Here is a 72,089-nt window from a genome sequence, read left to right as displayed (position 1 = left end):
TCATTTTAACAAGACCTTTTGAATTTTGGACTCTGTAAAAAAACGAATTTGCACTAAAGTCTCTTTCTGATGCTCGGTAAGTGTGCAGTGGCCGTAGACAAATAAAGCAACTTGTGCAGTAATATGAGGATACAGATGAAGCTTTTGTGAGTTCGATCTCTACTGCCCTAAACCTAATTAGGATACCTTTACAAGGGCAGCTCTCATACCAGTGCCCTTACTTATCTGTTGGGTTTGTATGCCAAAGCTTACAAGAACACAACTTGACTAGCTTGGTTACCACCGTCCTTGGTGACCTTCACAGTCTCCAATGTTTTATGTCAGAATATCAATGACGCAAATGTCATGGTGCTATAAAATCAATGTCAAAACATCGACATCAAAAATATCAAATTCACTTATTTTTAGTGTAAAGTACCAAAATATCAACTTTAAAAATATTGCGGTCCGAAATAATTGCTTTTCTATGTGGAAATACCATCATTTATATGTAAATCACATTAATTTTGGCATGTAGTATTTCTAAAAAAAAAATTCCATTAAAAAGTACATATAGACTAAAAGAAAATTAAAACTATTGCTCCAATATGCATATGTATCAAACTATTTTGCAACACATAATAAAGAAATCTGTTTAATCTTAATCTAAAATTGCATTTAAATTTTATACATATACAAATGATAAAGTCAAAAATAAATTTAATTCTATTAATTAAAAAAAAAAGAAAAATATATACATAGTCATTACAATTTTGTTTAAATATATAAAAACATATTCCTAAATCATAAACCATTAGCAGAATGTTTTACAAATTATTTTAAAAATGAATAAAGGTATTACCAAATAGTTAATGCATGTGTTTCATTTATGGATTAGGTTAGACTTACTATTCTAACTCCAGTCCCGCAAACGTTGGGCAGAGTGCATAACTTTTGGAGAGGGTCCCAGTCACTATGTAAGGCTAATGTTTTGCTCCTCTGTGGCTTGGTTCATAGTGGTCCTCTCTGTTCTTCCTCACCCTTCTAGTCTCAACCAGACTTGACCATCGTAGTTGTTGCGCCCCTCGGACAGAAGAGTATAGGACCACAGGTAAGTGTATATTCTTTAATTTTGTCTTATTTTTATGGGAGTAGGTGTGAGGGAGATAAACAACTGTTTTCCATATCCCCTAACTGAGTTGTCATGCTTGTTTCTTTTACTTGAAAATGTGTCCCGTTCCTGTCTTCCATATAAGAAGAGGAGCCTGTCTCTCAGACGGGTGTATCCTCTTCACAACTACCCATTTTCGACCCTCTCACTTGTTGTAGCAGACGCCCACGTTAGCCACACTCCTCTGGGAGTGTGGCGGGGTAACACAAGGGGACTGTGGCCTCCTGGCTTATTCCACCAACTCTCATCCAGTTCCCTGGAGATTTCCGACAGGGTGGTGGATCCTCCCGAGTTGTCCTGTGCCAGTCAGTCTGGTCCTTTGTAGGTCTCCCACAGTGTCTCAGTTTGGTGCTCCTCTCTCCCTTTCTTGTCTGCACTCCTTCCTTCCAGGTTCATCGTCCTTCCAATTTCCAGGCACCATTCATCTGGGGCTGATCAGCATCACACTCAAGCCCATGCCCCTCCTTACGTCTCTCTGTAGATGTCTTAAAGGGACAGCCGTCCCATGTATTCTGTAAGAAAAAGACAGACGCATCTCGTGTTGCGGAAGAAGAAGGGAGGGGCCAGGGTAAAACCTCATCTAAGCTGACATTATCTGTGTCACATACTTTTTGAAAATGAAGAACAAGGCCATTGCATGGAGTCGGAAAGAGGCGTTGCTGGAGTCGGTGCAGCATCAGTCCCTTACAGCTTTTGAGGAAAGAGGCATTGGTTCTGAGCTGCGAAGCAGGTGGAGGTGAGGCACTGGTTCCGTTGGGATGCAATAGGAGATGATGCAGTGGTGACTGCGATGCGTCGATTCCTTCTAAACCGGTGCGTCAGGATGTGATGTGTCGACTTCTCAGTATCTCGTTGTCCCTGAGTGATGTCAGCGGAGTCACAGCAATGTCGGACTTGCGTTGCAGTCCACGGTCGTTGTGTGCTACGAGGTCCACGAAGCGGGAGCAGGCTGCAGCATTGCTGAAGTCATTCCAGAGTTTCTGGAGTTGGATACTAGCAAAAAGCTAGTAGTTGAAGTCTTTGCTGTCCCTGAGACTTCAGAACTGGAGGAACCTCAATCCAAGCCTTTGGAAAGCACTTTTGGGGAAAGGGAGAGTTCTTCGAGCACAGTCAGAGGCTAACAGGGCAGTAGAGCAACAGCAGGGCAGTAGTCCCTCTCAGAAAGCAGTCCAGAGAGTCCTTTGGTTAGCCAGGCAGGTCTTCTGACAGAGTTCAGGTGCAGGTCCAGAAGTGTCTGAGTTGGTAGGATCAGAGACCCAGTTTGTATACCCAAAAATGCCTTTGAAGTGGGGGAGACTTCAAAGAGTGGTTTTGAAGTGCACAAGACCCCTTTCATCCCAGCCCTATCTGCCAGGGTCCCAGTGGGGGGTTATCGGTTCCTTGTGTGAGGGTAGGCCACTGGCCATTGAAATGTGTCAGGCCTGCCACCTTCCAGCCTAGATGAATGCAGATGTGACTGAGTGTCCTATGTTTGTGATTGTCTGGGTGAAATGCACAAGGGAGCTATCAGCCAGCATAGACCAGACGTTGATTGGAAACAGGCTGTAAGGCACAGATGGTTTCAAGCAGTGTACCCTTTAAGGTGGCGCGTGAGCGCCTGCGCACCTTAACTTTCCTGAGCGCACGATCTAGATTGGAAAGCGCTTACATTTCACAAATCTTGCAAATACTGTTTTCAGCTGCTTTCAAAAAAGCAAGAGGCACGAAAACAAAAGTCACTTGTATGTTCGAGAACCACAGAGAAGCGGATACAATCTAGTGTGGAGGAGAATTTCACTGTGGAAGAGAAGTGCAGGGGGCTGCAGAGGGTCACAAGGTGCGCAGCAACTGGCTTCCGTGCAGTCACTTGCTGCATTAGTTTGGGTGATATGGGAGCGGCTACTCATTTGTGTGATACAGCTAAAATGCTTTGGCAAAGCCAATAGATCTGGCTTGTTTTAGGATCAGGTCCAATGTTGTGTTATGCCTGGATGTAGTAACAGAAAAATCCCAAAGGCACCAATTGCTGGTTAAATTTGCTGCAGGGTAAAGCCCAGGACTCTGGATCACATGTTTCCAGCCATAACCTCTTGTAACGGATGCTTAGTTACACTTCTTTTGCCAGGCCCCTTTTAGAGATTCCTCACCAGTTTCAGTCCACCTAAAGTACTGTAGCAGATGTGTAATACTGTAAGGACTCCCTTTGAATTGGCACTGTCGGAGTGGCACCATAGTCTTGCCTGTATCCTCCTCAACTCCACTGCATATGCACATAGGGTCAGGGAGACAATTTGAAACATTCCTTCTAGATACTGATGGTGGGAAAGTAAATACTCTATTCTTATTGTATGGTCTCAGGAACCTGGTGTGATTTTTAAGAATGGTTCTTGGGGGTACAATCTGATACTGCATATTCTGAGTAATGAAAAGTCAGATGTTATGTTTTAGGGTTGTGGCAGTCTGCTGCTGAATTCCCATAGTTCCAAACCCTGCATTCTCAATTTGCTGTGCTGTCATCTATTGTACTACAAATAAATTGAAATGCAACTATTAACAAAATACCCTATTTTTAATTTGAAAGAGTCTTGGTGATATTTCTTGCATGCCACTTGCTGCATCGTTTCATGCGGGATACTCTAAAGGATCGGATCTGGCTCAACCTTTCCTATGAATTTCCAGGCTTGCAAAGCTCTACCTCTTGTGCAGCATAAATGCCAGGGAAAAGCTGGATCACTGAAGAAGTGACCCACAATGTGGGTTTATAAACCTGTTTAGCGTAACAAATGCTAATAAAGAATCATGAGTACATGCCTGTTTGGCCTAAAGTGGAACCCCAGATAACTATTGTATGCATGATCATTTCCTGGTCCACATAGCCTTGGTTTCAGTGCACAAAGATGTTACACTTTCGCACACAGATGAAAAAAGTTAGAGGGAACATTGGTTTCAAGTGCGTAGAAATGCTCACTTTCTAAAGGGGGCATTTCTAAAATTGTAATATAATATAAAATCCAACCTCACCTATAACCATTCTGGCCATACTAAATATGAACTAGCTACCCCTTTCAGATCAGAATCTACCACTCAAAAAGTACATGAAGGCAGTCCTAGTGCTAGTCTATGAAAGGAGCAGGCCTCACAGTAGTGGAGAACAAATGTAGGTGTTTTTCACTACCAGGACATATAAAACACATATGTATTTGTCCTGCCTTTTACTTACATAGCGCGTCTCCTTAGGGGTGACGTATATGTAGAAAAAGCAGAGTTTAAAGCTTGGTAAGTACTTTTAAATGCCAAGTCAAAGTGGCAGTGAAACTGCACACACAGGACTTAGAATGGAAGGCCTGATACATGGTTAAGGGGGCTACTTATGTGGGTGGCACAGTCAGTCCTCAAGCCCACTAGTAGTATTTAATCTACAGGCCCTGGGCACATGTAGTGCACTTTAATAGGGACTTATAAGTAAATAAAATATGCCAATTGGGGGATGAACCAATGTTACCATGTTTAAGGGAGAGAGCATATGCACATTTATTATTCTAACTCTAGTCAAACAAAGGATGGCTAGAGTGCGTGCACCTGGAGGAGTCATTTACTTTGGTAATTACAGTCCAATCAACACTGGGGAAAATGCATACATGGGGTGATCTACAATTCTAACTGCAGTTCAACAAACATTAAAGATAGTGCCTACATTGGGCTGGATTGGTTAGACTGAGTAGTCTTACTCTAGATAAACATTTGGGAAAGTGCTTACAATTAGCAGGAGGGGTCAGCTTTACTATTTTAACTCCAGCCCAACAACAGTTGGCCAGTTACACATAATAAGGGATGTGGTGGGGGTGTCATATTTGCTATTCTAATTTCAGTTCTGCCAACAACGGGGAAAGCGCATACATGGAGTCCTGGATATAAGACTCTAACTCCACACTAACAAACATTAGAAAAGGGCTTATATTTGAGTGGTTGAGCAACTTTTATTATTGTAACTCCAAACCAACAAAAGTCGGGAAATTACATACATTGGGTAAGGGGTGGTCATATTTACTATTCAAACTTCAGTCCAGCAAAACACTGGGGAAATTGCATTCATTTCAGATTCACTGTACCTCCAGTACAACAAACATCAGTGGCCATATTAACTACTCTAAATTCAGACCAACACATTTTAATAATTACTTTTTTAATTATTAACTAATATTTAAGAAATACCATCTTACCACTCATCAGACAAAACCTCTCAAATTAATATAAAAAGTACAATACATTTATGAATTAATTCAAAAATAACAAAACATGAAAAAATTTACAAAGTTTTTTAGATTGACAGAATATATAAAAAATAATTAATAACAATTAATATATGTTCCTAAAAACATCCAACACCCCTCCCCTCAATATACCCCATATCACAAAAAGTTTTTAAATAACTTAAAAATAATTAAATGTAGATATAAAAATTACCATTGTACATATGTGAATAATATAATTCTCTTTGAATACTAATTAATATAGATTAGAGTTACCCAATTCACCAATAAATTCTACAACCCAAAATTACATTTGCTTAGAATTAATGTCATAATTAATGCAATCAAATTACATTAACTATTGCATACCTAAAGGCACTGTCCTCCCATGCCCCAAAAACACCCAACAACTAGAAAATAATAATGACCAATTATTATAATTTGATTAACCCCTTGGGTGCCCAGGACGTAACAGTTACGTCCTGCTATGGGCCCTCGGATGGCCAAGTACCCACCTCCCAGGGGCAGGGATGGAAGGTGAATCGCTTCCCCTTCCACCCCTGCCCCCCCGATCCCCCAGGGACGTCTGATGGCTTCAACGCGGGAGCGCGTGCTGACCTCATCAGAGGCCGCCCCCACCGTGCTGGAAGCAAAAGCATTTCTCTTCCGATCACGTGTTGGGGCGGGAGAGTCATCAAAGGAAAGGAAAGGCTCTTCCTTTCCTTTGATGTCTCTCTGAGCATTTCTGCTGCCCGATCGTGAAGCAATCGGGTAGCAAAAATGCCCACTAGACACCCGGAAGTTTATTTTTTTTGTTTATACTAATAAGTGGAGCGACCCCTTGGGCAATGGTCGCTGCCCAGGGGGGCAAATTATTTTGCAGCCATTTCTGCCCACCTGGGGACAGAAAACTCTAGACATCAGGGGAGGGACCCCTTAGGCAAGGGTCACTCCCCTGGGGGGGGGGGGTTTATTTTAGGCCATTTCTTCCCCCTTGGGGGCAGATCGGCCTATATTAATTAGGCTGTTCTGCGCCCAAGGGGGGCAGAAACCACTAGACACCAGGGATTTTCTTTTTTTTACAGATCGAGAGCGACCACTTAGGCAAGGGTCGCTCCACTGGGGGTTAATTTTATTTTACGCCATTCCCTGCCCCCCCTCCCTTGGGGGCAGATGGTCCTATTTTTATTAGGCCAAACCACTAGGCACCAGGGATTTTTTTGTGCCAATTTCACATAAGAGGAGCAACCCCTTAGGCAAGGGTCTTTTCCCTAGGAGACAAATTTATTTTGGCCATTTCTGACCCCCCCCCTTGGGGGCAGATTGGCTGATTTTTATTAGGCCAATCTGCTCACAGGGGGCAGAAACCACTTAGGCACTAGGGATTGGTGTGTGTGTGTGTGTGTGTGTGTGTTGTTTGAGAGGGCAGCCCCTTGGGCAAAGGTCGCTCCCCATGGGGGCACATTACTGTTGCCCATATCTGTTCCTTTTGGAAGGCCCATCTGCCCCCAGGAGGGCTGAAAGCCCACCAGAGACCAGGGAAGATTTTTTCCCATAAAAAGAGGGTGCGGATATTGCCATGCCCACACCCCAAATAAATGTGAGCAGATGGGGCAATTACCCCCAATCCACTCCTCGGTGGGGCAGAAAGCCTACTAGATGCCAGGGAATTTAACAAAAAAGGGGGGGGGGTGGCTACTAACCAGTATGGGCATAGTTATACCCCTACCCCAACTGAAGGGGGTAACAGTCTTTCGGCTCTCCCCCCGCACACTAAAACATCTTATCCAAGGGAAAGCAAGAGGACATTTGATTATTGTGGGTTTTGGTTTTACATTTGGGCCATGAGAGCTTGTCTAACTCTCAAAATCATCCCACTTGGAAGGGTAAGGGCTGCACTTTTTGGACTTTGGGACGCTGGCATGTAGAAAAATCTATGAGACGTAGACACATCTGAAAAATAAACATCTGGGTGAGTACAGGGTGGTGTGCTTCACATGCACCCGCACCATTTTCTAACCCACAATGCCCTGCAAACCTACAGCTTTGCTGGAAATCACACATTTTTCCCACATTTTTTAGATGGAACTTTCCAGAATCTGCAGATAGACGCAAAATTCCTACCACCCACCATTGTCGCATCTATACCTTTAAAAATTCTGACCCACTTGTCAGCCTAAAAACGTTTTTTTTTCAAACTGCCCTTTTGGACCCGCTTTGGTTCACCCTAATTTTCAACATGTTTTTGGCTCTTCCCTGTCACAGGCACTTGGACCACCTACACAAGTAAGGTTTCTTTTTTACTGGAAGTCGGAGGGGAACATTGGGTGGTAGGAAATTTGAGTCGGTGCGGTGATCCCACACAGAAATGTGGGAAAATTTGCTTTTTGTAGCTAAATTTGAGGTTTGCTGAGGATTTTGGGTAAGAAAATACTGGGGAATCCACGCGAGTCACACTTTCCTGGACTCCCTCAGGTGTCTAGTTTTCAGAAATGTTTAGGTTGTTAGGTTTCCCTATATGGCTGCTGAGCCCAGGACAAAAATGCAGATGGCCCCCGCAAAAACAGGTAGTTTTGTATTTGATCATTTTGATGAGTCCACATAGTGTTTTGGGGCATTTCCTTTTGCGGGCACTAGGCCTAACCACACAAGTGAGGTACCATTTTTATCGGGAGACTTAGGGGAATGCTGGGTGGAAGGAAATTTGTGGTTCCTCTCAGACTCCAGAACTTTCTATCACCGAAATGTGAGGAAAAAGTGTATTTTTTTGCACAGGATTCTGGGTAACAGAACGTGGTGAGAGCCCCACAAGTCACCCCCATCTTGGATTTGCTTTGGAAAAATACCCAGGTTTGGTAGGTTTTCCTAGGTGCCGGCTAAGCTAGATGCCAAAATCCACAGCTAGGCATTTTCCAAAAAACAGGTCTGTTTTCTTTTGGAAAATGTGATGTGTCCACGTTGTGTTTTGGGGCATTTCCTACCGCGGGCAATAGGCCTACCCACACAAGTGAGGTACCATTTATATCGGGAGACTTGGGGGACCGCTGGGTGGAAAGAAATTTGTGGCTCCTCTCAAATTCCAGAACTTTCTGTAACCAAAATACTTGGAAAAAGGGTTTTTTCGCCACATTTTGAGGTTTGCAAAGGATTCTGGTTAACAGAACCTGGTGGGAGCCCCACAAGTCACCCCATCTTGGATTCTTCTAGGTGTCTAGTTTTTAAACATGCACAGGTTTGGCAGGTTTCCCTAGGTGCCGGCGGAGCTAGAGGCCAAAATCCACAGCTAGGCACTTTGCAATAAACAGGTCTGTTTTCTTTGGGAAAATGTGATGTGTCCATGATATGTTTTGGGGCATTTTCTGTTGCGGACACTAGGCCTACCCACACAAGTGAGGTATCATTTTTATCAGGAGACTTGGGGGAATGCTAGGTGGAAGGAAATTTGTGGCTCCTCTCAGATTCCAGAACTTTCTATCACCAAAATGTGAGGAAAAAGTGTTTTTTTGGCAAATTTTGAGGTTTACAAAGGATTCTGGGTAAACAAACCTGGTGAGAGCACAACAAGTTACCCCATCCTGGATTCCCCTAGGTGTCAGATTTCAAGGTAAAAATGTCATGTGTCCATGTTGCATTACCTGTCGCAGGCATTAGGCCTACCCACAAAAGTGAGGTACCATTTTTATCAGGAGACTTGGGGGAACACAGAATACCAGAACAAGTATTATTGCCCCTTGTCTTTCTCTACATTTTTCCTTCCAAATGTAAGACAGTGTGTAAAAAAAGACAGTTATTTGAGAAATGCCCTGTAATTCACATGCTAGTATAAGCAGCCTGGAATTCAGAGATGTGCAAATAACCACTGCTTCTCAAGACCTTATCTTGTGCCCATTTTGGAAATACAAAGGTTTCCCTGATACCTATTTTTCACTCTTTATATTTCACAAAATAAATTGCTGTATACCCGGTATACAATGAAAACTATTATGATGAACCGACATCCTTACACCAGTTTTAAGGCAAGTAAGAGTTTATTTCTTGTGGGAAAGGTTCAGCTGCTTCCCTCGCCGGCTCCACGTAACTGCCAACCTCCGGAGGAACTCCGTGGCAACAGAACGTAGGAGCCAACGAGAGCATGAGCTTGGTGTGTAAGCGAGCTCGAGTCTACGACATCATAACATATCTTCCACCTTTCATTACTTAAAAGAACAGACATCACTAACATATTAAGCATTAGTATTTGAACAGAATAGCAGAAAGAATGCAAAAGAAAAAAGTGAAAAGAACATAAAACATTAATCGAATAACACAAAGGATGTATCAAATAATATGTCAGCAAGTCAATATGAGAAAGTACTTCCAACAACCTTTCTATCTTACATAATCATCCAAATATGCTGGTACTCTCTTAATTGTCTGAGGTCTTTCCCTCACCATTTCTTCCCTAGATTCATTAATCTCACAATGCCCTTCTCTACTCACTACATCTCCATGATCATTTCCACCCTGGTCAGAAAAGGCAGGCACAGCATCTGATAGTACGGAGTTTTGTGCAGCCTGTGGACATATGGATTTCCTCCTTCCCATCACATCAAACATTTATCCACTGCATTCATCACAACTCATATCTCTTGCAACATTCTGTTTCTCTGTCATAAACTTAGCTACCCTCCTTAAATTCCATCTTTCACCATTATTCAGGATTACATACCAAGGATAAACTTCCTTGATCTGAAATGGCCCTTTAAATTTATGCACTCTTCTCTCAATTCTCCCAGACTTTATTTTCACCCAATCACCAGGCCAAATTTTGTTCTTACTCCTTTCACCATTCACAGGACTTCCACACCTATTCTCTCTTCTTGATTCTACCATATCAACATTGACTAATTCTCTCAACCAAAACGGAATCAATTTAGAATTTGGCCTTCTACCCCTCATCATGAAAAAAGGTAAGGATCCCATTGGAAAATCAACTGATCCTGAATCATTTCGTCTTCTATCTGTCCAAAGTGACACTTGACTGCCAGTTCTCTTAACCTTGAGACAAAATCATTGATAGATTCACCATCTCTTTGAGGTGTCGCCTCATCACAACATTTTGAGTTCTTGCGAATCTTAGATCAAATTTTTTCCATGTGTCTATGTATGCATCTGTATCAACTTCATCACCCTGAACTGCCAAGTCTGGAAGATACTTATATATGAGTTGGCCCTCTTTGCCTAATGCATTTAATAAAATGGCTTTCTTCCTGCTGGGACGAAACCTTTGACCATCCAATGCCTCTAAATAATTATCACAAATATCTAGCCACTCCTCCCATTCAGTTTCTGGCTGACCAGGTATTGACAAAAAAGGAGGAGAAGGTGTAATTGTTGGCATATCCATCCCAAAACTCAGCTCCTGCTAAGATTATGAGAAATCAAAACTGTAAGTACTTGCAATCCAATATAATAATCAATCTTCACTTGAAAAGCACAGGAAGGCACCTCACTAGGGCTTTTTCTCTAATACTCCAAATCCAGTTAGTCCTTCCTTTATTTGTCAAGAGCAGTACTTTACCAGGGCCATTCCTCTAATTCTAGTCTCCTTCCACCAAGGAAGCAACCAAGGTTCTCTCACTTGTATAGTTAGCAGTGCGCTAACTAAGATGCCAATATAGCCCTTTCATATGCCGTTACCTTTAGCGAAGCGCCACCACATGCATGGTCCGATGTGCCGAACCTTGCCCCACTACCGCCGTAGCTGGCAAGTCTTCGCCAAAATTGTTATGATGAACCAACGTCCTTACACCAGTTTTAAGGCAAGTATGTGTTTATTTCTTGTGGGAAAGGTTCAGCTGCTCCCCTCGCCGGCTCCAAGTAACTCCCAACCTCCGGAAGAACTCCATGGCAACAGAACGTAGGAGCCGCTGAGAGCTCGAGCTTGGTGTGTGAGCGAGCTGGAGTCTACGACATCAGAACAAAAACCCATTGCAAGGTGCAGCTCCTTTATTGGCTCTGGGTACATAGGGTTCTTTATGAACCTACAAGCCCTATATATCCCCACAACCAGAAGAGTCCAGCAGATGTAACGGTATATTGCTTTAGAAAATTTGACATTGCAGGAAAAGGTTACAGAGTAAAACGTGGAAAATAATGGCTGTTTTTTTACCTCAATTTCAATATGTTTTTTATTTCAGCTGTTATTTTCTATAGAAAAACCTTATAGGATCTACACAAATGACCCCTTGCTGAATTCAGAATTGTGTCTACTTTTCAGAAATGTTTAGCTTTCCTGTTTCACACCCATTTCTGTCACTAACTGGAAAGAGGCTAAAAGAACAACAAATAGTAATAAAAATGGTATATGGCCTAGTAAAATGCTAAAATTGTGTTTTTCTGATTCAAGTCTGCCTGTTCCTGAAAGCTAGGAAGATGGTTATTTTAGCACCGCAAACCTTTTGTTTATGCTATTTTCAGAGAAAAAAAAACACAAGCCTTCTTCTGCAGCCCTTTTTCCCATTTTTGTTTAAAAAACGAAATTTTAACTGTATTTTGGCTAATTTCTTGGTCTCCTCCAGGGGAACCCACAAACTCTGGGTATCTCTAGAATCCCTAGGATGTTGGGGAAAAAGGACGCAAATTTGGAGTGGGTAGCTTATGTGGACAAAATGTTATAAGGGTCTAAGTGCAAACTGCCCCAAATAGCCAAAAAAAGGTCTGGCACCTGAGGGGGGAAAAGGCCTGGCAGCAACGGTGTTAAAGATGAATTAAAGTAAAACATAGCTCTAACATTAAAACAATGTTATAAAAACGTTATAGTAATTGTAGCAAACTAAAAAATATATATACTGGCCTTTGATATTTTTGTCCACAATATTTCTAGTCATAATATTTTGACTGCAGTATTATGGTCAGACTATATTTTGGAGTTAATGTTCTGGGCAAGTATTCCCTTTTCCTGTAGGCCTGTTCAATTCAGATTTATCAATACAGCAAGCACACACTCAGTAGGTACTTTTAAATGTTATTGTGGATCTATCTGCCTAATGGAAAAAACATCCTAAATGATGAAAAAAATCTTTTTGGGAGTCGTGTTGATTTTACAGAACCCCTCTGTATTCAGGTCTTCCTAATGACATTAGCACAGACCCTATAGATTTTCCAAGAGTGAAACCCCTGGCACGCAAACCCATAGAGAGAAGGGCGAAGGAGAATTTTTCCAAGTACTCCTCAATGGTGACCTAGCAAGTTGAAAGTCACTCCCCAATGACTGGGAACTACTACATTGCAATAGTCTTTGCTCCCCCCTAAGAGTCATAATTCAAAGCATAGCAAGTACCCACTTTTGTCATTTTTGGCCCAACTTACAGAAGCTAGGCTAGCACCCAACTCAGCTACCTCCCATGGCACTAGTCCAGCACAACATATAATAGGCATCAGCAGTCCCTGGGATTCCCTGGGAGCTGCCTAGACACTTCACCCTAATAGACACTGTTGTTGTCCAATAAAGCCATTAAATTCCTATCCTGTGGTGTGTTCTTCCACAATATCATGTTTTACCTTGACTGACTACAATATGAACTCCGTACAATTGACCTCACTATATCGTAAAGGTAAGTCTATGTAAGTGAACATAGATTTCGTATTGCTAGCTTCACATCTACTTATCTTGAAAATGTAGATGTCAAGAAGGTATGTCGATGTGGAACTAGGAGTAAATCTATAATTACCGATGTATACTGATCTTGATGATGTAGGGGTAATTGATTTTCTGGAGTCTTTACTTTTTCTGATCATATGTTTTTAACTGATAGTCTGACTTTCAATCTCTAGTGGATGAAGACACTACCTTGACATTCCTGGTCAGGTGTAGCAACTAGTTGGAATCACCTGACCCCCATACTGTTTCCTTATCCCTGATATTTTCAGATGACGGTTGAGCCCTTCAGAGAGTTCATATGTTACCTGTCACTGCAGGACCACCAGCATCCCATCTTCATGTAGACATTTCCATCTCCACTTGGACCTGGGTCCGAGGTTGCTTCAAGCCAAATGGAATGGGAATTAATTTGCCTATGTCCTAATCCACATTCAATGTTCATGCAATGTTCAAGGGATACCTATCCTTCTAAAACATTCTTCTTGTCTTCAGCATATTTACATGCATGATTTCATTAGTGACTATCAAGGGGTACTAGGGAGTTTATTTTTTGGTTGTAACACTATCCAGTAAACTCGTATTTGTTTTGTTGCTTTCGGATTCTGGAATTTTGTAGCCCTTTGTATTTTCTCCTACTCAGGAACCTGTGAACTGTGTGATTCTGGTATTGTCAGTTTCTGATTCCTGTCATCTCACTCATGCTTACCTGTCCTTGCAAAGCCTTTGTGACAAACGAGCTGTTTGAAGGTGGAGCCATAAGAAACAATGTGGTTCTATCACTTCTAAATTAAGTGAGGGATCCTAGAGTTGCGTGACAGGGGCATATGCTAATTTTTGGAAGATGTCCCAACAATTACCTAACAATGAATGGGACCCTAGTTTACCCATCTTTCAAAGCCTAGCCATATAAGAGCAACCAATTATGTAATAAAACAAGGATTTAATAACAAAATAATCTGTTTTTAATAGGGGTGTGCAATATCTGTGGATTCTGCTTTCATGTAATTGCGCAGAATTTTGGGAAAATTATACAGAATTATTAAATAACGAAAACCCAGTGTCTAGCATGAAATGCAATCTCACGTCCACTTTGGATACAAAGTTACATTTTACAATACAGTGCCAAAAACACTAATACAGTAAAAATGGCCTCTCATGTTCTGGTCCTCCGTTAGTCCTTTGGTCTTATTCCTTCGGTTTTGCAATTTAGTTTTGTAAAGAATGCGCCATAACTATGCAACGTGGCATAATGGTGTAATTTCAGGAATTTCACATAGCAACATAAAGACTCCAGACTGATGACTGTCTAATTTTTCTGCCTAATTTAGTTTTACAGTGAAAAAACTACGAGATACAGGACAGCTCAGTATACAAAATGTAAGACTGTTTTCTGACACCGTAGCCCTCATTGCGACATTGGTGGTATTTTGGCAAGACCGCCGCACTGACGGCTGCTGAAATACCACCAGTGAATGGCGGTCTCCTGATCGTCGTATTACGAGGCACACACAGGAGACTGTCAAAACACGGCTACGTTACACTCACCGCCAGGTCGACCAAGGGTGACAGAGAGGGGTTCCCACCACCAGCACCGTCATGATGTGAAGACTCCGCCTGCCATATTACGAGGCACATTTCTGCACGGCGGTCACTGCATGGCGGTGAACCATGGGCGGTCCCACCCCCGTGCAACGTTCAATGGGGTCCTATTGCTGCCATGGGGTGCATTACCGCCAGGGTTTTAGTGGCGGGGCGACCGCTGCGAAAACCCTGGGAGTGTGCACCCTCGTAATATGGTCGGTGGTGTCATGCATGCCGCCGGCCAGGTGAGGGCACCTGGTAGCTGCAGCGGTCCGCCCATACTGGCGGGACTGGCAGTGGTGTGGCTGTTTGGTGTCAGCCACACCACCCTGTTAATAATACGGTGGTCTTTTCCACTGGGACCACGGCGGTGGAACCGCCACCTCCACCGTGAAGGTTCCTGGACCGCCAGGGTCGTAATGAGCACCCATGTGTGTCAGTCACTGAACTGAGGTGTAATTCACGTGTGCCACTGAATACATGTAATCTGAGCAAGCACAGGGCAAGCCCTATTTGTTTTGATAATCAACATAACTGCTGTTGTTAAGGAGCTGCTCCTCTCCTTTTTTATTGCTCAGTAATTGGGAGAGGACAGTGATTGTAGCAGAATTCGTTTTCTGTGTTCCCTTGTGCTCAACTACCCATTTTTCAACAATGACCTTATGATTTTTTCATAAATATATCGTGCTAGTTTGCATCTCAATGGGGTACCTGTATTTATCCAAAATAGACCCTGTTCATGAGTAGCTTTAATTGTTATACCTGGGGCGGTGGTGACACCATTTTGGGCATTTATGAGTTCCCCGATGTCTCCGAGCCTGAAATTATTGGGTCTTCAAATTCCGCAACTGATAATTCTGTGATCCGAGCAGGGGCGTAGCTTCAGGGGGCAGGGATGGGGGGGGGTGTTAAACCCACCCTAACAAATGCATCTTGTGATAAATAGTTCGGTATAGGGCCTTTTAGTCGGTATGGTGAGGTGTCTCTCAGAATTCACCATGAATTTCACACACACAAAACGCACACACACTCTCTCCCTCACTGTGTTTGGGAATTCTTAAAAAATGTTGGTTATTTCATGAAATAATGTGCTTACTCTCACTTAGTGCTCCACCAATCTATTGTATAATGTATTTCATCATTATGTTCCAGTGTGATTGTTGGTAAATCTGAAGCTCCCCCCACCCCAATCTTACTGATCAAACTACGGCCCTGGGTCTGAGACACCAGATCCTGAATCTTGTGTGGTGCTATGGGGGCTGTGGGCAGCTGCTGCGTTCAACCCCTTCTACCAGCATATAGTACCACTAGTGGAGCAAAAAAGCCCCCGTGAGCTGAGGCTACAGCTTCTTAGCCCTTCTGCACCAACTGCACCCGAAACTCAGCCAAGAGAAATATTCAAGCCACAGATTTACTGAACAGAAAGCATCGCCTTTTTTTGGTAAAGGAGAGAAAGAAGGAGATGTTCTTCCAGTGGTCGAATTACATAGGGGGTCATTCTGACCCTGGCGGTAATTACCGCCATGGCGGAGGTCGGCGGTAGCACCGCCCACAGGCTGGCGGTGCACCGCTGGGCATTCTGACCGCGGCGGTTCAGCCGCGGCCAGAAACGGAAAGTCGGCGGTGTACCGCCGACTTCCCGCTGCCCTTGAGAATCCTCCATGGCGGAGGAGGACGCTCCGCCGCCATGGGGATTCTGACACCCCCTACCGCCATCCTGTTCCAGGATGGCGGTAGGGGGTGCCTCGGGCCCCTGGGGGCCCCTGCAGTGCCCATGCCAATGGCATGGGCACTGCAGGGGCCCCCCGTAAGAGGGCCCCACAAAGAATTTCAGTGTCTGCTTTGCAGACACTGAAATTTGCGACGGGTGCAACTGCACCCGTCGCACCTTCCCACTCCGCCGGCGGTCGCCCGCCAGCCCAGTGGGAAACCCAGAATGACCGCCGTAGTCTTTTAACCGCGGTACGGTCTTCTGGCGGTTCCCGCTTGGCGGGCGGCTACCGCCGCCCGCCAAGCTTAGAAAAACCCCCATAATGTGTAAGCAGGAAACCAGGATACAGATCTGACTTTCTCCATTTGACCAAATGAAGTGATCGTGCACAAATCACTTCACTCTGCCTCATTGTGATTGATTGTCAAATGTTAGATCACCTTGATGAGATCTATGGTTTAATAGGCAATAACGCTGCTCTATGTACAATAATAATACCCGAATTCATGGTGAACATTGCATAAAGACATCTTTTGATTCACTTATGACAGTATTGTTAGAACATTTGGGATGGGGAAATTTAAAAATAATTTCTTTTAACGGAAGAAAGTGCATTAACCTAGACTAATGTACTAAAGTGACACATGAGCATTCAAGAAGTAACCTATATTTAATGTGAAAGAGTCATTACCGTTTGTTTGCTTAATATTTGATGTATCATCTACATCAGTGGTTCCCAAACTGTGGTCCGGGGACCCTTGGGGGTCGGCAAAACCTCCTCAGGGGGTCCACAACTGCATAGAAAATTAAATAACATCAACAGATTAGGTCTCCAGATTTCAGTAATGACTCAGTTGGGGGTCCCCAGATTACAATAATGATTCAGTGGGGGTTCCTGGGTTCCAGTAATGATAAAGTGGGGGTCCACAGAAGTCAAAAGTTTGGAAACCACTGATTTACATGGAACTCTTTTGATGGCTCAGTTTGTGCTTTGGCTGAGAGAGATAATCCTGATTGCTGACCTCTGAACATAACACTTTTGATACATGTGCGCCAGAGGTGTGAGTTTTTACCGAAGTGGACACACAAGCATCTTCACCCACTTCAGTAATACCATAGTGACCAGGGGCACAAAATCAGACACACGCACTTGTTGCGGCCCGGGTCACTATGTATAATACCGCTCCAGACAGCTAAAAAAACATGGCCCACATTTGCAAATCAGGGCAGTTTTTAACTTGTAAAAACATGATGCTACGGTGTTTTGCATTGTGTGTAGTACTGCATACAATTGCACTTGCTGCAGGCAATGTTTAAGGTAGTATAATTGAAATTAACACTAAAAGCTAGCCCGCCAGCCTATAAAAAAGACCCTCACACAGGCAAAAACTTGGGCCAGACACTGAACCGCCAAACCACTCCTGTCACTGCCAGATTTCTCTTTGGTCCGGTTCGACTTTGAATGTATGACTTCAAGAACCAGAATCGAAAGTGATGTGAGCTCACGTGACATGGCTGTCCCAATCTAAAGTCTGGCATTGGGTAGCTTCTAAGCACTGATTGGTCATTTCAGCTCATTACAGAAAGGATGGGCCTACAGAAACATGTCACCACTTTTTGCCGAAATGAAGAAAACAAGCGTTCCTCATTTTATTGTGCAAGGATCATTACAGGCTCCTGACTCTGTGACCCGAAGCCAAGCACAGGCTGCATTTGCTTAATAACCAGCAAGAAATCTTTGTTTACTGGGCCAGGCTGCTAGGTTGGCATGCCACTTTGTCCCATGTGCTCCATGCCTCTATTTCTGGATTTTGGCAGCATTTCAGAATTTAAAGTGTCGGGAATTCATAACTAGTACGTGTGCTGCTTTAAATGGCAGGCACATCACATGACGCAAGTAGGAAACTGAGGTCAGGCGAAAGAAACAGAGCGGCTTTAGTCCTGAACGCAATCGAGAAGTATCTGAGCTGTGCATACGGAGGGTTTGTAAATTTACTTTACAGTCTTATGACCCCTTCCAGAATAGTGGAAGGTTAGCAGCTTGATGTGGTAGATTTATATCTGTATCCATCACAAGCTGCTAGCTCAAAGAAGCTATCATAGCGAAGCATGTAGATAGCTCCATCATGGACATTACATGTAATTAAATACGTGACAACCAACCTTGCTTTAAAAAATCCTTAGTGGCCATTCTAAGGCATGATTAAGCATTTTAATACATTCTCGAAACTCTTCTTTGTTACACAATGAGATAAAAACCCTTGTAAGGACACACACTTTGCCCTAAAGAAGGTTTCTTTTTAGTCTCCCCTAACCACAGCTTTTGATGTTAGCGGTGAGAAGTGCATGTCTAGAGAATGATGGAACAGCCAATGGCCGTTATGTCAAGCTGTATTTCTTTTTTTGCTAATACTAAGCAGAATTGGTAAAAACCATTACTTGTTACCAATGCAGTTCTGCATCGCAAAAAAGCATTAGCAAGGCCAATAGGCCAAAAGTTCCGAAAGGCAAGATCTATTGGTTTTGACAATGCTTGTTCTTCTTGTGTTTGTCCCTCCTCAGGAGCTTAGATTCTTTACCATCCTTTTGATTGGGTGACTTATATCCTTCCACAGCTCCTCATCAGGAAACTGCTTCCTCTAGTTCTCCAAGTGAGTCCATGTGTTTTCTTGCTCACTATAATTTGTTCTACTTTCAAACAGAAATCCCCACCACCTGCACTCTCTGTGATGTTTCCCCTGCTTTACCCCTCCCAAGTAGCTCAGCAATTCCTTCCCCGGCCCTTCCAGTTATTTGTTAAAAACAGTTATTATCATTTTTGGAGGGTCTAACAGCTGCATTTAACTGCCAGGGATAACAAGTCCCTTTCAGGGTTATAGTGACACATAAATTATGCAGAATACAAAAGAGAACTCTGGGTAGCTCCCAAATTTAGATGGAGAGCACCTCCAGTACGTAGCACTCTGCAACACCAGTGACACTCTAGATTTGCTCACCTCACATGTCTGTTTATCTAGCAAAGTTTTTAAGCATAGGATCAGCACAGTGCTATCCGTGCCAAGCTAGATAGAGACAAAGGGCCAGATGTAGCAAAGGTTTTTACCCACTTTGTGTCTATGAGAAAAAGGGTTCGTACATATGGCCCTAAGTCTTTTCCCATTTGTACAGCAAAATCTTTAAGCATAGGATTGACACAGTGTCATCCTCGCCAAGCTGTAAAATGACAAAAGCCATTTACCACTCCAGGCACAGTATTACAGGTTTGGACTGGTAAAATACCATCCAAGCCAACCTGGAATGAGTAAAGCAACCCCTTACACATGTTTCGCTCTCATTAGAGCTCTTCAGAGGGGTTTAGCTTTGTCCAGACACAAGGGAGCACCCAGTATAAGTCAAAACAAGTCCCTTTCAGGGTTAGAGTGATGCATAAATTATGCAAAATCCAAAAGAGATCTCTGGGTAGTTCCCAAATTTAGATGGAGAGCACCTCCAGTAAGGAGCACTCTGCAACACCAGTGAGACTCTAGATTTGCTCACCTCAAATGTCGTTTATCTAGCAAAGTTTTTAAGCATAGGATCAGCACAGTGCTTTCCATGCTGAGCTAGATAGAGACAAAGGTGGTCATTACAACCCTGGTGGTCGGTGTAAAACCGTCAACAGGCCGGCGGTAAAAAAAATGAAATTACGACTGTGGCGGAAACCGCCAACATAGACAGCCACTTTAACACTCTGACCGCCACGGCAGTACAAACAAACACCACAGCGGTAACCACCAACAGACAGGCGGAAGACAATGTACCGCCCACAGAATTACAAGCCACCAATCCGATACCTTTTCCGGGGCGGATTCACCGCAAACAAAAACACGGCGGAAACAGGACTTCGAAGGGAAAACGCTCACCTCTACACACCCCACAAGGAACCAGGACGCCATGGAACCGGAACTTCAGAAACTCCCAGCCTTTATCTTCCTGCTCCTCTACCAGGACATGAACGCTGGCGGCAAAGACCATGGTGAGTACTGCACAGGGGAGAGGGGGGGGGGGGGGAAACTGTGACACACACACGCAATACGCAACACCCCCACCCCCACCCTCACCCACGACAACACACACACCAATACATCATGATACATCACAGTTACACCCCCCAACCCTGCCTGGAAGAATGCAAGGACAAAAGGAAATGAGTTGAATGATTGTAATACATTAAAATACAGTAATCAAAAATATTTACATATATACACATTTACACTATGAACAATTATATACACCCAGAACCCAAGTCCAAGGTATTCCACCATCATAGTCCGTGGACCACTGTGCCCAAAATGCATGGGCGAGGGCCACACTCAATACTCGAACAAGACGGAGAGAACACAGCAGGGGCATCAGATAGAAACAAAACAGGCACCTCAGGGGGAAGGGAAGGTGGGGGGCACCTCACCCGTATGAGTGCACGACGCCAGCTCCACGAGGGGGCTCCATGCCCACTGATGTATCCTGGGGAGTGCAAAGCCACAGTCTCTCAAGTCTCTCCAGTGGGTGGGTTGCCCACTGTTCAATCCTGGGGTGGGTTGCCCACTGTTCAATCCTGGGGAGTGCAAAGCCACAGTCTCTCAAGTCGATAACAGTGGGTGGGTTGCCCACTGTTCAATCCTGGGGAGTGCAAAGCCACAGTCCCTCAAGTGGATAACAGTCTCCACTGGTTCTGGAGGGGGCTTGGTTCCCAGAATGCTTCATCCTGCCAAGGACAGAGGTAGTGGATGTAACTCTCCACTGGTTCTGGAGGGGGCTTGGTGTCCAGAGTGCTTCATCCTGCCCATGGCGGCCTCAGTAGCATAGTAATCATCGGCGCTCACTGTCCTGCGGTGGTGCTGGCGGTCTTGTCCTGGGCAGCGGGGCTGCTGCTGGCAGTCCTGTCTTGGGAAGCGGGGCTGCTGGCGGTCTTGTCCTGGGCAGCGGGGCTGCTGGCGGTCTTGTTCTGCGCAGCGGGGCTGCTGCTGGCGGTCTTGTCTTGGGCAGCGGGGCTGCTGGCGGTCTTGCCATGGGCAGCGGGGCTGCTGCTGTCGGTCCTACCTTGGGCAGCGGGCTGCTGGAGGTCTTGTCCTGGGCAGCGGGGCTGCTGCTGGCGGTCTTGTTTTGGGCAACGGGGCTGCTGGCGGTCTTGTCCTGGGCAGCGGGGCTGCTGCTGGTGGTCTTGTCTTGGGCAGTGGGGCGGCTGCTGGCGGTCTTGTCTTGGGCAGCAGGGCTGGTGGTGGTCTTGTCCTGGGCAGCGGGCTGCTGCTGGCGGTCTTGGCTTGGGCAGCGGGGCTGCTACTGGCGGTCTTGTCGTGGGCAGCTGGGCTGCTGCTGGCAGTCCTGTCTTGGTCAGTGGGGTTGCTGGCGATCTTGTCCTGGGCAGCGGGGCTGCTGCTGGCAGTCTTGTTTTGGGCAGCGGGGCTGCTGCTGGTGGTCGTGTCTTGGGCAGCTGTGATGCTGCTGGCGGTCTTGTCCGCCGTGCTGATCTTCCCAGACTTGCCGGTGTTAATGTGCCCCATCCCCAGCTTGGATGGTGTTGCAGCTGTCTCCACACTCCCAACTGTACCCCTGGGAGCGGCTTTGGTGATTGATTTCTTTCCCCTCTCCCGCCGGGCACTGGCCAACTTTTTATGCTTGACAGGTGGGGGACTGTCCGTACTCTGGCTCCTTGCCACTCTGGCTGCCCTGCTTCCTGGTGCACTCCATAATCTGGTGACTACTGGCACCACTGGTCCCGCCGATGTTGTGGCTGAGGTGCTAGGTTGGGACCTGGAGAGTCGGGCCCTAGGAGACTGAAGGGGTGGGGGAGGTGAGGGAAAGAGGCCAAGGCTGGGCAGGAAAAGTTTCTTCGGAACACTGGGATGGGTAGCTGGAGGGGGTTTGGGAGTGAAAGGAAGAGGTAGTGGTTGTAGGAGGTGTACGATTGCTGACTTTGGGTGAAGGTGCATGGGCTGGAGGCTGTCGTGAGGTGGATGGCTGTTGGGTGGGTGTGGGTGTGCGTTTTTGCACCTTGAAAGGTGGCCTCACAGACACACTGGGAGAGAACACAGCGGACGTGTGAATGGTAGTGGGGGTGGTGACTGCACGTGAGCGGGGTGTGGTGGTGGGTGTGCTTGTGATGGACGTAGTGGCTGAAGATGTAGTGCATGCAGGTGTGAATGTAGACGAGAAAGGGAGGGAGGAGGGAGACAAGGAGGAGGGGGACACAGTGGAGGCAGTGGATGTGGGTGTGTCTGTATGGGTCTGATGCTTGCGTGAGTGCCTGTGGGATGTGTGGTGCTTATGTTTGCCTGAGCTTCCCTTGTGTGTTGAGGTGTGTGTATGCTGGTCAGATTATGTGCTTGGGATAGGCTGAGGTACAGGGGTGTGGGTATGGGTGGAGGAAGTTGGAGGGGGGAGGCAAGAGACAGGGACAATGGCTGCGAACAGTGCTGAGGCCAGAGTCTGAAATGCTCGCTGAAGGTCTGCCTGACCAGAGTGAATACCCTCCAGGTATGCATTGGTTTGTTGCAACTGCCTCTCTACACCCTGGATGGCATTCAAAATGATAGACTGCCCAACAGTGAGGGTCCTGAGGAGGTCAATGGCCTCCTCACTGAGGGCAGCAGGGGTGACTGGGGCAGGGCCTGAGGTGCCTGTGGCGTAGGTGATACCCACCCTCCTGGGTGAGCAGGCATGGGGCAAAAGCTGAGGGGCTGCTGGGAGGGCGGTGCTGGTAGGGGGGGGTGCCGGCTGTACCTGTAGATGTGGGGGGCATAGATGGGCCCACCACCGCAAGGGAGCTTCCATCACCCTCCGTCCCACTGGTGAATTCAGACTCCGTAGTTTCGCCATCCAGGGCCATGTGGGATGCAGGTCCCTCCTGCTCCGGTGCCACTGCTCCTCTGCCTGATGATGCTAATGCACACAAAAGACCACAAAAAGGGGGGGGAGACAAAAGAAAGACATGTTGAGTGCATGCAATACCGCTACCGTTGGCGGACACAACGGACACAGAAGCCCCCTGCCTTACGCCGCGCACTTGGAGTCCACTATTCAATCCCAGGGACATGGGTTACAAGGCTATGGGTGATTTCTGCACACATGGATGTCACAGGAGCCTGACTAGGTCTAGTTGGCACTGTACACAGGTGGGGTGGGGTGCCACAGGGCCTGCCTTAAGTACGGTCTTTGCCTACTAAACTCGCCCTGGCCTAGGGGAACCCACAGCCCACCTCCCCCACCCAGACACCTACAATGTGCGCTGAATCAGCAGAATGAGAGTGTACTCACCCCCTTGTTGCTGCTGTGATGCCCTCAAGCGCCCATCCAACTCCGGGTACGCCACCGCCAGGATCCTGAACATCAGGGGGGTCATGAGGCGTCGGGCACCCCCTCCCACGTTGGGAGGCCATCCCCAGCTGGGCCTCTGCCATCTTCTTGCTCCAGCGGCAAATGTCCTCCCATCTTTTCCGGCAGTGGGTGCTCCGTCTGTGGTAGCCCCCCATGGTCCAGACTTCCTTGGCGATGGCACGCCAAATGTCCTTCTTCTGGTGGGCGCTGACCTACAGGAATAGTACAGGGGAAAAGGAGAAGATATTACCTCCTGCACCGTCACAGTCATTGGCCCGCATCCCTACCCTTGCCATGACGCACATGCACTCACCGTCTTTTCATGCACGCCTCATTCCCCCCCCCTATCTTTCATCCACCCCACTCCACACAGGCATTGCCCATACAGCATGCTCACAGTGAACTTACCTGTTTGTCCGGAGGACCGTAGAGTAGCGTGTACTGGGGAGGACCCCATCTACGAGTTTCTCCAACTCCTCCGTGCTGAAGGCATGGGCCCTTTCTCCAGACACACGAGCCATTGTCTCTTCCAGACTGAGGTCACAGCGGCACTTGCAGTGTAGGTCCTCTCCTGTCGGAGATCAGGTATCAAGTGATTAAACAGAGAGAATATGGCGGTCACGTCTGCAGCGGTGCGTACCGTCACCACCGGCGTACATCGTCATTGGCTCCTGGGACCCATAGGGTCCAATGTTAACCAATGCAGGATTGCGCCACGGTCTTCGACCGCCTACCGCGACGGTGTACAACGCCAGCGCAGTTACCTCATATCCCCTTGTCCCACTTTACAGGTCAGGCAGCCGCCATTTCATGGGCCCACATGGCATTATTTTTGACTGAGTCACACCTACAGGCTAATTTCGAATTGCTAATATTTTCAGAGTAAGCTGTGTTTACGTACCTCAGAGTTGGTTGACTCTCTGCTCGCTGTTCTCCTCCATAGGCACCGTCCGATGGGACATGTGAGGAGATGGCGGCATCCTCCAGTGTACAGACCGCTGGTGGACCTGTCGACAATGGAGGAGCGACATGTGATCATCACCTACAGGCTTGATCGTGCCACAATCCATGAACTGTGTGCCCAGTTGGAGCCAGACCTGATGTCAGCTATCCGCCATCCCACAGGAATCCCCCCTCAAGTGAAGGTGCTGTCAGTACTCCATTTCCTTGCAAGTGGGTCTTTTCAAACTAGAGTGGCCATAGCATCAGGGATGTCCCAGCCTATGTTTTCCAACGTGTTGTCCAGAGTGTTGTCTGCCCTGCTGAAACACATGAGGAGCTACATCGTTTCCCTCAGGTGGAGGATTAGCCTACAGTGAAAAGTGATTTCTATGCTCTGGGACATATCCCCAGCATCATAGGTGCCATTGATGGGACACATATGGCCATGGTACCCCCCGCAGGGGTGAACAGGTGTACAGAAACCGGAAGAGTTACCATTCTATGAATGAGCAGATGGTGTGTTTGGCAGACCAGTACATCTCCTATGTTAATGCCAAATTCCCTGGCTCAGTGCATGACGCTTACATCCTGCGGAATAGCAGCATCCCTTATGTGATGGGGCAACTCCAGAGGCACCGGGTGTGGCTATTAGGTGAGCACCTGGACCCAATACAGTGGGAATAGTTGTCTCGGTCTGTGGATGTCCCTATGAGTCATGTGTATCTAACAGTTATCCCTCGCTATTTGCAGGTGACTGTGGTTACCCCAACCTGTCATGGCTACTGACCCCAGTGAGGAATCCCAGGACAAGGGCAGAGGAACGCTACAATGAGGCCCATGGGCGGGCTAGGAGGATTATAGAGCGGACATTTGGCCTCCTGAAGGCCAGGCTAAGGTGCCTCCATATGACAGGTGGTTCCCTCTTCTACTCACCAAAGAAGGTATGCCAGTTCATCGTGGCCTGCTGTATGCTTCACAACTTGGCTTTGCAACGGATGGAGGTCTTGTGGCAGCTGTGGACCCTGTGGACAGTGAAGACTAGGAAGCAGAAGAAGAGGACATCGACAACAGGAACACAGTGATCCTGCAATACTTTCAGTGAGACACAGGTAAGAAGACAATACTGCCTGCTACATCTGATTTAAATGTACTACCTCTCTACTGTCTGTCATTTTCACCCAGTATATGGTCACTCGGATGTCACTTTCCCTTACGATTTCACAGATGTGGGTCCCACTGTGTGACATCTGCTTTGTTTCCTCATGGACTATAGCTGTGTGGCATAGGTATGTTGACATTACATTTGAATGAGCATTTTGCCACTGTAATTGCTAATACACTATTTCGAAATCACAGACAGACTCCTGATTGTTTTGTGCTTTAAGGGTGTTTATTTAAGTGCTCAATATTGGAGAGGGTTGTAAAATGGTGAGGGGTGATGTGGAGGAAGGTCCATGGCAAAGTCCAGTCTATTAGTCTCACAGGTGCATTGTCCAAAGGGGCATAGGAAGTGGAGCTGGGGCAGTTTAAGAATGGACAGGGTGACAAGGTGGGACAAAAGGATGACAATCAGGGTGGTCTCATTTCTTGGCGGGGGTCTTGGCATCGTTCTCTGTCTTTGTCCTCGATCTCAGGGACCGGTTGCGGGGTGGTTCTCCCTCCGCAGGGGGTGAGGTGCTGGTGTGGTGGTCCTGTGGCGGTGCCTCCGGTCCACTAGCGCCGGCGGAGGTGGTGGGCAGTTCATCGTCCAAGCTAGTGTCAGGGGCCCCTTGTAGTACCACAGTGTCCCTCCTGGTGTTGACGAGTTGCTTCAGCACCTCTATAATGGTGCCCAGGGTGGAATTGATGGATTTGAGTTCCTCCCTGAAGCCCAAATACTGTTCCTCCTGCAGCCGCTGGGTCTCCTGAAACTTGGCCGTTGCGATCGTCTCCTGGGACTGGTGGTAGGCTCCCATGATGTTGGAGATGGCCTCGTGGAGAGGGGGGTTCCCTGGGCCTGTCCTCCCCCTGTCACACAGCAGCCCACCCACTTCCCCTGTGCTCCTGTGCCTCTGTCCCCTGAACCGTGTGCCCACTGCCCCCAGGTCCCTGGTATTGTTGGGGTGGTGGGTTAGCCTGGGTTCCCTGTAGTGGTGGACACACTGCTGCTTGACGTGTCCTGGGAACAGAGGTATGGGCCCACTGGGTGGGTGCTGTGCTGGTGTTTCCAGAGGGGTAAAGGTCTGTAGTGGCTTGTGCCAGTGTGAGGGGAACCGACGGTCCCGAGGTCCCAGATGGGCCGGGCTGGTCATCTAGATCCAGTTGGACAGAGCTGCTGTCATCACTGTGGGCCTCTTCTGTGAGTGGAGTGGACATATCTGGACCCTCCTGTCCAGTGACGTTGGGTAGGGGTCCTGCAGGGGTGTAAAAGCATGATTATTGCATCTGTGTGTGCCATGGTGTGCAATGGGTGGATGACCGTGGACCCCAGTGCTTGCATTCCTGTGTAGGACCTTGTGTGATAATGGTTTAGGTGGGTGTATGGGTATGTGCAGTGGCCATGCTTTGGTGATGGGTGTCCATGCTTTGGTGTTGCATGCAGGGCTTGGGTTTGGGATGGGTCGTTTGTGATATTGGGACATGTGTGAGGAGTTGGAGTGATGGGGGTGAGGGCGAGGGTGGGGGTATGTGATGGCATGCAGGTAGGGTTGGGGATGAAGTAGTAAAGATTTGACTTACCAGAGTCCATTCCTCCAGCTACTCCTGCGAGGCCCTCTGGATGCAGTATAGCCAAGACCTGCTCCTCCCATGTTGTTAGTTGTGGGGGAGGAAGTGGGGGTCCGCCGCCAGTCCTCTGTACTGCGATGTGGTGTCTTGAGACCACGGAACGCACCTTCCCCCGTAGGTCGTTCCACTTCTTCCTGATGTCATCCCTAGTTCTTGGGTGCTGTCCCACTGCGTTGACCCTCTCCACGATTCTTCGCCATAACTCCATCTTCCTAGCTATGGAGGTGTGCTGCACCTGTGATCCGAATAGCTGTGGCTGTACCCGGATGATTTCCTCCACCATGACCCTGAGCTCCTCCTCAGAGTACCTGGGGTGTCTTTGCGGTGCCATGGGGTGGTGTGGGTGATGTGTGGGGTGGTGTGTGTTGTGATGTGTGGGGTGATATTTAGAGGTGTGTTGTGTGAGGTGTGTGGATGTTATGTGGGTGATGGTGTTGAGTGCCTGAGGATACGAGTTTGTAGATGGTGGTGTCTCTCTCTGGCCTTCTGTCGCAATTGTGGTCGTAGGGGACTGTGGGTGATGTGGGTGGGTGTTTTATATTGTATTGGGTGTATGGGAGTGATGTGTGTATGTGTATCAGGTGTGTGTATTTGGAATTCTCCAATGTGGTAGTGTTTTGTAAGTGTGTGTGTATTGTGAGCACGGCGGTGTGTACCGCCAATGGATTACCGCGGATGAAAGACCGCTGCGTGGATTCGTGGGTCATGATAGTGTGGGCGTATTCCTGTTGGCGTGACGGTGGAGGTTTTGTTATCGCCAGTTTATCACTGACCTTTGGTGTGGCGGACTTGTGTGGGTGTCTAGATTTTGGCGGATTCCGGGCTTTAGATCATAATGACCGTGGCCGAATTCAGCGGCCGTGGCGGTGTGTTGGCGGTCTTCTGGACGGCGGTAAGCGTTTTTTACCGCCAATGTTGTAATGACCCCCAAAGTCTTTTCCCATTTGTACAGCAAAGGATTGACACAGTGTTATCCTCGCCGAGCTGTAAAATGACATAAGCCATTTACCACTCCAGGCACAGTATTACAATTTTGGACTGGTCTAATACCATCCAAGCCAACCTGGAATGAGTAAAGCAACCCCTGACACGTGTTCCGCTCTCATTAGAGCTTTTCAGAGGGGTTTAGCTTTGTCCAGACACAAGGGAGCACCCAGTATGTCAAAACAAGTCCTTTTCAGGGTTAGAGTGACGCATAAATTATGCAAAATACAAAAGAGAACTCTGAGTAGTTCCCAAATTTAGGTGGAGGGCACCTCCAGTATGGAGCTCTCTACAACACCAGCGACACTCAAATGTCTGTTTATCTAGCAAAGATTTTAAGCATAGGATCAGCACAGTGCTATTCATGCAGAGCTAGATAGAGACAAAGGCCCTCATTATGAACACGGTGGTCCAAACCGTGCCGCCGGCGGTGGCGGTAAAAACTGCCAACAGAGGAGCGGTCCGTACCGCCAAATAAAGAACCAACTGAAACCCAGGCATCCTGAAAACCACCCACTGCCAGTAGAGGAATGCCGACGACGATGGCAGAGTCCGCCCACAGGCCGAAGGAAAGGCCCAACCCGCCCATCAAATAATGAACCACTAGACCGCCGTCAGTTCCGGGGCGGGAACCACCGCCACGTAAAGCCAGGCGGAAACAAACCTAATATAAGGAAACACTCACCGGAGGCCCACACAACGCGCCAAAGCAGACATGGATAGAGAGCTGCAGATCATGCCAGCCTTGCCCCTTGCCATATACCTCCACGACCAAGACCGCCGACGAAGACGACGACGGTAAGTACCGCAACCTACTAAACAAGGGAAGAAAGGGCACAGTTACATACCCACCCACTCCACCCACCCTGCAATGCTCCCACAACCCTTCACAGCAGCACAACCCATACACCCCATACCAAGAGGTACTTACCCGATACAAGGCAAATCCAACCTGACCACAGTACATAGAAATGCCCCACACCCACAAACAATGAAACAAGAGACCAGGGTACAAGAGTGTGCCGCCAAAACACAGGGCACACATAAATATTTATTTCAGCTCACAGAGCTAACTATTCACAACAAGGCCAATGGCCAGTCCATAGTGCCAAACGTGTTTGGGCTACAATGGCCCCAACGTGACTCCTAAAGGTGCACAGTACTCCACCTAATGGGGCTACAATGGGGCATCCAGGCACCTCAGGGAACAGGGGCTGGGGGTGGTTGGGGTGGGGATTTGCGATGGGAGTGGGGCTTGGACTTGCGCTCGGAAGGTGGAGGGGGCTTAGGTTCAGCTTTGGAAGCTGGGGGGTGTGCTTCGACCGGTTGGAGACAGATGGAATTGGCTCAGCACGGGGCTTCTTCCTCTCTGTGGAAGGGGCATGGGAATGTGAAGGGCAGACAGGGGCGGGCTGTGAAGTGGAAGGAGTGGAAAGGGAAAGGAGGTGCGCACACTTAGGGGCAAGACGGGGTGGGCCAGTGGGTTGGAAGAGGTCATCACGGGAGAGGAAACGTTTCTTGGGCCTGGAGGAGGGAGTGGGAGTGGAGGTAGAGGGTGTGGTCATAAGTGATGTAGGTGTGCGTGTCATGGGTGCAGGTGACTGGACAGTATGCTGAAGTGTGGTGGATGTGTGATGGGTGGGTGTCGGTGTGTTTGTGTGTTTTTGGAGGAGGGGGGTGGACACAGTGGGAGAAGACAGGCTGCCAGTGTGGATGTATGTTGTGTGGGTGTCTGCAAGTCTGGTGTGTGTGCTGCATGTGTCAACTACAGTAGTTGTGGTGAGTGCAGGTATAGTGTCTGGGGTGCATGTATGGATGTCTGCTATTGTGGTGACTGCAGGAATAGTCTCAGCAACAGTGACTGAAGGTGCAGTGTTTGTGGGTGTGCATGTAGAGGGGACAGACAGGGAGGCAGAAGAGGTGGGCACACTAGGGGAAGTGGATGTTGCTGTGTGTGCATGTGTAGAGGTGTGGTGCTCGTGTTTAGAAGTGTGCTTCTTGTGTGTTGAGGTGCTTGACTGGGTGTCAGATTGTGTGCTTTGGACGGGTGAAGGGAGTGGGGTGCTGGAAGGGGTAGAGGAGGTTGGAGGGGGGACGGAATGACCAGGGAAACTGGCTGCCGTCCAAGAGGAGGCCAGAGCCTGAAAAGATCACTGTAGGCCAGACACGGCACCGTGAATGCCATCCAGATAGGCATTTGTCTGCTGCATCTCTGATGCTAGCCCCTGGATGGCATTGACAATGGTTGTCTGCCTCACAGAGATGGTTCTCAGGTGGTCAATAGCCGCCTCTGTGAGGGCGGCAGGGCTGACTGGGGCAGGGGAAGAGGTGCCTGGGGCTAAAGAAACGCCCACCCTTCTGGATGAGCGGGCACGGGCAACTCGGTGGGGAGCAAAAGGGAGGGCAGTGAAGGCATGGGGGTGGCGGAGGATGTTACTGTAGGGGTGTGCCCACTAGGGTCCGCCACCGCCAGGGAGCCCCCATCGGAGGAGGTATCGGAGTCACTACCTCCAGTGGTAGTTACCTCCCCTGTGGTACTCCCCTCGCCCTCCAACCCACTGGTCCCCTTGGCGTCGGATGACTCTGCCTCTGAGGATCTGTGGGCTGCTGCATCCCCACTTGCCGGTGCCTCAGCTCCCTTGCCAGATGATGCTGATGTACACAGACACCACAAGAAAACAGTGATGGGGAGACAAAACACTTGTAAATATCTGAAAGGAGTGAACATAGTGGCCAGACAAACACCCACCCAGAAGACCCCCCCAACAGGCAGCCCCTTCCACTATGCCCATGGCCATGCCCCTGACTAGTGACCATAACCTTGCTCTACACCCATCCCCTGAATTACCTAAGGACCCGACGTGTAGGAGACCTGACCAAAACACCCCTACACCCTACGGGGGCCATCATGTAGATGTACTTCAGTGAGAGTCCCTGCAACTAAGCAGCATAAACCCTAATGCTCACACAGACATCCATCAAGGGTTAAGATTGTGACATGAGTACACACCCCCTTGTGACTGCTGTGCAGCCTTCAAGCGCCCATCCAGGTCTGGGTACTCCACCGCCAGGATGCGTAGCATGAGGGGGGTGAGTGCCCAATGGGCACCCCTTCACGTTGGGAGGACTTACCCAGCTGGGCCTCACAGATTTTTTGCGCCCAGCGCCGCAGGTCCTCTTACCTCTTCCTGCAGTGGGTGCTCCGCCGGTTGTAGACCCCCAGGGTCCGCACGTCCTTGGCGATGGCATGCCAAAGTGCCCTCTTCTGGTGGGCGCTGACTTAAAAGGGAGACACAGAAATTTAACACAGAGGTCAGGCACTTGGAAAATATGTACAGCTGGCTATGCGTCCACTATGGGACGGACAGTACTGACAGACTTACAGGACATACGCACGCAGCATGGCATGAACCATGGCCCATGCAGGCTCAGAGGTGCACACATATGCACTTACAACACCATCCATTACACCCAAACAGTGCCCCCAAACCCCTGACTCACCTGTACTTCTGGCCGTCCGTTGAGCTTGACGTACAGGGGCAGGACCCCGCCCACTAGCCTCTCCAATTCCTCCTGGGTGAAAGGCCGGGGCCCTTTCACCTGCAACACGAGCCACTTCCATGACCAGAGTCAGGACACAGCAGTACACTCAGTGGAGTACCTGCTCGCACGAGATCAGGGAGTCAAGTGAAGTTGGGGTGACGAATTCCCACAGCTGTGTGCACCATCACCGTCGGCAGTGATCATGATCCACCAGAATTTCCCTTTGGCATTCATGTTAACCAATGACGGTGCGAACGGTGGTAAACACCGCTTTACGCTGTTACGTCAACCGCTAGCGGTACGAGGTCACTTCCACAACGACAGTTCTGGATTACAGGGGGCAGACATTTTGGCCAAAACTACGCAATAATAAAAAATTATATTTGCACAATGCAGGCCCTATTGTTCACCTAACACACCTATGCATGTGACCATTAATAATACCACACATATCAAACCTTGTTCACTCATTAAGGTCTACATGAAAATCTGTCAGGAACATTTTACTTTTGAGCCCCAACAATCAAGTAAACAGTGCACAATGAATGATAATGTGTCCCTATGTCTCTGTGTTCCTCACACGTGTTTCAAATCACTCCTAGGTACCGATCATTGTGGCGAGGAAGGGCCCCATCGGTGTACAGACCACTTGTTGATTTGCGGACCATGGTGGAGCGTCACATCAGAATCAATTACAGACTCACCCCTGCAACTATTCTCCACTTTTTGCATTACTGGATCCAGCACTGAGACCGGCAAATCGTAATCAGCATGCCATCCCCACTGAAGTGCAGGTGCTCTCTGCACTCCATTTCCTGGCCACGGGCTCATTTCAAGTGACAGTGGGCATGGGTGCAGGATTTTCACTGCCAATGTTCAGAATGATACTGACAAGATTTCTAAATGTGTTTGTACGACACCTGCAGTCCTATGTGAGGTTTCCCCTACCCTCAAATCTGACTTCTATGCGTTTGCAAACATACCCCATGTGATCGGTGCCATCGATGGCACCCACATACCTATAATACCCCCAAGAGCCAGTGAACAGGTGTACCGGAGCAGAAAGAACTTTCACTCCATGAACATCCAATTGGTGTGTAGTGCAGATCAATACATCACACATGTGAATGCCATGTTCCCCGGTTTAGTCCATGATTCCTTTGTGCTGAGCATCAGTAGTGTGCCCCAGAAGATGGAACAACTACAAGAGGACAGAGGGTGGATCATAGGTAGGTGTTTCTGCCAGTAACTGCCACCTAGCAGACAGCCAGGCTGTCTGACTCAGAGGCTTGACACTGACTGCTCTGTTTTGCACATTTGTCTAGGTAATTCTGGCTATCCAAACTTGCGTTAGCTCCTGACACCAGTGATGAATCCTGGGACAGATGCAGAGAGGAATTGCAATGAGGCCCATGGACGTACTAGGAGGGTGATAGAGTGCACAATTGGTCTCCTGAAGGATAGATTTCGATGTCTACGTATCTCTGGTAGTTCCCTGGCCTATGGGCCTGAAAAGGTGTGTAGAATAGTGGTGGCCTTCTGCATGCTGCACAACGTGGCAGTGAGAAATTCTATCCCCCACTTGGATGTGGATGGGGCTGTAAATCGTGACCAGCCTCCTCAGAGAGGGGAGGAGAGTGATGGTGATGATGATGAAGGGGAAGATGTCAATTCCAGGACCCAACTGATACAACTCTACTTCCAGTAACTATGTGGGACTAAGGGCTGACATTGGTGTTTGTGACACATACTGTCAGTATGCTTTGTCATCTGGGGGAGTTTGAATCTACTATTTGAAACTGGGTCTAGGTTTGCATGGTACCAAATACAATTTAGTTTATTCCTTTTTTCCACAACATTTAGGCACACAGGTGTACTTTCATGCTATGCATAACCAATAAAGTAGTTATCAGCCAATTGCGTCCATACTTCACTTGGTTCCACACATTATGACAGGGGACAGTGTTACAGGTGTGATATGTGTTTTATTTGTGGCAGGGATTGAATAGTGCAATTTACAGTGATGGCAGTTGGTCATGGGTGGTTGTCCTCAATGCCAACATGTTGGCAGCCTTGTCGTTGGTATTGATGGGTCCATCAATTCTTACATGAGTTCTTATTGATTGTTATCACTGTTTCGTGGTTGCTTGTGTGGGATGGTTGGTGGGCAGATTGTAGCAGAATTACTTTTGGGAGGGGGGCTTGTTTTTGGCAGGGGTTTCAGTCCCATATCTCGGCCTGAGGGTCCGTTTGGGCGCCTGCTGTTGACCTAGAGGGGATGACATGGTTGTACCTTGTGTTTCCTCTGAGGGTAGTTCGTGGAATGTTGCTGCTGTGGCTGTCATTGTCCGGTCTGTCTCCTGTGCTGTGGTGGGGGCCTCCTGTCCTGTGTGGGTCTCAGACTGGGTTTGTACTAGCTGCAGCAGTGCTCCTGCTATGCTGGCCATTGTGGCATTGTGCTGTTTCCACTGCTCCATGGCCTCTTGGTGGTGTTCCTTCTGCATCCTCCGACGCTGCTCCAGGGTCGATACTATCTGTGCCAATCTGTCATGGGTATGCTGGTATGCCCCCAGGACCTCAGAGATCACGTCCTGGGCTGCAGCATCCATCCTGTGGCCTCCCCCCTGGGCCACTGAGGCCCTCCCACTGGGCCTAGTCCCCTGTGCCTGTGTCCCCTGCACAGGTCTGGCGGTACAACTTGCCTGTTGGTAGGGGGTGACTGTGGCCTCTGTACCTGTATTCCACCAGTCTGTGGCCTGGATACACAGGTGTGGGGACGGTTGCCCTGGGCTGATGTAGTTGGCTGGGTGGTAGGGGTGTCAGTGGTATCCTGGGTGAGGCTGCTGGATGGTGAAAGTCCAGGACTGTGTGAGGGGCCAGCCTGCTCATCAGTGTCCAGGGATCCATCCGCAGTGTCCTGCGAGGTGCCTCTGTCTCCCTGGAGGACACTGCCACTCCTTGTCCTGTCCGTCAGGGTATCATGGGTGTTGGTGCCTGTTGGGGGAAATGGACATGTCTGTTACAAATGCATGATCCGATGGGGTGCACATGGCTGGGCTTTTTTGTGCAGGTGTAACTTTTTGGGGCCATGCAGGGTGCCTTTGTGAGGTTTGCACTGCATTTTGTTTCAGATGTGGAGTAGCATTGTGGGTGGTGTAGTGCCATTGTGAATCCTTGCTGGGGTAGGTGGCTGTGCACAGGGGGAGGGATGTGAGCCTGTTAGTGGGTTTGTGGGCATGCAGGGGGAGTGGGTTCAGTGGCTGTGGGCTGGGTGGGGTAGTGGTCCTGGTGGGTGTTGGTGGGGTGGGGTGGGGTGGTGCATGCATTCCAGGTGTGATGTATATGGGGTAATTGTAGATGACTTACCCGAGTCCATTCCTCCAGTGAGTCCAGTGAGTCCCTCAGGGTGCAGGATGGCCAGTACCTTTTCCTCCCAGTTGGTGTCTTCTGGACTGAAATGTGGTGCCTTGATGCCATGCCCCTGACCTTCCCCCGCAGGTCGTTCCATCTCTTGCGGATGTCGTCCCTGGTGCGTGGATGGTGTCCCACTGCATTGACCCTGTTGATAATGGTCTGCCATAGCTCCATCTTCCTGGCGATGGGTTTGTGCTGCACATGGGCCCCGAATATTTGTGGCTCCACCTTCAGGATCTCGACCAGCATGGTCCTTAGCTCCCTTTCTGTGAAGCGTGGATGTCTGGGGGGTGACAAGGTGAGTATGGTAAAAGGTGTCGGGGGTGGAATCGCGGTGAGGGTTCTCGTCTGTGGTTTGGTGTAAGTCTCGTGTATAGTGGCGTTCGGTGTCTGCTTCTGCTGCTCTCTGTCTTCTTTGGCCTGGTTTCGTTGCAAAAGATTGTGGGGTGTGTATGTGAGTGCTTTATGGTGTTGTGGATGTGTGTCAGATGTATGGGTTTCTAGCTTATCCAATGTGTGCACTTCTTGCTGTTGGGTCCACTTGCCGCCCGTGGCGGTCGGCACCGCCAATGGTCATGCGACTTCCACTGACCGCCAAGGTGATTTATGCATCTTTATTTGGAGGGCGGGATGTAAGTGTGCTCGGCAGTGGAGGGGTGGAGGGTCCAGCATTTCCGCAGACAGGGTCCTGGCGGTGATGAGTGGACTGGTGATTTTAGGCAGGTCGGATTTTGGTTCATTATATGGAGGGTTCTATTCGCCGCCAATGGGAGTTTTCTGTTCACCGCCGCCACGGCGGTCGGCGGTGTTTACTGCTGTGTTCATAATGACCGCCAAAGTCTTTTCCCATTTGTACAGCAAAATCTTTAAGCAGAGCAACTTTGCTAGATAAGCAGACATTTCAGGTGAGAAAATCTATAGTGTTGCTGGTGTTGTAGAGTGCTCCTTACTGGAGGTGCTCTCCACCTAAATTTGGGAACTACCCAGAGTTCTCTTTTGTATTTTGCATATATATATATGGTAAGTTAAAAAAACAAAAAACAAAAAATGGTGTGTTAGGATTGTTAGGATATATATATCCTGTTAGGATATATATATATATATATATATATATATATATATATATATATATATCCTAACAATCCTAACACACCATTTTTTGTTTTTTGTTTTTTTAACTTACCATACCCTGATGGGTATCCTTCATCTTGGAAAGATAAATTACAAGAAAAAACAAAAATGGCTGCTATGTCATTCTACTCATGTATATGTGGTGTTCAATATGCACGCAGGCATGGTGATGCTGGCGCTGCGGATGTGTCACAATGCATGCATGCACATGAGCATCACTGTTATCTTTTTGGCTGGTACTCTTCCGCATTGGCAATAAAGCAATAACCATTTTTATGCCAGTGCTGAATAGCATTGGTAAAAGCATAGTCCAATAGATTTGCATTAGGGAAGCTAAATCACTAGACCTATTAGCTTTACCTGTGTCTGTATTTTTTCAACAAAGCACCTCCTTGAGGTAATATGGAAGTTATTTCTTAGCTTAGTCACTGCCCCTCAGCAATGGATCTGCACTGCCCCACTGTGACCAAGATTGGTAGGTATTTGCTGTAAGACGTCCCAAGCTAACAAAGCATGTGTGACTCAACTGTCTATTATGCACAGACAAGGTACTTCGTAGGCCCACCCATCTAATCCCAACAAGTTCTTAATTTGTGGTGGTACTTGCCGATGAAGGGGAAAGGCATTCTTTTCTGGGGACCTGGACATATGTTTTTTTTTATCATCTCACTCTGAGCCAGAGAGAACAAGACAGAAAAAGGAGACCAAAGCAGGAAATCTAGGAAAATGTGATGAAGGAAGAAAGAAATGGATCTGCTGGCTCTTGAATGAGGATGAGGCCTGATGTTTAAGAGGGTGATCCCATTAGAGTGAATGGAGAAAAAAGTTTTGGTGGGTGATGCAGATTTGCAAATAGAGGGTGACATCCACCAAATGAGAGTGAGTTCAAAGGAAGGAGGTGGCTACCACAGGCATAATCTCCCAGATGCTAGCAGATAGCATGTTTGGCTCCCAAGCCCAGGCAGGCCTCATTGCTTGCAACATTCCCAGTTGTCAATGATCGGCAGCAGCAGTTGTGCCTCCAGGTGGTAAGACTGTTCGGGCTGTGCAGTGGGTAGCAGTGATTGTTTTGGGAAGTGATAAAGGGAAACTGTTGGACTTTTGCTTATGCAGGGTCATCCTGTATCTTTTTGCCTCCTGCCTCCTATTTTTTTCTGACCTGTCGCTGTTGGCTTTTGAACTCTGAGCACTTTCCCACTGCTAACCCGTGCTAAAGTGCATATGCTCTCCGTGTAAATTGTATGTAATTGGTTTATCCATGATTGGCCTATTTGATTTACTAGTAAGTCCCTAGTAAGGTGCACTAGAGGTACCCGGGCCTGTAAATCAAATGCTACTAGTGGGCCTGCAGCACTGGTTGTGCCACCCACATAAGTAGCTCTGTAATCATGTCTCAGACCTGCCACTGCAGTGTCTGTGTGTGTATTTTTACACTGTAAATTCGACTTGGCAAGTGTACCCACTTGCCAGGCCTAAACCTTCCCTTTTCTTACATGTAAGGCACCCCTAAGGTAGGCCCTAGGTAGCCCCAAGGGCAGGGTGCAGTGTATGGATAAAGTAGGACATATAGTAATGTGGTTTATATGTCCTGACAGTGAAATACTGCCAATTTCGTTTTTCACTGTTGCAAGGCCTGTCTCTCTCCTAGGATAATATGGGGGCTACCTTTAAATATGATTAAAGTGTAGATTCTCCTAGAGAGTAGATGGACATGTGGAATTTGGGGTCCCTGAACTCACAATTAAAAAATACATCTTTTAGTAAAGTTGATTTTAAGATTGTGCGTTTGAAAATGCCACTTTTAGAAAGTGAGCATTTTCTTGCTTAAACCATTCTGTGACTCTGCCTTGTTTGTGGATTCCCTGTCTGGGTCAGTTTGACAGTTGGGTTGTTTTTCACCTCGCACTAGACAGTGACACAAAGGGGCCTGGGGTGTAACCTGCATTTCCTGATTAGCCATCTCTGCTAGGAGGGAGGGGTGGAGTGGTCACTCTCACCTGAAAGGACTGTGCCTGCCTCTGACAATGCCGGCTCCAACCCCCTGCTGTGTGTCTGAGGCCTTGCCTGGGCAAGGCAGGATTTCACAAGTAGGTGTGAGTCCCCTTTGAAGAAAGGTGACTTGAAAGACTAAAATGGGTATAAGAAGGGCACCCAAATCTACAGACTTTAGAAAACACTTCTGGAACCAAGAGGAACCTCTGCCTGGAGAAGAGCTGATAGCTGAGGAAGAAGTGCTGCCCTGCCTGTGACTGAGCTTTGTGGAGCTTTCCTGCAGTGCTGCTTCTGCCAGAGTAAGAGGGCAAAGACTGGACTTTGTGTGCCTTCCATCTTGTGAAGAAATCTCCAAGGGCTTGATTTAGAACTTGCCTCCTGCTGTTTGAAGTCTGAGGGACAGCAAAGACTTCTCTCTGCCAGCACCTGGAGTCTCTGGAGAGACTCCTGCTCTGACAAATGGTGCCCTATCCAGTCCCTGGGCCCTTGAAAGGAAAGCTGGTGGAAATCCAAGGAAATCGACTTCGGACGACTTCGGACGGACGCCGCTGCTGAATCCGGTGACGCCGCCTGCACCTGACGCCGTGACCTTCGCTGGAATGCGACGCTCTTCGCAGGCCCGACGCTGCTGCAGCCCCGCTGAAGTCCGCGACTCCGTGGAAGTCGCCGCACCACGTCGTGACCGACGCCGCTCGAAGTGCGTGGATTCAACGTTTCGCATAGACGCCACGATCCCCGACTTCGCGCATCGGCTTGTTTTCACTCTTCACCAAAGGTGCTGTACTTGGGGGTCTACACGACTTCGTGTCCGGCACCGCTGGTGTCGGCTTGTTGGGAACGACTCCGTCACGACGCTGTGTTAATATCTCATCGAAGCAGTTTTGTTTCTAAGCGCTATTTTTGAGTTCAATCTTTAAAAATTCATAACTTGACTTGTGTATGTCGGATTTTTGTCGTTTTGGTCTTGTTTTGTTTAGATAAATATTTCCTATTTTTCTAAACCGGTGTTGTGTCATTTTGTAGTGTTTTCATTAAGTTACTGTGTGTGTTGGTACAAATACTTTACACCTAGCGCTCTGAAGTTAAGCCTACTGCTCTGCCAAGCTACCAAGGGGGTAAGCAGGGGTTAGCTGAGGGTGATTCTCTTTTACCCTGACTAGAGTGAGGGTCCTTGCTTGAACAGGGGGTTACCTGACTGTCAACCAAATACCCCATTTCTAACAGAAACAATAAGTATAATTAAGAATATGACATGCGTTGAGTTTTTGGAGGCACATGAATTGTCACATAAATGGAGAGAATCAGGTGAAATCAGTGTCATTTTAGGATAGTGGGAATCCATTTTAGCAAAAAAATGGGAAGAGTAGGGAAAGAAGCAGGAAACTTTGTCCCGAGCAAACCTCTCATCCAGAAGACAGTGATGTTCATGGAGGAATGAGATTGTTTGGTCAAGAAAGGTTAACCATTAAGGTAGAAAGAGGACTGAACCCAAAACAGGTCAAAAGTCAGGGTGAGGATGACCGCTAGAACATGAGATGCTGACACTGGTTCAAGTGGTCAGGGTTGTTATATCACAGAGGTTTCGGAGGGTATCTTTTGGGTGGAAGTCGTAGTTAATTTATGAATTTTATTTGCTAATTGGAGTTGTCAGGCAATGATGCCACAGGATGATATTGTTAGATCTTTTGCAGCTACAGGATCGCAAATCCAAAGGTAACCTCTGTGTGTGAACTCCCCAAGAGAGCTCAACCAGACACCCCTTACTCCCATAAATTCTCCTAGGTGCAGTAGAGCTAATTTGGTTTGTTGGGGCGTCTAACAAAAATATAAGGACATTCTGAAATATTCATCCCTTGATTGAAAGTATGGGGACCGTAGAAGAATTTTAAGATTCAGTGCCTCCTCTGCTCCCTCGTTAAAACATCCGCTAACGCCGGAAATGTCATACAACGTTTGTGATTCAATTAATTCTTTGTGGCTTTCCTCCCCTAGCCCTGGCTTGCCTCCCTAATCCATCAGAGTTAATTAGCTACTTAGCAGGGTAATTGATGTATCAATTCTGTGCCCTCCCCATGTGAGCAGAGTGTTTACAGTCTGACCTACTGTAACCTTGACTGCTTGACTGGCTGTTGATAAATTCTCAGCAGGCTTCTAGGGTGAGCAGAATCCGCAGCTGCATTAGGAAGAAACATTGCAGAGTTGAAAAGAGGCACATCAGGGGGTCGGAAACAGCGGAAGACCTCAGCTTCTTGTTAAAAAGTAATGTGCCTAACGGATGCTTGCAATGGGACAAAGATGAAAACTAAGGGGAAAAATTGGCCCAAAATTGGAATGAAAGCAGAGCGGAATGCAGCTTCTGCAGGAAATATTGATAATACGTAACTTCTGTTTTGACGATTTAAGCGCGTGGAAAGTTTGAAAGTTTGGATGTACACATAGCGGCCCCCACCCCATTTGTCCCCTTGTGCTGTCCCCCCCATACACACACACACATTTGTCACTTTGTACTATTTTTGCTTTTGTAAGGTTTAAGTGCTCGGTTCAGTAATTCTGCCTTTGCCTTCTAGAATTCAAAATTCCCCGGTAAAATAATGTGGTCTTACTGAAAACGTATTACTAACACCGCCGCGTGTGGTAATCAGCGATTTATTTATTACCACATTTCTGAAACCTTTACCCCTCTGAAAGTGCAAAAGCCGTGGGTACACGCGGGTACACCGCGTCCACCCTCTATTTTAACAAGGTTGACCCAGTCCACCTTGCCAGGCAGTTGGGCTGCACTGTAGTATGCTGAGCTCATCCCGGTGTAATGTTTACACAGCGCTACGCATTCAGCAACGCCTGCACGTTTCCCGCTTTCATTCTGAGCAGCAATGCGCAGGCGGCAGTGAGGGGGCTTTTTTATTTTTAATCCGAGCTGGGGCCAAAACAAAGGCTGAAGTTAAGTGGCCACTAGGCCTTCTTTTGTTCTCACTGGCGAAATATGGAGCCTCACATCTACCTGTAAAGATACACGACAGCAAGAATGTCAGGTATGCTGGCCTGTTCCTGTATTTACACAGTCATATAAATATCTTTTTTTTTTTTTTTTAGACAGCTACTTAGCCCAATGCATGGTGTCAGAGCGCTCTACACCCCATGTACACATTATGCATTGACAATTAATCATATGTGTAAATGGATGTACCATAGGATAGTGAGGATTACAAGGGGTGAGAGTCACATGTTCTTCTTAGTTCAGGGTGCTATATTATAAGGATTACAATTTATGAATTAAAGTAACAAAAGGATCTGGTGACCTGTTGGCACACTCGCTGTGGTACAGGGATGTTGTGACCTCTTTCTATCTTATGCATTCTCCCCACCACCTTAATGTTCCCTGCTGCTCAGCCAGTGAGTGAGGTCATTGTATGGTTGGAATGTTGACAGTGTTTGTGTTTGGATGAGCGGATAGCTGGAGCGAGAAGGGCTGAGCAGCAGGATGCTGTTCCTGCTGAGGCTTTATCTGTAACCTGCAACTAAGCTAATATACCTACTTCTTTTATAACCTATGAGCATCCATCATTGATTACAACACTGGCAACGATTTAAGGAAGGACCAGAGCGTGAAAAAAGAAAGAAACTGAACCTACAGAAAATCTAAGAAGAAACCAGATTACAGAGGAAAACTAAGAGAAGAGAGATTGAAAATCTAAGAGAAAAATAAGAAGCAAAAGAAACTGAAAATTGAAGTGAAGAAGAACGCCCTGGAAGCCCCACCGGTGTCTTTTCTACTAGACAGCCTGTGCTCAGCAGAAGTTAGAGGGCATGTGACCTGTTGAACTTCAAGGGAAGCTGGTTAATCTACTGGGTGCACAGCAAACAGGAAGTGCAGTGGCCTGCATATTGAGATGGTGGTCTGCTCAGCTGTGCACAGAAACAGACCTGCTTGTAGGGACTGGGTATATTGAGGAAATGGTCTGCTGAACTGCGTGTGTACTGAGTTAAAAATGTATGGCACTGAACATTTGGCAACCTAGTGGAAAGTCAGTTGGAGGAATAACTGGTGTCAGCATTTAAACACTATCTGAAGTGAACCTGTGCAGCAGCCACTTGAAGCACTGTGCTTACGGGCACACATTGTGGGTAATAGTTACGGTCTACCTGTTGACTAGGTTCCTGAGTTTCCCCGCCCCCTATTTTATAAAAGAGATCATTGGGTACCTGATCTGTTTCCAGGAAGCTTTCTGAGAGACTACAGCACCGACCTTGCACATGGGAACAGTTCATGTTTAGTGAAGAACATGTGTGCCAATTTTTTGTATGAGGATAAAGAACTGTGCGTGCATTTAAATGGAATAAAATGTATTGTGGCACTGTATTCAGGAGAGAAGTCGCTCATCGGTGTGGAGTATTTGAATATTTTCCAGGGAATAGTTTAACTTTAGACATACTGTCATGCATTTTACTCAATACCATACGTTGTTTGAGTGTATTTTTCAATTCTGCTGTACTGGATTTTAAAGATGTGTTGGGTTGAATTGAGTAATGTTATGCTTATGCTGACAATGCCTGCGCCTTCTGTAATAAATTTGTAATGCTGTATTGAATTGAGTAATGTTATGCCGTTACTGACATGTTTTATAGTTGTTGATTCGTGGCATGAATGTTACACATGAGAAGTGCACCCCAATGCTGTTTTAAAAAGAAATTTTGCTTACCATATTTTGCATGTGTATATTGGCCTGAAGTTTTAAAGCCATGCTTGATTTTAGAGACGTGTAATTTGAGGGTGGATGCAAGAGTCACATGCAGAGTGACATATTAATGTTGTGATAGAAGTATCTTGATCCGTATTTGGGATTGTGTTTTTGACCATCCTTCCTAAGGGGTTACGGATGTTGGGGCAGTGTGTTAAGCCCAGTGTTAAGGGGGGTACATGTGGGAAGGTAGCCTCTTTCTAGCCTTGTTACCCCCACTTTTGGCCTGTTTGTGAGTATATGTCAGGGTGTTTTTACTGTCTTACTGGGATCCTGCCAGCCAGGGCCCAGTGCTCATAGTGAAAACCCTATGTTGTCAGTGTGTTTGATATGTGTCACTGGAATCCTGCTAGCCAGGACCCCAGTACTCATATGTTTGTGGCCTATATGTGTTCCCTGTGTAGTGCCCAACTGTATCACTAAGGCTCTGCTAACCAGAACCTCAGTGTTTATGCTCTCTCTGCTTTCTAAATTTGTCACTGCAGGCTAGTGACTAAATACACCAATTCTCATTGGCGCACTGGTATACCCATATAATTTCCTTGTATATGGTACTAAGGTACCCAGGGTATTGGGGTTCCAGGAGATCCCTATGGGCTGCAGCATTTCTTTTGCCACCCATAGGGAGCTCAGACAATTCTTACACAGGCCTGCCACTGCAACCTGAGTGAAATAATGTCCACGTTATTTCACAGCCATTTTTCACTGCACATAAGTAACTTATAAGTCACCTATATGTCTAAGCCTCACTTAGTGAAGGTGGGGTGCTACGCTACTTAGTGTGTGGGCACCCTGGCACTAGCCAAGGTGCCCCCAAATCGTTCAGGGCAAATTCCCCGGACTTTGTGAGTGCAGGGACACCATTACACGCGTGCACTATACATAGGTCACTGCCTATGTATAGCGTCACAATGGTAACTCCGAACATGGCCATGTAACATGTCTACGATCATGGAATTGTCCCCCCAATACCATCCTGGTATTGGGGGTACACTTCCATGATTCCCCAGGTCTCTAGCACAGAACCCGGGTGCTGCCAAACTGCCTTTCTGGGCAGCCCTGGCCCAGGAAGGCAGAACAAAGGATTTCCTCTGAGAGAGGGTGTTACACCCTCTCCCTTTGGAAATAGACGTGAAGGGCTGGGGAGGAGTAGCCTCCCCCAGCCTCTGGATATGCTTTGATGGGCACAGGTGGTGCCCATCTCTGCACAAGCCAGTCTACACCGGTTCAGGGATCCCCCAGCCCTGCTCTGGTGCGAAACTGGACAAAGGAAAGGGGAGTAACCACTCCCCTGACCAGTACCTCCCAGGGGAGGTGCCCAGAGCTCTTCCAGTGTGTCCCAGACCTCTGCCATCTTGGAAACAGAGGTGTTGGGGGCACACTGGACTGCTCTGAGTGGCCAGTGCCAGCAGGTGACGTCAGAGACCCCTCTGATAGGCTCTTACTTTCTTGGTAGCCAATCCTCCTTTCTTGGTAGCCAATCCTCCTTTTCTGGCTATTTAGGGTCTCTCCTCTGTGAAATTCTTCAGATAACGAATGCAAGAGCTTACCAGAGTTTCTCTGCACTTCCCTCCTCGACGTCTGCCAAGGATCGGCCGCTGACTGCTCCAGGACGCCTGTAAAACCGCAACAAAGTGGCAAGACGACTAAAGGCAACATTGTAGTGCCTCATCCTGCCGGCTTTCTCGACTGTTTCCTGGTGGTGCATGCTCTGGGGGTCATCTGCCTTCACCCTGCACTGGAAGCCAAGAAGAAATCTTCCGTGGGTCGACGGAATCTTCCCCCTGCTAACGCAGGCACCAAAAGACTGCATCACCGGTCCTCTGGTTCCCCTCTCATCCTGACGAGCATGGTCCCTGGAACACAGAAACTCTATCCAAGTGACTCCCACATTCCAGTGATCCTTCAGTCCAAGTTTGGTGGAGGTAAGTCCTTGCCTCCCCACGCTAGACTGCAAACCTGTGTACTGCGTGATTTGCAGCTGCTCCGGCTCCTGTGCACTCTTCCAGGATTTCCTTCATGCACAGCCTAGCCTAGGTCCCCAGCACTCTGTCCTGCAGTGCTCAACCCTCTGAATTGGCCTCCGACGTCGTGGGACCCTCCTTTGTGACTCTGAGCCAGCTCCAGTTCACAAATATGTTAAGTGCCTGCTCCAGTACTTCTGTGGGTGCTGCCTGCTTCTGTGGGGGCTCTCTGAGTTGCTGAGCACCCCTTCTGTCTCCTCCTCCAAGGGGTGACATCCTGGTCCTTCCTGGTCTGCAGCAGCACCCAAAAACCTCTACCGCAACCCTTGCAGCTAGCAAGGCTTGTTTATGGTATTTCTGCGTGGGAACACTTTTGCAACCTTCAGTACGACGTGGGACATCTTCCATCCAAAGGAGAAGTTCCTAGTCCTCTTCATTGTTACAGAATCCTAAGCTTCTTCCATCCGGAGGCAGCTTCCTTGCACCTTCATCCGGGGTTTCCTGGGCTCCTGCCCCCCCGGACCCTATCGCGACTCTTGGACTCGGTCCACTTGCCTTGCAGGTCCTCAGGTCCTGGAATCCATCTTCAGTGCTTTGCTGGTGTTTGTGGTTCTTGCAGAATCCCCCTATCACGACTATTGTGTCCTTTTCGGGTAGTAGGTGTACTTTACTCCTACTTTTCAGGGTCTTGGGGTGGGGTATCTTGGACACCCTGACTGTTTTCTTACAGCCAGAGCGACTCTCTACAAGCTCCCATAGGTCTGGGGTCCATTTGTGATTCGCATTCCACTTTTGGAGTATATGGTTTGTGTTGCCCCTAAACCTATGTTCACCTATTGCATCCTATTGTAATTCTACACTGTTTACATTACTTTTCTGACCCTTACTTACCTGTTTTGGGTTTGAGCACATATAACTTGTGTATATTACTTACCTTCTTACTGAGGGTACTCACTGAGATATGTTTGGCATGTTGTCATAAAAATAAAGTACCTTTATTTTTAGTAACTCTGAGTATTGTGTTTTCTTATGATATTGTGCTATATGATATAAGTGGTATAGTAGGAGCTTTGCATGTCTCCTAGTTTAGCCTAAGCTGCTTTGCCATAGCTACCTTCTATCAGCCTAAGCTGCTAGAAACACCTCTATTCTACTAATAAGGGATAACTGGACCTGGCACAGGGTGTAAGTACCGCAAGGTACCCACTATAAGCCAGGCCAGCCTCCTACAGTACACCCCAGTGATGTGCCAATCTTTCCTATGGAGTTAAGGATGTGGGAGCAGTGTGTTAGGCCCAATGTTAAGGGAGTTACACTCCAGTGATATGTATCAATCCTTCTTGCGGAGTTAAGGATGTGGGGGCGGTGTATTAAGCCCAATGTTAAGGGGGTACAAACCACTGATATGTGTCAATCCTCCCTATGGGGTTAAGGATGTGGGGGCAGTGTGTTAAACCCAGTGTTAAGGGGGCACACCCCTATTATATGTGTCAATCCTTCCTACAGGATTAAGGATGTGGGGGCAGTGTTTTAAGCCCAATGTTGTGGGAGTAAGTGGTTACATCCCAATGCAGTAGAGGGTAGGTGAAACCCTGGTCCTGTTTAAGCACAGGGTAATGGAGGAATGTGGTTGCACACCAATGCGGTAGAGGGTAGGTGAAACCCTTGTTCTGTTTAAGTGAATGGTGATGGGGGTACGTGTTTTCACCCCAATGCAGTGGAGGGTATAGTGGGACCCTGATGCAGTAGAGGTGGAAGAAACTCTAATCCTGTTGAGTGTTGAGTTGTAAAAGGCAACGGGCTGGTCCTGTTATAGTGTGCATGATGTGGAGGGGAACAGGTAATTAGCGTTCTCTGTTGGGTTAGTAGGGAAGTTTTGAGTTATTTGTACACTTGTATTCTAAATTTGTGGAACGTATTGATCAACTGTGTTTTACCATCTTACATCCCATTGAAGTTATGCATAGAGAGTGTTTTTGAACCTTTTCTGTTTATTGCAGAGAGTGTTTGTTAACCTGTTCTGTTTATCTCGATGGAGTGGTACTCCTGATTTTGGAGGACAGTTGATGGGGGTGTTTTGCCATTTTCCATTCTGTTGAATATTTCATTGTTTTCATAAGGGCTCTGTGTTGTGGCCTCTTTCTATCTTATGCGTTCCCCCCACTACATTAATGTTCCCTGGTGCTCAGCCAGTGAGTGAGGTCATTGTATGGTTGGAATGTTGACAGTGTTTGTGCTTGGATGAGTGGACAGTTGGACTGAGGAGGGCAGAGCAGCAGGATGCTTCTCCTGGTGGGGCTTTATCTGTAACCTACAGCTAAGCTAATAAACCTACTTCTTTTATAGCTTTCGAGTATCCATCATTTATTGCAACAGAGGATTACAACAGGGTACTTCATTTGCCAGTTAATAGGTCCACAGCTCCACTTCAGGGAGCACCCCCTTGCTAGATCACAAAATGTAAACACATGGGCACATGACTTGCAGGCAGGGGTGTAGCTCCGTGGTGGGGTTTGTGGGATGTTACACCCCCACTAAAAATGTATTGTGTAGTAAATAGTTGGGAACAAGTGCTTTCAGTTGGGTAATGTGAAGTGTCTGTCGGATTTCACCTGGGATTTTTACAAGCCCACATTTTAAAAAAAATAACACACTCTTTTGTCTGTATATTGAAGACCTTAAAATTTTTTATTAGTTTAAAAAAATTGCATTTTAAGTACCCCTAAAAATTGCATTCCTATCTTTCCACTGCCCCCTAAGCCTCCTCCGCTCCTATATAATGTGTTTTAACACAATGTCCTAGTGTGATTGTTGGGCAATCTCAACCTCACACCTCTCCAATCATACTGACCAAGCTATGCCCCTGCTTACAGGTTTGGTGGGGGGGAGGTTTGGCACTCACTACACCCTACCGAACAGGAATATTGCCATTATTCAGCAGTCCACATGCTACATTCTAGACTAGATATGGTCTTCTCTTCTTAGTCACTGGTTCCAAAGTGTGTGAGGGCAGAACACTTAGACAAAACGTTCTCTGATCACAATCCCCTATTGGTGTTGCTGAGTTGGGGCAGACCTAGAGCGAGGATTCCTACCTCTCGGATACATGCTGAAGCGTTAGTGGACGAGGGGCTGAGTGCATAGACGGGTGAGGCCCTCGGTAATTATTTTTAGGAAAATTGAGAGATAGCATCAAATATGCTTGTTGAATGGGATGCGTTTAAAGTTGTGTTGAGTAGGTTATGTATGACAACTGTTTATTGGTTGTGATGGGTTTGAGCACCAAGGTGGCGACCGCAGAAACTCGGCTGGATTAATTGGAACGTGTGTGTCTAACAGACCGTGATCAATATCCTGCTCTTTCAACTTTGAGGAAGAAGCATAGGCTACTACTTACCAAACTATCCACCTTCGACTATAAAGCATATACACTCAACTGCAACATGAACATGGGGACAAAGCAGGTTGCCTACTCACATGGCTGTTGCTCTGAGAAACTCCCAAAATCCCGATCGCTGGACTCTGTTTATCACAAGGCAGATTGTGAACACCCAGGGTGACATTAATAATGAATTCGAGAAATATTATAGGAAGTTATAGAGGGAGCCCCAGGTGACTGATTCTGCTGTACTCACTATCTATCTAGCAAGAGTGCATACCGCCATGATTAATCCCCTACAATGACTGGAACTAGATGACCCAATAGCATTAGAAGAAGTGCAGGAGGAGAGAACTCAGATAGCCTGAGGGAAGGTTCCAGGCACCAACGGATTCCTGATAGAATTTTATGCCCACTATCAGACCCAATTAGCCCCTCATCTCCTTAAAGTTTATGAGGGCACACACGCTGCCGGGACGTTACTGACCTCCGTGAGGGAATCAGTCATAGTGGTCCTTATTATAGCAGGACAAGACCCATTGGTTGTGACATCTTATAGACCCCTATCCCTCCACAACCTTGATTACAAGGTGCTTGGGAAATTACTGGCAAACCGCTTGAAAGTGGTTATTTCGCCCTTAGTTCACCCTATTGAAACGGTTTGATTCCTGCCCATAATACTTTTATCAACCTGCAGCGCCTCTTCCATGTTATGGGTTGGGTAAATAGACTAAAGAGAGTTGCTGGACCACCTCTCTTGCTATTGAGAAAGCATTCAATACATTGGGTCGACCATATCTGATGATGCACTTTACCACATGGGTTTCAGACCTTCCATTCTACTCTGGGTGGCAATACTATACACTAATCGGGTTGAGAGGGTGCGGACAGGGAACATCATTTCCCAGCCATTCCTAGTGGTGAAAGGCACATGCCAGGGACGTCCTCTCTCTCCGCTGATATTTTCTAATGCGAAGGAACCTCTTTCAAGTATGCTACATGCCTGAGCTCCACAGTGTGGCCTTGCAGTGCTTGACCGACCCCAGATAGTATCTTTATATGCTGATGATGCACTTATCTATTAGAGTTCAGATCATATGGTGTTACCAGAGGTCATGACAATGTTGACAATATTTGGGTCCACGTCTGCCCACCATGTCAATTGGGATAAATCATGTTTGTTACCAACGACGTACATCCCCGAGGATAATCGAGAACCACTTTCATGCCAGGAGTTGCCTCCATTAAATACTAGGGAGTATAGGTCTGTTATGAACCACATGTCCTCTTGGAGGGGAACTTGGGTAAGGCAGTAACTGCGGTACACCGTTCCCTCCCTTTTTGGAACAAGTTAGCCTTCTCCCCCTTTGGCAAAATAGCCATTGCCAAGATGTTGGTCCTACCACATTTTTAAAAATGTTTATGGCCCTTCCGCTGATTATTCATCAAACCTTTTTTACAGATCTACGAGGCGTGCTGACAGGTTTGATCTGGGGTGAGGGTAGGTGGCGAGTTGCCCCACATAAACTGTTTGCTCCATTGGACGAGGGGGCCTTGGAAACCCCTTATTATGAACAATAACATGTAGCAGCACAATTACAATGGCTGATGCAATGGCTTGTGGATGAACCAACCCTTGAATGCGCCGGTATACAAGATGAATTAGAAGGACTACCATTGACGCATAGGCTTCTCAAAGCAGCCCCTCTCAGTGCTACGGATAGTGTGTTATAAAAGATGGTGCCGCACATATGGTAAAAATATGCGAGCACATGGCAGCATGGTACGCCCTATGCCCCAGTCTTCCAATTTGGGCCATACCAGAATGTCCTTTCCTGAGGATTGTGTACTGAGCCTGAGACTGGTAGGAAGCTGGTATTGAGGTTTAGGTGAACGTGGTGTCTGAGGATGGGTTTTGTACCTTTGACACCTTGACACAGGATCATGGGTTGGGACCAGATCAGTTTTTGTTGTATTCAGCATTACGGGGTGTGATGCAGTGGATCTGGAGTTCTGACTGGGAGCAGCCTCCTATTAGGATTCCAATTGAATCAGTGCTCACAGGTGCAAACACCACGCTCACTATAACACACTTGTATTCCACACTGCAGAGTTCTATGTTTGGGGATCAAGTGAAACTCCAAGGCTGGTGAACAATGGTACTTGGGAGGGACTGTACAGACAAACAAAGGGGCCGATGTTTACAATCTGTCACACTAGTGATGAGGAAAGTGCAATTCCACCTGATACATTTGTATTACTTACATTATGCATATCTTGCTCCACATGGGCTTCACAAGATGTTTCCAGGAGCTCCCAAGATGTAAGTCAGATGACAGCACATTTTCCCTTTTCACTTTTCCATAGGAACTTTAGACGCAGCTACAGCCCAAACACTGAAAGGATTTACACCATATCTGATAGATCTCAAACTGAGATCAGATTAGCTGCCACCACCTCAACCAGGAAGGGCTAGATAATCAGTCCTGAGGCCTAAAAGAAGCAAAAAATTAAATAAATAAGGGGGCAGGGGACGGATACCCTGACTCCCTAGACCTGGTAGTGAAGCCCTTAAGGACTCCACATGGGGCCCAAAAAATGTGTTTTTAGTAAAGATTTTGCCACTAATTCATGGAGGATCTTTGAATCCATGGCACAATTTTTTTAAAAAAAAGAAGCGTGGGCTCCTGTGCTTCTTTAAAACTCCCCTTGGTGGGCCAGACCCTCAGGGATGACCCATGTTTATGGTTATTGGAGAGAGGGTGCATGGCCCCCCTCTACAGGCTGTTTTCAGCTTGGGGACCTCATCTCCTTCGACCCGAATTATTTTTTAAGGGGAGAGGGTGATGACCCCTGGTCATTTTTGGCCCAGGGACCCCATCCCCCGGGGCCTGAAGTATTTTTGAGAAGATGGGGTTACACAGCCACCCTCGGCCCTGTGCACCCAAGCCCCAGAACCCACTGTGTTTTGTAAGGGGAGGAGGGTGGTACGGAACCCTCCCTAAGCCATTAATGGCCCCAGGGCCTCCATTCCCCGGGGCCAGATTAAATACTGTGTCCCGGGGAGACCATTCCGGGGACACAGTAGTTTCCCTGCCTGCACCGGCTTGGGCAGCATAAATAGCTGTTCCCTGTGGGTGGAGCACTGCCACCTCCTGCAGCATGCAGGAAGCGGCAGAGGCCAGGGTGCCCTGGGGCTCCCTCCGCGTCCCCCAACTTTATGTATAATAGGTGCCCTTTGAGGGCACCAGGGCATCCACATATAGGGATGGGGTTGGCGTGACCAAATACAGCTTGGGAGGGGGGGCATGTCCCCCACCCCTTTTAAAAAATATATTTGGCCATGAGTGTTAGGGTTCCTAGGACCCAATTAGGCCCAGAGAGGAGGGCTGTGCATCCCCATCCTCTTTAAATTAGATACTGCACTATGGTATGGGGTCCCCAGCACCTTTATAATGCTGAGAGAGGGGGGCTGCACATTACCGTGTCCATTAATTAACAGATTGGGCCACAGGGGACGAGGTTCCCAGGGCTCAAAATCGATCAGGAAGGGGGCCCCGCATCCCCTCCCTGCAAATAATATACCTGGCCCTGGGGGATGGGGATCTTGGCCATAATAGGCTGAGAGAGGCAGGCTACACGTACCCCCTCTCCCCTTTAAATTTTATACAGCCCTGGGTGATGGGAGTCCCAGGACCTGAAGAGGCTCGGGGAGAGGGTTGTTGAGGCCTCCCTGTCCTTTAAATATATACATTTTTGCCTACCTGCTCCACTTTCCTGTCCTTTATTTTTCTTACTTTAGGACTCTAACCAGTGCTTAAGTGCTTGTGCTCTTTCCTCTAAACATGGTAACATTGGCTTATCCCTAGTTGACATACTTCATTTACCTATAAGTCCCTAGTAAAGTGCACTACATGTGCCCAGGGCCTATAAATTAAATGCTATATCTGGGTCTCTAGCACTGATTGTGCCAACCCCTTAAGTAGCCCTTTAACAAAATCTCAGGCTTGCCATTGCAGAGCCTGTCGGTGCAGTTTTGTACTGCCATGCTGACCTGGCCAGGTAAACCCTTTGCTTTGCCAAACCTTCCTTTTTTATGTATCTAAGTTGCCCCTAAGGTAGGCCCAAGGACAACACGGAGGGCAGGGTGCAACGTATTTAAAAAGCATGGTATGTATGTACTTTTAAGTTTTACATACCCTTGTAGTGAAAAACTCTCAAAGTTGTTTCTCACTACAACAATTCTATCTCTCTCATAGGATAACACCACATAATTGAATTTTCTAAGTGTAATTCACAATCTGAAAGACATAAACCTTTTGAGTTTGGTGCCTCTGGAATCACAATTCAAAATCACAATTTATGGTGAAGTCAGATTTTAAATTGAAATTCAGAAAATGCCACTTTTAGGAAGTTTTAGAAAGTTGGCATTTTCTTACTCCAGCATTTGATGCCTTCCTCATGTCTCTGATCATTTGTCTGGCATGGGGTGGCAGTTGGGCTTTGTGTATTTCCAGTAGACGGTTACCCACAATAGGAGCTTAGGTGTAACTTGATGGGCCATTCTGGCATGATAGAAGAGAGAAGCTGGCCACAGCCTCACTTACACCTAAATGGGCCCTGCCCTGTCCCCACACAAAGGACTGCACAAACCCCTGTAGTGAGTCCCGAGCCAGGACAGATGAGCAAGTCCTCTGTGCACTGTCTTTGAAGTCTCCTCCACTTCAAATGCCCAGCTAGTTAATAAGTACTGGACCTCCCACACCACCCACTCAGTACAATTGTGGACCTCTGACTACTCTACCAGGAAGAACGACTGCTGTGCTGTTGAAGGACTGCCACTCTGTTAGACTGCTGCTTTGCTGGACTCCTGCCTTGCTGGGCTGCTCAAATGCCTGCTGTTTGCCTGCCCGGGTGAGAAGGACTGGACCTGCAGTACTTCAACCCAGAGTGACCCCAAGGGCTAGTCAGCTGGCATCCTGATCTGAAGTTTTAGGAACATAACAGACTTCCAACCACCCTGCTCCTGCACCTGGATTCTGCAATCCGTGAGTCTGTCCTGCCATATAGTGCCACCCCAGTCCAGCACCCTTTGAAGCAGACCTAAGGAGCTTGTTCCAGCAGAGCTGAAGCATCCTCTGCTGCATGGGCAGAATCAATGCATCTCTGCCATTGTGTGGGTACAAGTGACACATTGCTGCTGTTGCGTGCAACAGAACCGGCAGATCGCCTTCGGAAACAACACTGCAGCACTTTCTTCAGCACAAGGTCCCCACATCTCTGTTGACAACACCTTCATCAATGACACTCTGCATCATAGCCAGTGGTGGTTGGTGGCAAATTACATTGGGAGGACGCAAAACACTGACACACACAAAAAGCTACACATAACACACTACTATAACTATACAAAACACACTGATGTAACAACACATAAACAATAATATAAATATGAAAGGTCACTTACCTTACTCGATGTTCTGCAGCACGTCCCTTTTGTTCTGATGTACCCTCCAAGCGCGAAGCCGACATACAAAGCCTTCATCTAATGCCCTAATTCAATCAAGACGCTGTTTTCATGCTGTTAAGCAGCACATAAAAAGCATCTTGATTGGCTGGGGCGGGCAGGCTCCATGCTCCAAAAGGCACTGTAAGCCTGTGCCTGCTCTCCAACCCAGATGTCCAAGATAGCCGAGTTGGAGTTGTTTGAATTGTTCATATCGGTTTGGCCGTAGCAAGGTAGCTGGCCAAACCTACATGCGCACTTCAAACTAAAGTGGCCACTCCTCACTACTGCCAATGATTGGCAGCAGTGATGTACTGGCCACGCCCTGCCCTCACACTCCATTTGCTTTAAGAAAGCATCAATAAAATAATTTTTTTACCATTTTATTTTTTAGTCTTTCTGCACAGCAGTATAGGGGAGCGACGCTCCTCCGCTCCCACAGAGAAACTACCTCTGATCGCAGCCTCTGTGCTTTTTGGAATTGATGCATTGCCTCAACGTTGCAGCAGTCGGAATATGCATCCAAACTCCATTGCATCTCGGCACTGACACATCGCATCCCACTCAACATACAAGGTTACATTACCAACCACCTAATTTGATCTTCAAAATTCCTGCTAACGAACAATCACATTTCAATCTGTTCAGTAGTATTTATAATATACATGTACAGATCCTCTGGCATCTAACATTCTTATTTAAAGCAAAAACCATATCAAACATGAAATTCAATTAGATTAGACTAGTAGTACTGGTGCAAACACTAATGCAATTGTTCCAGAAAAGCAGGTTACAATTCAAGTATTACCCCATTTTGAGTTTTTGGAAACATATCCAAGCTAAACTTTGGAGTATTACTCCTTCACTGCATTCCTAAAAATTACCATCAGTATAGTATTGTACCTATCCCTTTTAAATAAGGCTCAGTATTACTGTGAGAAATTATCAAGTGTCATAATTATAAAATTGTTTTACCTTTGATATCCAATTTCTGTTCTGGTTAAGTACCAAATTGCACCGATGAGAGTTTGTTCTTATTATCCATCAAAATATAAAATATCCATGTACAGTTTGGCAATTTCAGCTCCAAATAGTGATTTGGGTCATAGTACATGATCAGTTCTCAGAACTTAACCCCAGCCAGAAGTCAATTCTTAATCACCCACTGCTCGAATTGCAGCGATACTGATCTATCTATGGGTTACATGCCAATTTATGTTGGATTGCTTCAAAAAGTGACTAAAGTGCCAGTACCATACAGTAATATCACAAACAAGGTAAAATCTGACTTGCACAGTTTCCCCTCCATGGTCCCTCAAATTTGAGCTATTTTACAGTGGCATATCACCTGTTTATGCAGAGGTAGCAGATTTAAGCTACTGTGCAAAAACCCATAATTTTTTTAAGTGTCAGTGCCTCACGCTTTTTCTAGATGAATATCAATCTCAGTCGTATTCCTCAACAGGAGCCATTATGTTGCTAGTGCCATACAGTAGCAAGGGTATCTGATTTAAACTACTGTCCAAGAGGTTTGTTGTTTTAAAGTGCCAGTGCTGTAGGACTATTCTGGTTGAATGTCAGTCCCAGTCATATTACCCAACAGAAGCTATAAAGTGCAAGTCCCATACAGTATTTATGAAATAGTATCTGTAGCTGTGTAAAAATAGCAGATTAGTCAACTGTGCAAAAAACGCAAGTTAAAAGGTGGAGATGTAACTTATAAGTGCTTAAAATGATTTTTCTGGAGAATTACCTGTACAAGATACATTACTAAACAAAGATAAAAATGCCACTCTCATTGTTCTTTAAAATACTGGACCTGAAGTGCAAGCTTTAAAGAGCCAATTACTCCTTCTCACTCTCTCAATTAAGAATAGTCTCAATTGTGTCCATATCTATTCTTATGCATTTGCCTGTATTAGAACTGTAGTATGATTGTCACTATTGTACCTATTAGTAAGTGGATAACCTTTGATAAAGGAATGTCAGTGCGAATAATGTTTTACTCCATATGCCCCCTAAAAAATATGTTCAGATCAGAATCACAATTCATATCTTCAAGAAGCCATGTATGAATATCAGTTCTCAGGGCATAATTTCATATAAAGTCCACATAAATCCACAAGAACCTGTAATTACATAAAAGGTACTTGTACAATTCTGCATCCAGATTCAAGCCCCATGGCTGTTCTGTTCCCATCAATACAATCCATCTCGATTCCATTCTCCACAGATCATGTTCTCTCTCCCCTCCACAGGTTTTTTTTTCTCACATTCAGGCCACCATAAAGGTGCATGTTCCTTATATCCCCATCCTGTGACTCGCACAACTGTTTAGTCATAGAGTATATGAAGTCTCTGTTTTTGTGGCTCTTATGTGCTCAAGAATGCATAATTTCAATTTATTTACCATGCTCTGACGTATCTTACTGATTGTACAATTTTGTGTCTCCAATTGTGTTTTATTGCAAGCATAAGGACAAGCCTTGCACTTTTGGGACTTCCAAAACCCATTCTTATTTTAAGTGAGTCAATTTACAATTGCTTTTCCCCCTATTTTCTCTTCTGGTTGCAATTATAGCTACTTGTCAATCTGTCTCCTAAGGCCGCTTTTTTTTGTATGTGATGTTAGGGTGTTCTGAGACTGAATCTTTCAGAGTCTCATACAACTTTAGGATCTGCCAGTTCTGTTCAGAAGCCCTTTTATTTCATGATGACATGAATTGTATTCCATTACATACCTTATGGGTCAGTCTCCATCTTCCGTAGTCAGATTTTTTGGTTTCACTAACAGTAGTTCCTCTCTTTTCCTTTTTCTAACTCTCATCAATGCATCATCCAAAACTTTTACCGGGTATCCCCTTGCTTCAAAGTGTTGGTTCATTTCTCCTATTTGACCCTCAAATTCTTCTGTTACAGAGCAATTCCTTCTTCCTCAGAGGAATTCCCCATAGGGGACACTCCATTTTAAGGGGTGTGGATGTCCACTGTTGGAATGTAGGATGCTATTAATATGGGTAGCTTTTCTGTTGATCTTTGTATATAATTTATCATCCTTCACATACACGTTGATGTTGAAGTAATTTATCTCTCTGTTGCTGATCTCAAAGTTGTATTTAAGATGTTGTGGACTATTGTTCAAGTACTTAATGAACCCCTCAAATTCTTTCTTTCACTTTCCATCAACAGAAATAAAACATCAATGTAGCAGACTCTCATAATTACCTGTTGTGCTCCAGCCATGTTTTGATCATTCCACACTGTCTCTGCCTCCCACAACCCATGGTGAGATTTTCATAGGTTGTTGCGAAGGATGTTGCCATAGCGGTACCTTGTTTTTGGAGAAAATACTCATTATTGAATAAGAACACATTATGCCAGAGACAGAAAACCATCATTTTCATTAAAATTCTTTCTTTCTTTACAGCTTTATTTCGGTAAAACAATACCATAAAAGCATACTGACAAAATTCTTACATTTCTAGAAGAAACAAAGACACTTTTTTAAAAGAAAAAAGACAAAGAAACACTAAAAACTGATCGAGACCAAAGCTCCCTCAGGGCCATACAATACAAATAGGCGAGTTATGGGTATAAATGTTATTAAAAAATCAACAATTAATCACTAAAACACTATAAAATATACAGTACACATCATCATGCAGATCGCCATATAAATTTAAAATTTTATAAAATACCCCTAAAGTATAAGCCTTAATACAAAAACAGTTAAAATTGCTATCTTGCTAGTAGTATCATTAACTATAGACTAGCTCAAAAAGTAACCATTATGAAAGTAGGATATATGCTTTTGAATGACTATTTGCCTCCAATAGGTTCAAGTTGCCTCTACAATCTTAGCAATATAGATACCATCATCACGTGAGGGGTTATTTGACTAATTTTTAGAAAGTGATTAACAATCCCTAGGGCCCAACGATTCCTTTCTTTCTTGCGTACCTATATTGCTTAGAGGTCATATACGATCGAGTGATGCAAAAAGGCACATTGTTCTAGCAGCAGCAAATATTCACTTATCTACTAGAAACAAGTTATCTGATATTGATCTTAAAAACAGTAGGTAAAAATCGATTACAGTATTTCATTTGTAAAACCCATAAAATTTACCTCCCGTGCCATCAGGCACTTGTTTGCCTAACTAGGAGGAGATTTTTTGGGATAAAAAATAAATAAATATCAGAATCCAGGAACAAGTTTCATAGGTGACAATGACCATTCTAGGTAACTTAATCAACCTCCCAGTAGCTACGGTCCTCCCGGGCATAGACAGTGTCCCCTGAGCTAGATATATCCTTGGCCGATTATAGGTCCCAAGGCCATTGAATTGCAGAGGGTGACTCCCAGTTATCGATTTCAGGACCCATAGGTTGACTTTGGGAGTTTTGCCTGAATTAGAGCGCCTACAACCTCAGGCCCGCCTTGTCTCTGATGAATGAAATTGCTATTAAGAACCGGCTTAGACCAAAAACAACATATGGTATCGAGCTGGATCTCAAAAATCTGGCAGCTTCATTGTAGTTCCTGATTCCAACGTTCCTGCAGATGGGTCGGATCCATTTCTTCCTTAGTTTATCGTAGGCAATGCAATTTAAAAGGACATGATCCGTCGTTTCTGGAGTCTCCATATTACATAGCTCACAGGTCGCCTCATGATTACTCCCATTCAGGAGACCCCATTTGAAGGTAAAAGCCTTGACCTGGAGAATCCCATATCGATACTTTATAAATAAAGCTTTTGCTCGTCTAGGTTGAATGGTATCAATCCATTCCTCAGCGCTCGGTAGTGGTTTAAAATCCAGAAAACTTAAGGTTAGTCTACCTGAATCCTTGCTATGCAGAGGGCTATTAAAGATGAAGTCCCAAAATACTTGCTTTAGTCGGATCTTTGATTGGGTTGTGAGTATATGCGGTTCATCCCAGTAGATTTTCAGCCCTAAATTGTAAAAGCTTTGCCTGATATAATAAAGCCACGGGAGGGAAATAGTCTTGTCCAAGCCCATGATCTCAATTAAGGCTTGCCTGTATTGGATCAGTTCAGGGGTTGTCCAAAGTCTACACCAGTAGAGCAGGGGCCTCAGGGCTGCCAATTTGCCTATTTGTTTCATATTAGTGTCATGGGCTAAGGGAATCAGCGGAGTCGATGGAGGGAGGTCCAATATCCCCCTCATGAAATTATTTTCCTGAGTGGCCAATGGAGTTAGTTTTGTGAATCCCCAGAGTTCTGCGCCATACAGAGCAGCGGCCTGTGCTTTGCACCTGTAGATCTCGAATACTGGTGACACAGTACTCGACCTTGAACATTTGTAATTTTTACTGATTGCCATAGAGCTATGAGTTAAGGAGATAGCAGCTTTGTTGATGTGCGGCGCCCATGACAATTTGGCATCAAGCAGTATCCCTAGGTAGTTGAAATTTTTAACTCGTTCCAGTGCCTGCCCTCTAATACAAATGTTTCTCTTGAGTGCTTTGTGAGGGTTAACAGTTAAGTATTTAGTCTTGTTTGCATTTATTTCTAACCCCTTCAAGCTGCAATACTCACTGAATTTATCTAGTAGAGTTTGCAGGCCCATTGGAGTTTGAGACAATAGGATGGTGTCATCTGCAAAAAGGAGGGCGGGGACTGGATCATCATTCAATCTTGGTGAGTCGTGGTTACTTTGTTTCAGATGATGAACCAGATCATTGATATATAAAGAGAAAAGAGTTGGGGCGAGCACACAGCCCTGTCTCACCCCCCTCTTGATAGGTATTGGATCTGTCAACTCTCCTTTTGGCCCCCACCGGACCTTTGCAAATGTATTTTCATGTAGCCTCTCCAGCTGGCCCAGGAGGTTCCCCGGCATGCCCTGTTTTCCTAATGCTGCCCATAAGGAGTCTCTCGGCACCAGATCAAAGGCTGCGCGCAGGTCCACAAACGCGATATACAGGTGGCCTTTCTTTAGTCTAGTGTATTTCCACATTATTGTCAATAGCCTAAAGGCCTGGTCAACTGTACTGGTCTGTTGTCTAAAGCCTGCTTGGTATATAGACATTATGCTGTTCTCTTCTATCCAGATATTGATTCTATTCAGGATCTGTCTAGCATAAATTTTTTGTGTGACGTCTATGAGGCTAATTGGTCTATAGTTCCCTGGGTCTTCCCTGGATCCTTTTTTGTGGATTGGGATTATTTCTGCCCCTGTCCATGTCTCGGGCATTGGGCCTCCCCTTGCTATAGCATTACTTAAAAGGTTTAGATAAGGTGCCCAGATTTCTATGCTATGTTTGAATAGATCCCCCGGGATCTTATCCAAACCGGGGGCTTTTCCTGGCTTGATTGCTTCAATGGCAATCACCGTCTCCTCCAGACTAAACTGTAACTCGGGTAAAATACCCCAAGCCACTGGGGTTTTGTGTCTTGAGGGATAGAGATCGAAGGTGGGAGGGTCAGAGTAAAGATATGTAAAATAGTTAACCCATGTTTCGGGGTCTATGTGATGGTCTGTAGTAAATATCCCCTCTTTGCTACCATGGGTAACTATTTTCCAAAAGGTTCTTGCATCATTGCTTTTCGCTGCTACCAGCAGGTCTTGCCATTTTTGGTCCTCCCAGTTGCGTTAGGCAAAAATCTAGAATGCTCTAAAAATGACACTGATTGTGACTTCAAGAAGTATTCACAGGTTTTTATGCCATCCAAATGCTAGATGGAAGTATACAGCAACACTACATTAACCATAGTCATCCAACAGCACGATTTTCAGGGGATGCCATATACTCTATTTAAAAAATCTTGTGAATCTACAAGATAGGACAGCAATGTGCCACATATGGAAAAAAGAAGAGGTCAATAAATCTTTAATTATTTTCATATACATATGGGGCTCCAATTCAGCTAGCAAAGGGTCTCCCTGGTGGATTGTTTTTGTCCTTGTGGACTTTCAACAGAAATAAATGATGGGGCTAACAGGATGATATGCTCTCAAATATCAATATTTATCATCATCTAATCATCCTTTTTCATGTCAACATGACAATTTCTTATGGAATACGTCCATAAATTCCTTCATGGGATCTCCCGGTAATTTCTGATAAAGCTCCGTGTTCCTTAATAGTTTGTGGCTTTTGCAATGTACTGTTCCTTACTTAGGATAACACTATTACCCCCTCTGTCAGAGACTTTATGGAGAATACCCTCATCATTTGAAAACCCATAAGAACCCACCAATTATCTTTAGTCATATTGTGAGGGTTCCTTCCTCTTTTCTTCAGATCATTTATTATTGATCCTGTGCAATCCTTCTGTTACTATTTCTTGAAAACCATCTATTTTATTGTTGGGTGGAAGTTACATTTCCTTGAGATTGATTCAGTTACTGGAATCCCCATGGACTGACAAAACTGTGAATCAGTCATACTTTCTACATCCTCTTGTGTGAGTACATCCTCTGCTTCTATAGCCAAGGAGGTTAATGTTCTCAGATGGGTCACATCCTCCGATATTAGTACAGACATCGTGTACCTTCTTCCCTTAGATTTTACTCAGTTTCTTTTTGATCTTTTTTATTTGTGAACTTTTTTTTTAGCTTCAACTTTCTTGAAAATGTGTACAGATCTATCATGGCTGTTGCCAGGTCCATCCCTACCAAAGGGGAAATGTGAACCCTTTGTTCAATACATTCATATGTCTCTTGTTCAATTTTTTGTTCGAAATCTTTAAAATGAGTTGGTTATCTGTTTCCATGGTCATGTTCTTTTTCCTTTGAAATCTCATCCACTTCCTGCTACCTTGTCCTCCGTCTGGTAGTGGAGCATTGCCTCTCAAAGGGCCCCTCTGCCTTGTCTTCTTGTTTCTATTTGATACAACTTCACTTTCCTCGGAAAATCAAACCTGGGCATTGAGGTTGTTGGCCCCTCGTTGTCCAAGCTGATTTCTGAGCTATCCACTTTCATCTGGGCTGTCTCTGCACCCATCTTCTTCTCCATAGTGTGTCTGTTGAACAGATAATCACATTTATATATATATATATATATATATATATATATATATATATATATATATATATATATATATATATATATATAAATATATATATGTCTTCACTTAAAAAAAACAAAGGTCACAGGAATGCTATAGTTATGTTCTGAATTTACTCATAAAAAGCCATACAAATTTATCAGTTATGTTGGGTTCTGAATGGAATGTCTAAGGGGATTCCAATCTCCGCGAGGGTGGAATGAGAGGGCAGACGGTTGGGAGCAGTTACGGCCGGGACGGGAGGAATAGAAGACAGAATTAATCAGTGTACTCGATCCGGTGTTGTCTCCTTATCAGTGACGACGAGCGGGTGTAGACTCATGCCTGCGCATTGAAATAAGCAGGAAGCAGCTTACCAAATGTGCTGAGTGGCGAAGTGTGAAGAGCGACAAGCATTAAATGGAGGAGATGCGACATGGATCTGGCAGTGCAGGCGAGAGGGTCTGAGGCACACACACGTGAGGTATGCACATTCTATTTTTAAGGAGTGGCTGTGTGTGAGCCTATCTATCGTGTGAAATAGGCAGTGAAAGGAAAATAGGACAAAGGAAACAGAGGAAGTAAGCACACTGCACTTGTCTGGCAGCCATTTTAAAGGGTTGGGAAGGAACATCAACAAGCCCAACCAGTTGTGAAATAGAAGACACAGAACAGTGATAGCCATCTTAGAAGCAGGGAATGTGGAATAACAAAGACATTCACATAGGGAAAAAGATTTGAATAAAGAAAATGTATATAGAACTTGTATGAAAAAAATATATATATGTATCTATAAAGGAGATAGGAAATAAGCAAGGAGAAGTCAGTGTTCTTTCAGAATTCATGTGTAAAAGATTGTGGTGTATCTATTTTGAACTATGGCTCGTCCCAAATCCCCCCAACATGGTTTTGTCTAAACAGGATAGTGTTTATCAAATGTTTACAGAAGCAACCAAGGACTGGATCAGAGATTACCCTGAAGTTTTTGAAGTAGGGTTAGGTAAGCTCAAATGATTTCAGCATTGCATAATACTGAAACAAGGTGCAAAGGCTTTAGCTCACAAGGTGCGCAAGGTACCATTGGTACTACGTGCTGAGTTAAAGCTCGAATTGGAGAAATTATGTACAATGGGTGTAATAGAACCAATTGAAGGGTCTGAATGGTCTTGGCCTGTCTGCTACAGGGGATGGATACTCAGCAGGCAAGACAGGAGCCCAGTAGGCCAGGTGGGCTGGAGCAGCCCCTGGACCTCTCTCTGGCTGGTTTGCCAGCCACAGTACATAGGAAAGGTCAGCGCAGCTGCAAGTGGGGTTCCGAGGGGCCCACAGGTAGGTTGTGGGGGGAAGGCTGATTTGAGGTGTGCAGGAGAACAGTTGGAGGTGTGTGGCCATGGTCGGGGTGGAGTCACAGCAGCACACATCCACTGACTGGTCGGCAGTGGACATTGAGGCCCAGATTCAAGAGAAGAGGAAGTTAGCCGTAGAGACAGAGGAAAGGTGGGCCAAGTTATGCAAGGAGAGGGGTGAGGTGGAGGGGAAGTCACTGCAGGTGAAGAGGAAGTCGGTAGGGGTCTTGGGGCAGGGCAGCTGGGCACCTTTGTGAGGAGCGGGGGATGGATCAGGAGGCTGGTGCAGCTAGTGTGACAGGCAGCGTGACGGCAACCCAGGGCGCACACGACCCAGTATGGCACGGGAAGTCAATGCCAGCGTCAGAGGTTGGCAGAAGGGTGGTGAAGCCAATGTGGCGCAACACGACCCCAGGACATTGGTTAGAAGCCATAGAGGGGTCTTCGGTGGCCTTCTCTACACCGCTGGAACACATGAATCGCACGCCTGGCTTACGCCATGGGGGACTTGAGCTGAATGCAGAGCACGACGCGGTTGAGGCAGCAGGTGCTGATGAAGTATTGGGTGGGGACGAGGAGGATGTGTTTGAGTTGAATTATGAGGAGGGCCTGGATGACTGGGAGGATGGGGAGATTCGCAACAAAGACGTGAGTGGGGTACAAGGGAAGGGCAAGGGGTGCAGGAGTGGCGCAACACCCTCTTCTCTTACCTTTTGCCCGCTTCAACGTCTAGCACACAAGGGCGTGAGATGTCCCACAAAGAAGGTGGTGGGCACAAGTCACCGTTGGATGCCGGTACACCTGGCCGCGTTATCCAAGGTAAGGGGGACTGGTGGGCCACATGGAGGGGATCGGAGGTGCAGGGCCGGCGCTGCTCAATACAAGTCTACTGGTTTGGGGGAGGACTCGATACACACTACGCCTAGTACAGGTGCGGAATTTGTAGGCGGTAAGGACCAGGTGTCTGAAACAATGCTGACGCCACAGGGCGGGGACAGGGTGGCAACAGCAGGGGGGGATAAGGAGGATGACGACAAGGATGGGGCTGGACACTAGAAAAGACTCCCATGTATAGAACTTGCTATGCCTTTTGGAAGGATTTGGAAACAGGAGTATGTGGATGTGGTCAAACTCCTTCACAGGGATGTACGGGGGAAGGAAGGTTCTAAGGAAGAGGAGTGGGAGCTGGTGCAGAGCCCACTCCGAAAGGCTAACATGCAGGAGTAATTTACCTGCGTGTGTTTTGCTGTTTGTTATTTACTTTCACATGAATGCCAGAAGTGGGTGTTTTTGTGTTTAGAAAGAGTGACTATTTATGTTTATTTTTATTGTTTTTGTGTGTTTTACGTTTACTTTGTGTTTCATCTTCACCAGGACCAAGTTGAGGGGGCCACAGCACATACTTGTCACTGCACAAATTGACTAAAAAGACTAACCCAGAAACACAGTAGTTCAGGTAATGTGCTGTGTCATCCAGTCAGACGGCCTGAAAAGGAAAATAAAACAAGCATTTGCAATGCAATGGATCTCACATTTGCTCGAGTTAGAGCTGTTAGCGTGCATATCTTTGAATAGGTCAAATAAAGCATTTTATTTCAATGACATGTGATACAGTTAAACTGTATTTTTTATGCTTTCCAAAGTAATATTTTAAAGCACATGTCGCTCATTTTTTCTTTTTCTTATTGATGATTGGTGTGCCAATAATTATAGTATTGCTAGTGTCAAAAAGCATATTTGACTAAATTAAAGGATAAAAGCATATTTGGCTAAATTAAAGGAGAAAAAGTTCAACGCGAACCAGACATAACTGAGACCTGCCTGGTAAGTTTCTTTTTTTTTTTAGTCCTTCTTCTCAGGATCTCTATAAAAAGGTCAGATTTATTTGTTGCCTCCAAGCGTAAACCTGTGTTATGTGAAGTGCCGGGTCGTTCTAAACACACAAACAACTGCACAACCCTACAGACTTCAATAAATACCATCATACTACGTTCGTAGTATGTTCTGTCCTTTATTAACTGTCTCGTCATGAGGTCCTGGCATACTCGGCACACAGCGCCCCTTCCATATTAATAGTACCCAGGGGTGGCTTTAGTGTTGGTGGCGCCCAGTCTTTTTTTGGCACACCCCACACCCCTTGACCACTTCCTCAGATCCCTTACTACCACCCTGCAAATGTGCCACTCATCTCTCCATAGACCCCCGTTCACATACATTCATTTGTTTTAAAGCACTTGTAAAGGTTGGCTTTACTAATCCACTCAGCTATCCACACACAAGATCATTCTGTTCTTTGCAGCAGGCATATTAACCCTCTACGCTACTTTATGGTGCATCAAAGCTGCCGCTAGACAAACCTCCAATCTCTCTCTAGCAAGAACATTAATAACAAGAGGTATCTTGACATTTTAATTGCTTCCTTTCAGCAAGTGCTTTTAAATCGCAGGTTTCATAAGTTATCGCCAAACACAGTGCCCCCCTGAGGTCAGCATCCAATGCGGCCGCACACGCTCGTACCGCCCTAAAGTGGCCCTGATAGTACCAACCACTAAATGCCAGCAGGATACTAGGTGCCGGTGTCTGTGGTGCTAATGGTTTGTCAGCAGTTGCGCTGAAACAAGCGGGACCTAATAAGAGAATGGTTATTAACCCTACAGTGTGCAGAAAAGCAGTGGACACACAGCAGATGGTAAATCTCGACTCCTCTGAGATACCGCTGACATGTACACGTGACAATTAATGCCACAGTGGGCACGGGTGGAGCACTCTTGAGTGACCGACACCTACCCGGAGGCGTTCTTTGAAAACAAACTTGTGAAACTGTGCTTCATTTTGTAAATGTTTTGCTGTGAATTCTCAAATTTGCAGCAAATTTGCAGCACACATTTTGAAAAAAATGCATTTTGCCTTGAAAGGGTTCCAGGTGGACCCCAGCACCAAGGCTAGGGGATCAGGGTATTTATACCCACTCTCTTTTCTTTATTTTTTATCCTAGTGTTTGGGACTTGGCTGAGTACGAGACACAAAATGGCTGCCAACACTTCCTGATTGAATTGTTGGCAATGAATCAGATGCTGGCACGAGATTGAGAGAATACACAAATATTTGCGCACCTATATATACTAATTGGGATTTCCTTTAATGCCTTGAAAACTACTGAATGGATTTACACCAAACAACAAAAAGCGTGCTTTCTGGACCAAGAGCTACCTTTCTGCCAAAGTTGATGTAATTCATTCAGCGATTCGGGCTGCAGTAGGGTCTAAAATCTTTATAGAAATTAACATGGGAAAACCACTTTATTTGATTCCTCCTTTTTCTCTGCTTCCGCTTGACGGATCACCCTGAAACTTTCCATAGACAACAAAACCCAACAAGACACTTTTTTGGATGGTAAATTTCAGGAAGATTCATCAAACGGTGCCAAAGATATAACCAAGTCAATAAACGCTTTTCCTAAGGAAACTAGGTCCTAACTATAAATACCTACTGGCAATTGTAGATGTGTGTGAACTAAGCCAGGCTTGGCCGAAACGCGTTATGGTGGATATGTTGCAATAAACGAGGAGAAAGGCAATTGGTGTTGGTGCCTGTTTTGTATTGTTGGAGAGAAAGGAGAGTTGATATATATATATATATATATTATTATATATAATGGCCCTGGGAGATGGTGTTCCCAGGGTTTAATGAGGCTTGGTGTGGAGAGCCACACGACCACTCTCCCCTTAAAAAATAAATAGGGTTGTGGGCTCCCCAGATCCTAATGAGGCTAACACAGGGGGCCATGGTGGCTGGGGATCCCAGGTCCTAATAAGGCTTGATGGAGTAGCCATGTGCGTCCCCCTCCCCTTTAAAATACATAGGGCTCTGGGGTAATTGGAGGCCTTATAAGGCTTGTGGAGGGGGGCCAAATGGCTAGCTCCCCCTCTTTATTATATTTGGCTCAGGGGTATGGGGTCCAAGGGGCCCCAGGAGGCTCAGGGAGGGGGGTACACCCCCTCCACTGTTTAATTGTATTTGGCCCAGGTGGATGTGGTCCTTAATGCACAGATGCTAATCCTACGCCACATGGCAAAGGCTTAACCCCCGCTGCAGACAACTGAAGGCCATACGCAGTGTGGGATTGGCAGTCTTTGGGGGCTTGACTGCAGGCCCTGTGGCCAAACCCCCTGCCACGCACATCTTAAGACCCTGAGCAGCTTGTGGTTGGCTGCCTTTGGGGAACGTTGTCTACTGGGCTGGCATGTGGCCAACTCCACACTGCACATGGCCAAAGGCCATGTGCAGCATGGGTTTGGCTGCATGCATAGGGTTGGTCACTATTTCCAATCATGGATGATCAAAGGCCCTGTGCAGCATGGGATTGGCTCCCTTGGGGAGGGCTTGCCACATGAACTGGCCGCGGGGTCAAATGTTCCCTGTGTTCTGGTTCAGGGAAAAATATCCCTGGCAGCTTAGGCTGGACTGTTCCCATGAGGAATAGGGTCACGACTGATTTGCATTTGGCTGGTTCCAAACTGAGATGGAATGGTGGGTTAAAAATCACAAATTGGGTGCAGCCTGAGTGATTGTCAGTGGCTGAAATTAATTTAAGCATTTCATCCATCACCTTGTTATTTTTGGACTCTATGCTCTAAGTGTGCTGGGTATTCCCAGAAGTGGGTCCTGGACTCACTGTGCCACTGGGACTCAGCTATACCTGGCTGATGACCCTAACTAGAGCAAAACCTGTCCTAGGTTGCTTGTGTTCCATTTCAGGGCAGACCTGCCCTGGCAGTTCAGGCTGGACTTTTCTCATTGGGAGCAAGGTCAAGACTGAGGTTGCATAGTGGGCGAAATATGTTGGTTTAGGAGGCGGCCCAAGTGATTGCCAATTGCTAAGATCTATACAAACATTCCATCGATCACATTGTTGGTTTTGTATTTGATGCCCTAAGTGCACTGAGTATGTCCCCCGGGCTGAATGTGGCACTGGAACTATGTTATACTTGGCTGAAGTGCTCTAACTGGGGCGAAAAAGGTCCTTGGTTGTTTGTCCTCCAGGTGAGGGAGGAAATGGCCTGGCAGTTCGGGATGAACTGTTCCATGAAGAACAGGGTCTAGACTGATTTGCATAAGGCTGAGTCCAAAGTGAGGTGACTTGGTGGGTGGAAAACGCTGGATTGGGATGCAGCCTTGAGCGGTTTCCAGTGGCTGAGAATAATTCAAGCATTCTGCCCATCACTTTGTTGTTTTTGCATTTGATGCCCTAAGTGTGCCGGGTATGCCTAGATGTGGGTCCTGGGCTCATTGTGCCACTGGAATCATGCTAGACCTGGTTGAAGAGCCCTATCTGGAGCAAACCTGGTCCTAGGTTCCTTGTGATCTGGTACAGGGGGGGCCCGGCCTGGCCGTTTGGGCTGGACTGTTTCAATGAGGAGCAGGGTCAAGACTAATTTGCATTTGGCTATGTCCAAACTGAGGTGGCATTGTGGACGTAAAACTATGCATTGGGGTGTGGCCCCAAGCAATTTCCAGTGGCTAAGATTAATTCAAGCAGTCCATCCATCACCTTGTTGTTTTTGTATTGATGGTAATCCTAGCACTAAACCCCTCATCACCCACACCATTGAAAAACCATGATTACTAGAGCATTTCCCTAAAAGGAGAACCCAGGTGTAATATCATTGACACTTCTGCCTCAGTAATCATCACTATATGCAAGCCACCACTGCAGTATGTCAGTGTATATGGCATGGAGGGTGGGTTAAATGTCAGCAGCAAAATGCTCCTGGAAAACATACAAATTCATTAATACATATAAGTCTCTAAATTCATGAAACTTCAAAAAATCATGCAACTTAAATTCCACGTTTCGTGTCACAATTCCAAAACCCAATTCGTCATGGGGCTTGTTGTGAAAATATGCTTTGCTGTTAAAAAACACATAAGCATGACAAAGCAATTGGTAAAGCTTAATATGCTAAAAAAATTCTACTCACCATGTGTAACTATTGTTGCCCCCTCACGTTTAGGTTCTGACCCTCCTTTGATAGTCATTGTTTTTAGAAACTACTATAGTGCCTTCTTTTACATATAACGGCATCATGCGAACTTTGTAAAAAAATGGAAACACTCACCACGATTAATCTGTCACCTACAATGTTGTTACCGGAGAGAAACAGGAGTAGAGGCCATGGACAGTGCACAGTTCACAACCACAGGCCTGTGGGGCAAGTATTCCTAAAAAAACAGGAGCTGAAGAAGGATAAGAAGACACAGGGGCGCCTTCTACTCAAAAATCAATCACAACAAAAAATCAACTAATGCCACGCACAACAGTCCTTCTCATAGAAGAGCACTTAAAACACAAGCCATATAACAGATGCCATGCTTAGGGCTTACTACTGCTCTGGCACAACTCAGAGACAGACCTTGTGTCACAGTGTGATTTTTAAATAAGAGCATGGTGCTTAGGGACCCTGTATGTATAGAAAAAATGTACAAAAAACTATAGGAAGTGCCTCATGTACGCCACCACCATGAGCCTGTTGGCTGATAACCACCAACTGGCTCCCTGAACCATCATCTGCACTTTCCTGTAGTGCCGGGAAGAACAAGCACAATAAATGTCACCATAGATGCTCAGTGTGTGTATAACTAATAGCATCTCAGACATTACTCTTCTCAAGGACATAAAATAGAAAGAAGAGATCATAGCTTCTTCTCATAATAAACTTTAAAAATGAGTCCAAAAAAGGCATGTCAAATCTACTTGACTTCATGCCCAAGCTCATGATTAAAAACATTATAACATGTTAAGACCAATTTGTTGTAAACGGTCAAGTGGACCAAGTTCACCAGACTCAGGAAGGAATGCAAGCGTGGCAATGGAGGCATAGGCCACAGAAGGTGTGACTGGGCACCAATCAAAGTCACATTGCAACAGCTACAACCCACCAGATGCATTAATTGGGCGTCTAACATGGAACATAGGAAGATACAGAAAGGTAGTAAAGAGACTAAAACTACTGGCACACAGAGGTGAAATGAGAGTACTTGATTTTAAGCTGGATTATCTATTGGCGCAGACTCGTGGCTGGAGTGCTGGTTTGACAGGCAGAACAGGACTGAAGTGGAAGCTCAGTTCTTGGTTGATGAATGCAAGCACGTATATTGCATACTACTGATGACAGCAAAATTCATAGGTCCCCCGAAACTGACATGAATAGCACTATATCCCAACAAAGAGCACTGCTTAGGTCAAATGGTCCTGAGTCATATGCTGAGTCGTATGCCTCCGTGGTCCCTTTGAGAGGGGACTGCCTAGCAGAAAGGGATTTAACTCAAATGGAGACCAACAGGTTTGGAAATTTACCTTGATACGCACTATAACCAATTATGTTTAATGGCGGTATGATAGCATTTAATGCATTTGAAGAGAAATGTGGGCTGGCAGTTGGTAATTTCTTCAGGCATAGGGCTCTGCTTGCAGGATTGTGTGGAATATAGTGACTAACAAAAAGAGACCCCCTTCCCTTACCAATGAATACATTTAGAAAACATATTGGAACCGGTAACTCATTATATGGCTTTATAGAGTGCTCATTACCCACGTGGGGAAACCTCAAAATTAATTAAGAGCAAAGTTGGAATTGTTTTTGTGGAGAATATTCCATCTGAAAAAATGGGAAGGAATATTAGTATTCCCCCAAGGAGTATCCTTCTGTGTTAGATTTAAAAACATTGAATACAATCAACTACACAGTCAATCATTGCCTGCCAAGAGAAGGAAGAATGAATTCAATAGCAACAACTGAATGCCCAAGATGCAAATCTGGCATAGGGGGATTTGTGCAGCGGCGGCTCCTCCGCAATGACGGAAGAGCATCGCCCCCCTGGCAGTAGCCTCAAAAGTTGGAAAAGAAAACAATAGTAAAAAAAGTTTATTATCATTTTATTTTTCAACTTGGGCAGGGCTGAGTCTTGCGGTGGGGCCACAGTCGTCAGTGAGGGGACGGAGAGGAAGTGGTGGCACTGCTATCAGTGCGCATGTGTGTTTGCCCAGCCATCTCAGGACGGCCAAACACACATGCACACTGAGCTGTCTTCAACCCAAGCTTTGTTGCTGGGTTGGAGACAAAAGGCACAGGCTCTAAGTCTGTCTGGGAGCGCAAAGCGAGGATGCTCAGGCCAATCCTGACACTGCTGTCATGCTGCCAGCAGCATGATAGTAGGATCAGGATTGGCCACAGGGCAGGCTGGGAGCCTGTGCAACAGTTGAGAGGAGCAGAAGACTGTAGGTGACAACTGTTATTTTATGTTTTTTTGTTTTTGTTTGTCTTTGTGTCGTCCACCCCTTTCCCCCTACCCCAGCCTCACTTCTCAGCCCTGACACCAGCCGCTACTGGATTTGCGCACATGATCTGGGTCTGTCTGAGGATAGAAAGTGATCTGCAAGGAGTGGGTGACAAATCGTTCCCAGTAACAGGATGCAGAGTTTATTGTCCCCTTGGGATTTGGATTCCAGGGCAGGCCCCATGACCGAAGTCAAGGAGAACATCAATGAGGTTTGTGGATTAAGCATTAAAATAACAATCAGGATGAACTGAAAAAGTAATTCAGGACTTGTCCTATGGCACTGGAAAAAAGCAGTCCAGCAATGAGCTGGATGTGAAAGCCATGCCTTACTCAGGGAGGAAGACAGGGTACTAAGAGATTACC

Source organism: Pleurodeles waltl, chromosome 10, assembly GCF_031143425.1.
Source record: "Pleurodeles waltl isolate 20211129_DDA chromosome 10, aPleWal1.hap1.20221129, whole genome shotgun sequence".
NCBI classification, from domain to species: Eukaryota; Metazoa; Chordata; class Amphibia; order Caudata; family Salamandridae; genus Pleurodeles; species Pleurodeles waltl.
This window is presented reverse-complemented; position numbering follows the sequence as displayed.